Consider the following 72089-nt stretch of genomic DNA (forward strand, 5'->3'; position numbering starts at 1 on the left):
GCACTTATTTAAAAAAAAAAAAGTTTTTAATTCTACTCGCCTTGCTCCGGTACCATCCCCACAGCTTCCCTAGAAGGAAAGTGGAACATCTATAAGCGGTTGTACTTTGCTCAGTTACACTAGCTCTTTCACATGAGAACCCCAATAGCTTCAGAAACTCAGCAGTCAGAGATAAGTTAAGTGAACAGACGTAGCTTGATATCTTAACGCTAACACTACCAGGTATCCTGAAAAGTCATCTTTTGCCAAAGATACTTCCAATTTGATCAAGCTTGTTTGTCTTAATTTCCGCTGTTCCTTTTTTCTAATTACTGTTAGAAACTACAATGGGTTTGATATACAACACTGCAGCACTCACATGCAGCCCAATTTTACATGCTCACCCATTGCGGCATTTCTCCAGTCGTTCTTTGGCGAGGCGCATCCACGTCATTGCTGCCCTTTCAATGTCTTTTAGCGTTACCTCCACTTCCTTGTCGTTTTGTTTTTCTGTTAAGACAACTGTAAGATTCATTTTTTGGTATATGCATATTTAAGATATTCAGTGTTTCTTTAAAGGCAATACGAAGATTGAATGAAAGGTCTTGCGCCCACACCTAAGGAGTACAAAATGGGATTACGCATTATATTACGGTTCTAAGGGCAACTCTTATTTATTCACACTGCACGCAAGATTTCATCCGCATGATACTCGCGGATAAAAGTATTAAATACAAAACAGCCCTATCCTTTTTTTCTCTCGCGTTTAAGTTGGCTTAGCCTCCATGCACAGGTGCCATACACACTTGGCAGCGAGCCAATTAGGGGCGAAAAAAATGGGGCTGTTTTCTATTTCGTCTTAGGGGATACTCGCCAGAGGAAAAGTGTTTTTATTATTCACGATAACATAATTAAATTTTCACAGTGTATAGTGCTTGATGTCCGTTTTATAAGTTCGGTGTTAGTTTTGATAGAGCTTGTTTTTTTATGCTCCGGAGGCAAACCAAGAAAAAACATGTTTCTTTTTTTTTTTCGAAAGCGTGGGGCATGGCAATACACTTAATAGAGTGTAGTAAATTAAGCTAAGTCACTTTTTTTAACCCCCTGGGTGCAATAAACAACAAAAATAATGTTACGAGACCTCTACTATTTTATTTTAAAACTGGAAATTTCAGGAACGCCTTTCTCAAAGGGGCAACGAAGGTTTCTTTCAGTTTTCATAACTTATAAAATATGCATTGTAACCAAACCTTCATTGTTGCATTCTACATAACTTAACGCATATGCATACCAAATTTGGTAGTGATAGGAGCCCGACCTACAAAATCATTTTCCGCAAGGTAGGAAAATTCTCCTCGCCATCCTTCCCATTTTCCTCCCTTTCAACGCTATCTTGAGAGCGGGGCAGGGGGACTCGTCTTGTTGGTGCATCTTGGAGCTGGATAAGTCGGGATAAGCTCCCGGCTTATCCAGCCTGAAGACGCAGCAACAAAAATGAGCCCCCTCCGCCCCTCCTCGCCGTGAACACAGCAGTGGCTGAGGAGAAACTGAGGAGGGTGGCGAGGAGAATTTCCCTACCTTGCGGAAAATGATTTTGTAGGTCGGCCTTTAAGAACAGAATATTCCGTGCGCCAACCGGTAAGAGGTCCGAAAATTTAAAAACCAAATAGAAAAACGCGTTCGAGTATAACCATAGATCTCTAGCGATGGCCTTTCGCGGCGGAAAACAAATTTATATATTTTATTTTTGTAACAAATTTGAATACGACGGAAAGGAGACGACTAGGCCTACTTCTTAAAAAAATGTGATGGTGGGCAACGTCACAATTTGAAAAACCGCGCACGCGAAAATGGCTCAAATGTGTGCCTTTCTAATGGGAAGCCGGGAGTTCTCAAAATACGAGTATTTGGATAATTTCGCGATTATATTTGTACCATAATATTATACGTATAAAATATGAAGGTTCAAACATAATCCCAAACCTTAAAACAAAACAAAACAAAAAAAATATATATATGTACAATTTTTTTTCTCGGAACGTTGTTGCTATAGCATGAGATCACTGCTTCGCTCTTTCTTTTTTTTTTTTTAAACATACCTTGCTCAGGTATGTTTTTCAGGTTAACTTAATCCATTTTTACCTCCCCAGTGCACAGTGCGCGCTTGTCTGTTGTGCTACTGGTAATGTCTTGATTTTATGCAATTCTCCAGGGTGCTATCTCGATACTGCCTGCGGTTCGCGGCTTCCCGGTCGGGACTATCGACTGCACGGTTCGGCTGTCCCTGTTTGGTCAAGATGACGAGTGAAGCCACTTCGATGAAGTGTTTAAGATTCTTCTGCAACGGTCTTCTTGGACCTGCTCTTCCGAATAAACGAACATTTCTGTTTTGAGAGGACTTCATAGTGAACGTCTTTGGTGAATTTCGGCTGGTCTTTCGTGATGAATTTAAAAGCAGGAGGCAGGAATCGGCAATGGACTGGCATCCCACAGCTATCTGACCGTAAGTATTCCTTGGCTCGTAAGCTTGATTCCGTTTCAGCCTGACTTTCCTGAAACTATAGTGTTGCAGTGAGGAACGCGACCTCTACAGGAGCGCTTCGGAGGTTTGTCTGAAGCCTTTGTCATCGCACCGTGAGCGTAGACTGCATCGTTTTAAAAGTAAGGGCATAACGGATATACACTGCTGATTTGGGTTGACGTCGGAAATTTTCCACTGAACGGAACAGAGGAATGTTACGAAATTATTTGCCCGACAGTAACCTTGCGTCTGGACAGCGCAGCTGTCCAGCGGTTTCAATTCTGCCACCAAGCTGATGCACTTGAGCCAAAAAGTAGCGGAGCATCGCCGCCAATCTATTTTGTCGCGGCGGCACGGCGGCGGCATCTACGTATATACCAATAGAAGCGTGCTTGCAAACGGCGGCGCGTCACCGGCAATCATGGCAGACCAATGTGGAGAACAAGTTCGTCTGCTGCTTGCACAGGGGTTGCGATGATATCAGAACGCCGAGCTCTTATTGGCTGATTCAAAAAAGATGGTGGGTAGACCTCAAGGCATCTAGCATTGAGGTCTCCCCACTGCCCTTTTAATGAAGGCCAATCAGAACGCAGCGTCGTTCTGACGTTACCGCGACCCCTGTGCAAGAAGCAGACGAACTTGTTCTCCGCATAGAAGGCTCGGCGTCTGTATTTGGGATGCGCTGTGCGCAAAAGATGGCGACTCGTCGCCGGCATCCAATAGGAGCGCCCGTGTCACGATCAAACGATGGCGGTACTTGAATAAGTCAAGATATCCAGCGCTTTCATCCCAGTCTGCCTCGCGCGCCCAAAGCAGCCCTGGTTTTGGTAGAAAACGTCAGGGCCTGGAAATTGACGCCTCAATTTAAAAAGGAAACCGCGATAAAGAGTAACGGTTACGTAAAATATCCTACGCGGATGCCTAATTAATCACGCCAGTTAATGTGGATTTAGTAATATCCTTTCATAGGACGTCCTCGGGTGGCGCTGGTATCCACGAAAGTCAGAGCATGCTTTCGAAGTTGGTTTCTCCTGAAAACCACCATGGGAATATATTTTTCGCTGAACGTCGCATTTAGGGTTAAGCTGCAGCCTGCTCTCGAAGCTGGGTTCTCCTAAAAAAAACCGTGGGAAAATATTGTTCGCTGAACGTTGCATTTAGGGCTAAGCCCCAGCCTGCTCTGGAAGCTGGCTTCTCCTAAAACCACCGTGGAAAAATATTGTTCGCTGAACGTTGCATTTAGGGTTAAGCTCCAGCCTGCTCTGCAAGCTGGCTTCTCCTAAAACCACCGTGGGAAAATATTTTTCGCTGAACGTTGCCCGCTCTGAAAGCTGGCTTCTCCTAAAAACCACCGTGGGAAAATATTTTTCGCTGAACATTGCATTTAGGGCTAAGCTCCAGCACGCTCTGGAAGCTGGCTTCTCCTAAAAACCACCGTGGGAAAATATTTTTCACTGAACGTTGCATTTAGGGCTAAGCCCCAGCCCGTTCTGGAAGCTGGCTTCTCCTAAAAACCACCGTGGGAAAATATTTTTCGCTGAACGTTGCATTTAGGGCTAAGCTCCAGCCTGCTCTGGAAGCTGGCTTCTCCTAAAAACAACCGTGGGAAGATATTTTTCGCTAAACGTTGCATTTAGGGCTAAGCTCCAGCCTGCTCTCGAAACTGGCTTCTAGTAAAGTTTCTATGACCTGGAAGGAGAAAGCAGTGAAATGGGACGAAAAAGGTTTAGCCTTATGAACGCTGATATGAGGCCAAGATTTTCTTGATAAGGAGCTTAAAAAGGGGCATGGAACTTCTTATTTGGACAAAATAATTAACTTCTTAACAATATCTTTTTTTTTTTTTTGTCGCCGCGCTGATATAAATATTAATATACACGTGGTCTTGATGGTATTAATCTTTCTCGACGGTTTAAAGAGTATTTTAATGGACTAATTGTAATGACATTTTCAAGTGCCAGGGAACTGTGTGAACTCAGGACGCTCGAGAAGTTTATGGGTAGGGATGTCGCGAACCGGTTGAGGTTCGAGTTTGACCAGGTTCGAATTTTTCGAATTTCATGTGAAAAGTTCGATACATGTTCGACTCTGGTTCGATTGCTATGCGCATGCGCGGCAGGCTGGCTTGTTGGCTTCGGATTGGATGGTGATGGCTAAGGGATGAATTAAGGGCAGCACAGATTGGCTATTTCAGTTAATACAGTACGAAAGATTCTGTTATTAATTTCTTCAGTAATTACAATGTTTATTTTAATTGCAACCCTTCATAAAATTAAAACAACCCTTTGCATAAAAAAAATTCTCAAAACCTTGACATGCTTGTATCAAGGTCTGGCCACACTGTCCGCAAAGTCGAACCCGTTGAATCTGGTTAAAAGTTCGAAGGTTCGTCGAACCAGTCGAAGCTCGAATTTCGACCTAAAAATTTGGTTCGACAAAAGTTCGCGACATCCCTATTCTATTTACGGGATCTAGAAGCCAGACTGGCGCCATTTTCTAGCACCAAGGGAGGTAAACATTTTTCTGATAATTGAATTTGAGGCAAACATTTTTCTGATAACCAGACGCATTCTTTTTATTTTCGGGCGGCCTGTAGGTTGCTATGGCTTCTCGGAATTTGGACAAAATTACCTAATTACGTCTTAACCCTGTTTTATTCACAATAATGAACTGGGTATTGAATTACACTTAAGGTTGGTTCCGCCTGCAGCAACCAAAATGACACTCTCTGCCTTTTTCTGCCAAAATGTCTTCGTCATTTCCTGAAAGGCTCTTTGTAGATTACAATAATTGGCCCAACACCTTTTTAGGGAGTGCAAGTAAACGCACAGTGTCTACCAGATGGCGATTAGATGACATGCTAATTGCGTTATCTCATTCAGAGTGGGTTAGTTCTTAAAGGCAACCTAGAACCCAGGAACTACGGCGTCCTTACCTCCTCTTACCTTCTCTGCGCGCTGTCTCCGAGTGCGGCGCATGGCTTTGAGATAGTTTAACTCGCGCTGGAACGGATTACTGAACACTGTGTTTCGTTGAAATTGACTCCAGTCGAACAGATCTCAAGAGGTTCTGGTACAAAGCATACAAAGACGGCTTTAAATATTTTATTCAAGACGCAGCTCCTCTTCTACATCTTGCATGATGACATCGCACACCAAATGCGTCAATAGCGGCTCAGAGACAACTTTTTTTAGGAAAAAAAAAAAACAACAACACAAGACACGGATGTTTTCTTGTCGAGCACTGTTCACGAAACAAAAAAAAAAACAAAAAACAAAAAAAAAAAGATACTGATACGAAAACAACGAACGCACAAAGCAAATATGAGTCAAGCTTGCCGGATGTTTCTTTCAAGCTACAGAACGTGATAACGTATATCCACCCGTATATTTTGTAATGAATTAAAAGCTGCTCACTCGGGCAAAAAAAAAAAGCTGACATCAAACTGAGATGGGACGTTACACTTCAGCAGATGCTTTTCCGAATCGCACACCGAAAAATTACATTTCAAGGAGACAAATGGCGCGCATGACAGATCACTGCGTCCCATCTACTCTATACAGCCAATACCACCCAGAGACAAGGCCTGAGCACGACGTAATAGGGACCCTTTCCGAAAGTGCGAAATGATGCATAGATTATGCGCAGCCGCCATGATTGGCTCCGACTTCGCGCCGTGTACTGACGCGTCACTCGTGTGGGGCGCGTTTCGATCCGAGTGCACCCCGAACGCTGACGAAGCGCTCGCGTCCAATGCGGGCTCACAGTGCGTGACCAACTAATGGTGGCCGCACTTAATATTCTGGGCATCATTTCGAAATTTTGAAATGGGTCGATTGTGGATCCCCGACTGGCAGGCACGCTGAAACTTGACGTGAGTCGCCGCAAAGTGGCACACGCACGCACACTCGTCTTCTTGACATCGTCGCCTGCCAGCGTCGCACTCGTGACACGCTGCAAGACGCGCTGGCGGCGATGCTGACGCAAGCTGCGTGAATCCACTGGTGATGACCGGGGAGGGGGGAAGGCGCAGCCAGGGACGCCAAGAAAACTTGTAAAAGTACACTATAAATAGTCGCTGCTTGTACGTCTAACACTAGACTTACAACATACAAATCTTCTACGCAGGAAAAGTCCCGAAGTTAAGCCATGAGCCGCGAAGGCAGTTCTAGTCTGGCTCGCGAAGCGTCGAGGAAAAGCGACGAAACGTCAACGGCTGTTTCCTATAACTAGTACTAGACTTTTCTCACAGCCTGTCAATGCTCCTTTCTGTTCTATCGAGAGAATAGACAGCTGGCCGCCATAAACGGATAATGGTGACTTAGACGAAGGCAAGTCGCCATTATCATCATCATCATCTAATGTAATGTATACATAGGACACTGTATTTATGCGTTCTTCGGTGCTACGTCTAGTTGGCAGTGGTGACGAAGCTCGCTTACCAGAAGTAGCTTGATCAGCTTAAGTGAACAACGTACAATACGCGTTTGGCTGGAGAAGGGGGTATTTTTACCTGCGCATTAAGACTGCCGTGGGAGGGAGGTAGCCCCAGGTAATCTCAAGAATTGAGGCATAAAGCGATGCATGAAATGGTGAGGTACAGGGCATCAAAATGATATGGACTGGGCAACTAACAGGACGCTGTTCACTTGCCTCCTGCGCAACATAGTGACGAACTTGAGAGGATGGAGAGTCTAAAATGGAACTGAAGAACAGAATATTGAAAAAGGTCGAGCTCTCAGTCCGACAGTAAATAAAAAAAAACAAAGCGACAAGATATAACATGTGCTAGAACGCAAACATAAATCAAGACGTAAGTGGCAGAGTGAAGCGAAAATGTCATCGTATAAGAACATGCCAACGCAAGACGTACAGTTCCAAATCTGTGTCCTCCGCGGTCCAACAGTACTTCATCGATGAAGCCTCACGCGCACATTCACACGCACACGAGCAGAATCTTTTTAAGGTTACGCTCCAGGACAAAGTCAGTGCAGCAACAGTCCATCTTCGAAGCACGTATCTTTTTTTTTAAATAACATAACTGTCACACACGAAAAAAAATAAAATAAAGCACATCAAAGAAACACGCACGCACTAAAGACGCGAACAGCACCCCCGACTTTCACAAGCGGACGTTCTGGCTCTTCTAGATTGGTGGAAGCTATATGGCTGTCCATGGACGCATGGATGCTTGACTGCCCGTAGACTTGTATATGCACTCTGGCTGTCCGTGGACTTATGGAGGTTAAGGCAGCCTATGGACGTATAGAGGTCCCGACTGCCCATAGACTTGCGGAAGCTGTGACTGCCCATGGACATGCGAAGGTTCCGGCTGTCCTGGACTGGTGGAAGCTATGGCTTTCTATGAGCTTATGGATGTTTGACTGTCCATAGACTTGTGTATATCCTCTGGCTCCCCATGGACTTGTGGAGGTTAAGGCAGTCTATAGACACAAGTAAGTCCGGACTGTTCACAGACTTGCGGAGTGTCTAACAACATGTGGAGGCCCCGACTGTCGATAGAGTTGCGGACGCTGTCGGTATATCCATGGACATGTGAAGGTTCCGGCTGTCCTGAACTTGTGGACGCTCCAGTTTGGTGGAAGAGTGCAGTTGGGATGATGAACACGAAAGGTTTGGTCAGAGTGGAATGCCCTGGCTTCGTTGATGTCGAGTTTCTGGCTGGGCATTGGGCGACGGTGAGCCCTTTGTTCAGTCGCGCTCGAAGAACTGCCACCGATGGCTGTGGGGATGCACCTTCCTCTGCTCCGCGTGTTTGGGCCAATAGTCGGGTCTCTTTGGACAGCGGCCAGTTTCGACATCGTAGAGCCCGTACTCGCACTCTGGCACATGACACTCTTGCGTCTCCACGCACCTGGGATTTAACAAACAACGCAAAAGAGTAATGAGAAGGAGTGATCCGATACGAGCTCAAAAGACGACCCTAGCGGCTAAGTTGCAAACTAAACCTATGGAGACAACAACATCACATATACACACACATATATATATATATATATATATATATATATATTTTTTTTTTTTTTTTTGCGACTAACAGAACGCTTGGATGATGTAGCGCAACACTGTGTCAGCGTTCTGCGGGGACTTCTGTTCAGTCAGTTAAGCACCAATCGCACGCTCGTCTCCAATCTGTGTTCCGTGCTTGATCGAGGGAGACGAAGTAAATAACCCAACCTGCAGGCCATCTATTGGCTAGAAACACAAAGTTCAGTGGAAGAGAAGCTGGACAAAGCGCCCTGGCGCCCCCTATATTTCGATCTCCTTGCCAATAGATTCTTTCGTAGACTAGGGTCAGAGGTCACGAGAGAAATGCCCGCAGTCCCCTCTATCTTGCTCCGTTTTCCTCGAATCCACTTCGGCAATGGTGCTCTGTGTTAGCTATAACAAAATCCCATAATCGTCTTTATAAGCACATACGAACGGACAAAAACTAGCATTGACACAATTAATTTGTTAGTGTTATATCAATAACAATTCATTGACTAGTGGTAATCTAGAATTAAGTATTTAATGAATAATTCAAAGCCTCCTTGATGGCGTGCTCATTTATAAATGAAAACAGACAGCGATCTTGTAACAGACAGCGATCTTGCTATCCCAAATAAAGAAACGAGACGATCACGTTTTGAGTAATCTATCGATAAAATATGCAGGAGCCGGCACAGTACCGTATGCAACCAATTTGACTGCTAATACATCTAGGAAAAGACAGTCCTGCACATGGGCGTACCAACCCGGGGGGGGGGGGGGGGGGGCAAGGGGGGCGCTTGCCCCCCCTTCCCAGTTCTGAGAGTGGGGGGCAAGGCATGTGTTTTGCCCCCCCCCCCCCCCCCCCCCCCCCCCTGAAAGAGCCGCCACTGGGCAGGGCAGACACTGGCCGGCGGCGCCCAAGGGATACCAGGGGCACCGCCCCCGGCCCGAGGGGTGGGGGGGGGGGGGGGGGGTTGCCCCCCCTCCTCAAAAACAAGTTGGTACGCCTCTGGCCCTGCAGACACTGCATGAGGCGCGCCCGTTTCTTGTATGGTGCTGCTGTCACATTGGTCACACACAAAAAAAACAAAAAAAAACAGTCTCCATACATGTTCTAAGCACACATAATTAAGAGGCAAGCATGTTTCAAACATGCCTGGCGCATGTCCGCAAATACAGGGAGTTTACGAGAAACGAGAATCGTGTTTTTGGCTCGGGTAGATAAACTTAGCATTGCAGAAAGCCGTGAGAATGTGACGCTAGTGGTTGGGATAGAACGCGAATGTTTGACAACATGAAGTCAACTGCATCAAAATAGATTTGAGAAAAAGGACATTTTTTCTATAAGCCTACGTCAATCCAAGCTTAACATCGACAAAACAAGAAATGACACTATCGGCGCCTGTAGTATCTATTTAAAAAAAAAAAATACTTGTCAGCAAGAAAAAAAGCAATATCCTCTTTCTTGCTGTTTTCTTTTCTTAAATAGATGTTACATGCTGCTACGGTGTCATTTCTTGTTTTGACGATATTAGGCTTAGGCGGACGTCGGCTCATAGAGGAATTTTGTTTTTCTGAATTATATTTCGATCGATGTAACGTCATGTTCTAAAACCTTCGGCGTTCTATCTCAACCGTGAGCGTGACATTATCACGGAGTTTAAGCTTTCTGCGATGCATAGTTTAGTTACACGGGCCGAAAAACACGGTTATCGTTTCACGGAAACTCTCTGTACCTCTTTCATCGTGTCTGCAGCAAACACGGCTTCTTTTGTACGATGTAAACGCAATGTCACTGCGGTATTGCAATGCTCCGCGATGGGCGCTATAGAGCTATACCGGAAACAATCCGTAGTTCGCAGTGTTTCACGTGTCTTCACACTCCCTGTGTCGCTCTATTTAATTGGAAGGGTACGAAGACACCAGGGTCGTGTTTCTTTGAACATTAGTGAGTTTTTGTATTGCGTAGACGATCAAACGCAAGCAATGTGCGTTTGCGTCAGCATAGAGTGTTCCGCACGGAGTTGAAATTGCGGTCTTGAATTGGCGCATGGCGACGATGGCGTGTGAGCGGTGTGTAGCACGCAAGGCTAGCACAAACGCACAGCGCTTGCGTTTGCTCCTATATACGTAATGCTAAGACTCTGTTATTTTTACTAAAATTCTTACGTATACAAAAGCTCTTTATTTTCAACGGCGAGGTTCGGCTTGTGTCGACAGCTACGGTTCGTGTGCACGCCGTTAACGGCTTGTAGACCTTGCGCACGCAGAAAACACTGGTTCGTCCTTCATGACGCTAAATTTACAGCATCACCCTTAGAAGGCGCCCAGACTTCCAAAAGAAAGAAAGAACAGGACGCCTGGCATCGCCGCGAACGTAAGCTCTCAATTTTCTTCTGACAAAAATATATATAAAAAATGGCTAAACTACGTTGTGTGTTTCCGCTCTCGTTCCTTGAACGAGATTCTCGAGTTATTGTTTTATTCCAGTAATGACCCTATTACATATATATCTGAAATAATAAAGCACCTCAACCGTTTTATCGAGGAAACGATCCTTTTATTGTCATATAGCCGAAACAAGAAGTTTTTCTTTTGAAGCATTCAGTTCATACTTTGTCGAAAAAAGCGTATGCTCATAATGAGTAGGATTTAAAACGTTTAGCTTAAAACCGACGCAACGCGCAAGAAGTTTTCTGAACCAAATGAATAAAGGGAAAAAGCCACTTCTGCGAAATAAGTTATTTTTAAGCAACGAGGAATAGCAAATGAAAACTTTATCAATGGGCTGGATGGTATAGGAACACTGCTTCTCAGAAATTAAGCTTTTCGAGTTAAGGTGGAATGTAATAAACCGACTAAGTAATTCATCGTTTACCTTGAATTTGCCCTTGAACAATAGGGAGGCGATTAGGGTGCACGGGGCAACAAACTCTCCAAAAGCTTAAAACAGAACGTAATAAGATTAACATTAGGGCTGGGCACGTAATCAATTAACCTGCCGATTAATCGATGAATGATTTAATTGCGATTAATCTTTTAACCGGTTAATCGGTAAAATTTTGACTGACAAAAAAAAAAGTTAAAATTCAACGCTTTCACTGCGCAGACGTGGACGAGTGCAGCTGCATGAAGATAAACTTTAGGTGAAATGAGAAAGTTGTAGGGACAATATTTGTTACTCCAAACAAGTGGAGAAGGTTACATATCCCAGCCACTTCGACGCCATGTGAGTGTCCGTTTAGCGCAGCAGAGTCTGTTGTGAAATCAAAGGAGTTCGTCATTTACGGAGAATATCAACGAACCCCTTTGTTTTTGCGGCTCAAGTAAAACTTTGTGAGTGTGGGTGTCTTTTGACTATTCTCACCTACACTTCAAGGTCGATTTAAAATCCGAAATGTGTGCAGTGCGCCGTTTATCACATATTCAGCAAAGGTCAACAATTTAATTTGAACTTTTTGATACTACAGACATGGGGATGAATGGAACCGGTTAATCGATCAAGAAATTGATTAAAGGGTGGCGATTAATCGGGTTAAAATTTTTATTCGACGCCCAGCCCTAATTTATATACATAGGGCATATGCAAGGGATTGCATCAATGTAGAAAAAAAAATAGCTAACGTGAATAATGCAATGGGAGTGGTTGAGTACTACGCAAATGAGCATGCCGCGAAATGGCGGGTTACTTGTCTGGCTCCCCCAGGGCTGCCGAGCATATTTGAAGTTAGATAACCTATCCCATTCGAGCCGAGGAATGTTTTCTTGACTGCTCACTTGAGAAACTAGCGAGACATCGGCGTTGGATTTAGATATTGCCGCGCTTTGCTGCGTAATAAGGGAGTCGTCGTCTCTATAAAAGTCACCCTCGGTCATCTCTGTGCAGTAACAAAACACCCAAACAATCGATTCTAAGTCTCCATATGGGAATCACGAAGATCCGGTCATACGACCGTTATTCTTACCCTTCTGCTTGTCGGAACGCTAGCCGAGGTTCTAATAGTCTGAATATTAGTCTCCGAGCATTAGCTAGGGTCTAACTCCAACGTTTATTAGCGCCCATATGCTCCTCCACAAACGGTCTGTGGGAACGTACTAGCGTCCTTGCGTCTGGGTATAAATGGTCATCATGCAGCTACGGCTTCGGTTTGTTTTTTCTCTCACCAATACTCGTTAATAGACGCCAAGACCTCACGCAAACACTCCGACACAGCATACACTCTGTCTGGTTTACACATCCTTCAGCTAGTTCTTGGCGTCAGGTGTGGTGTAGGCCTTGGGGCAGACAGATATATGTAACCCGTCATTTCAGGAATTTTAGGAGTCGTGTTTTACCTTAATGGCACCGCAGCGAGGTTAATCTTTCGAAGCCCTCGCAAACGGCGCTTTTTTTTCCTGACCTTGACGCTCATCGTCGGTGGCGCCGAAGATGATTTCGTGCCGCTTCGCGCAGGGAACCGAAAATGAAGCCGCGGAGCCGCGAGCTTAATAATACCGCCGTGCCATTTACATTGTTGCGGGCCATTACATGCATCTGGGGTTTCGCTGTATATATAATGTAGAGGCCGGATCCTATCTGCGGGCTTTTCTTTCGTCCGTAGTTCGTCTCACATTAAATGGACCGCAGAGGGTACTATACGAGCCATCGGAGCCATTCCACTGTTATGTGGATGTGATGTGACTTTCAGCAGGAGTGCAACAACGCGCGGAGTGTAGGGTCACCTGATATACCCACAACGCTGGATTGGCTGAGATGGAATTGCACCGCTCGCCGCGGTTCATCTTAAGGTGATACGAAGTATACCCAATGTGTTTGTTTTCGCGTACCGGTGTCAGTGGTCACCATCGATCATCGGGAAGAACATTTCAGCGCAAAGTAATCACACTCGCCTAAAACTGCACAGGGAATTAGTGGTCGCTCTATTGTGCTGCATTTTTACTTGCAGATTTCTCGTACAGAAATGTCAAGATTTGCGGGGGTCGTGCGATTACTGCAGCAGGGTGTTCGTTAAAGACCAGAGGTTAGCAGTCATGTTAAACTGTCTAACCAGTTGTGCCCTCAAAGGGATAACTACCGCTCGCGGTCTAAACATTTAACCTACAATTTGATTTTTTTTTATTATTTTATTATGAAGGGTGTTTTTCATACCGCCGCCGCGTGCGAGCTCTTTGCATTACAAGCTTCTCCTACGAGTGCTGACCATCGCATTATAAGGTCATGGTCCTGCAGCTCCTCGAGTATAGCAGCGACTCGTGGCCTTCACCGCCTTCAAGATGAGGTAAAACCCTAAAGGCTCGTTCACACAATTGCGTTCGAGTGCGACTGCAACCACTTGCGCCTCGTTAAAAGTGCTTGCGTCGAGGTGTTGCTATGGCGTCCGTTGCGACCAGCCAGGGAGGCGCCGTGTAGCACGACACAACGCAGCGCAACGCAGTCGATGTAAATGTGTGAACGAGCCTTTATGCTTCATATCTATGAGGCTGGTTCACACGGCCCCGCTTTCTTACACTACGTTACGTAACGTTAGGTCACAGTTTACGTTTGCTTGCGCCACAAGTCCTCGGGACACATTAAGCGTTGCTATCAGTTCAAGGAGATAGGCAATGTTTCGGTGACTGGCCGTGTGTGAGCTATAGTGTTTAGCGTACATCGTTGTCAAAGTTACTTCCATCGCGTGCGTGACTGCATCTCGCGTTTTATTAGGGAGTTTTCGTAGACCACGTTTCCCACTCCACGAAGCCCTCCGCAACGAAGAAGCCGCTACTGCGCCTGCGCGCCGATAGCCTTGGCTGTAGAGTTCGGGGTATCGTAGCGGGTTGCGGAGAGCTTTGCGGGACGACGAAAGGGATCTACGAAAACTCCCTATTTATGCCGATATCACGTGCAAATTTACTGCGACATCGAGCCATGGACGCTATCGCGCCAGCAGCTTTGACGGCGTTGTCGCGGAACTCGTGGTCAACGGAGAAATGCTTTTAATACTTTGGCCAGTATTTCTGCATTTTAAGGATTATCTAAATTTATTCGCGTAATTTTTTTTTTAATTCATACTTACCTATTTTTTTTTTCGCACTCGGTCAATAGCGTAGACCAGCAACGGCCTCCACTTCGAGCGGCTACAAAAGAACGGGTGAGCGTCTCTTTCGAACGCTAGGTCTCCAGCACGCCCTCGTTGCCTTCCACCGTGCTTCGGCTGCGCGTGCACACTCGAAGCTCACGACACGCCGAAGCGTTATCGAAGGCAGGAAGCTCGCGCTGGAGGCGTGCAACTGACACTTTCCTTCCCGTTCTCATCCTGTCAGCGACTACAGCAGGATTAGAACGGCAGGGACTCAGCGAAGCGGCACAACGGAACGCAGCGTGTGCGTGCTGGAGGCCGCCGCCAAACTGCCAGGACAAGAGGCCCTTCGCGTCTTGTCCTGTCAGTGCAATAGAGAATAGACCATTCTAAAAATATCCTTCGGGGCGCTGCCATTTTTGTTCACTGGGCTGTGGAATGCGCTTCGAGCATGCGCAATAGCTATCTCCTGGATAAAGCAGACGCTGCGCTCGCGTTCAGAGACCCGTGACTCGACACTTTTAGCCTCGGTGATAAGCGCTGAAAAGATGTACAGAAAGCTAGCGCTGGACCCGGAGCTTCTACCTGCTTCTTTCATCGACTGAACAGTGCTACAGGCTCGTGCTAATCGTCCTTTTCGCGATGTCCCCGTCAAAGACGGAGCAAAGCTCTGTTCGAAGGCTCGTGGCGTCCGCACCTTCTTTGGAGGTCTCCCAGGGCGTCCCGTCCTCGCTTGATCTTGAGGCAGGGCTTCTGCTTCTCGAAGCAGTCGCAGCTGCATCGTCCGTCGTCGTAGCTCCGCCTGGTGAACGGCTCCGGACAGTTGTGGCACCTGCGGCCGAAAAGGATCGCGTTCGTCACTCGCACGAAATCGACTACGAAAAGTGACGTCGTAGTAAGGGCAGAAGGAAAAAGGGGGGGGGGGGGGGGGGGACGTCAGGGCAACACCTCCTTGATCTAAGAGGTCAGGGTACGCTCCTTTTCTCTTTTCAAAACACCACCGAGCAACACTGACGGTCGCCATATTTGGGCATCGCTTCCTGCGCGAAGATTTTAATCGGATCTGAGTTTACGTCAAGCGATGACGCAGCTCTCGTTTCCAACGCATGTTCAATGTTTATGCCCACAATATATGGCGGCCTCGGATACGTGACGCCGGCGAAATCGAAAGAGTCCTCAAGAAAAATACGTTTGTTTCGCAAAATAGAATCTTCTAATACAATTGATATTTCAACAAGCAACAAACACAATTTTAACAGGCCAAGCGAGTAGGCATTGCAGAAAAAAAAGTAAACTATACACGTGGTGACTTGATTCCAGATTTATGACCGGCTGGAATTGACCACTCCCTCTCACTGATCTTCCAGAATCTTGAAAGCCTACGATGTTCGAGTGCTAAAGCAACGAGCCAGTGCATATCCAGCACACCCACGTATACTACCATCCTCTTGGTGACATACGGCATGGAACAGCTTTAACTATAGCGAAGCCTTCCAGAGGTATATGTCCGGCCCTCCGCATCTCTTACAAAAAGAAATACAAAAATCGTAAGCGAAAAAAAAACAAAACAAAAAAAAAAACGTACACACATGTCGGAAAGAACGTCGGAAGATTCACCGTTGCGATCATCCTGGGCGTCATCTGTTTTCTCAGAGGACCTCTCCTTCTCGCCGTCGATACTCGCCCGGAATACCTAATCGAGAAGCTGCCCTTCCTCTTTCTCCAAGCAATTTGTTGCAGTAGTGTTACAAAGTGGGCAGGGTTCCCTAAGTGGCCTTTCTAAATTCGGAGACTGCTCGCGGGAGCTGAGAAAGATAGTTTTGTGCGACCGTTAGAGCCGCTCGAAAGGAGGAATGCAATCTTCGGAGCACTGACCCTCACCAAGTTGATCGCGCGCCTTCGCGTAGGAGTTTCCTTTGTCTAGCATCTGAAAGGATTGGAAAATGTTCTGTGGTCCGTAGAGAGCTGTAACTTCGGACGGCACGAAACATCCCTGAGCAAAAGAAACGAAGGTTAATGCTTTGCCGCCCTTGCTGATCTCAACAGAATATAAGACTTTGCACGTCTTCAATTTATGACCAGTTACTCGCAAGTGCGGGTAGTGGGCGGTGGCAACGAAATATTCGCCTTGAGTTATCAGAAAGTATTAATTCAGAAGTAGAATAAAACAGCCACAGTGCACCGGGTGTTGCGATGTTGCCTGAGCGCAAGCACCTCCATCCTGTTCAATGGTAGATACGAGGACATCACGATAATCTCTTCTCCACGTTTAAAAGATGGTACTATATTCAACAGTTACAAATGATGGGAAGAACTTAAAGAAAAAAAAAAGAATAACTTGTATTTAAGAGCTTTTTGTACATGCAACAGGGCATGCAACCTGCGTTTCAACAAGACACGCGCACGTGTCTAGTCTGTGAAACATTGCCATTCCACAGTTCATCCTCCTGATACAGACGGGCAGAAGCCAGACAAAAGATATATGGTGTAGAGTTAAGAGCTAGAGACAAATGAACGGTGGATAAGACTACATTGTCTTCTGGATGACAACATTTTTCGTTGATTGAATGTGTCCTTTGGACGCCCAGCATTGGCGATATTTTGAAGGAAGGACTTCGGTGTCTGTACCTAAACGTCGTTTTAGCTTGATACCATTGATATGGCGGGCAAAGGTAACCGCGACGAGTCTCACAGGGTTTTTCAAAGCCGCCACGGTCACTGACGGGACAGAAATGACAGTGAGATCTGTGAATTGCCCTGGCTCCAGCAGCACAGGCTACTGATTCTGGTGTTTTCTAACCAGCGCGCCCACGCTCGAAGGTCACGCGATACCACAAAAGCATTCTAGACAAAAAAAAAAAACTTGCGCTAGAGGCATGAATATTGAAACGCTCATCATTTGTTTCTGGGTACCCTGGCGAAGCAGAACCTCTCAAAAAGGAAATTAGTGTTTAAAAAGTCACTACGTTCCTCATCTTCGGATTACCGTCAGCTTCTTTTCCACCTTCACCACTTCCTTTCAACTTTCAACTTTGTTGTTCTCTTCAGAGTAGAGGAGAAGGGAGAAAGAAAAAGCAGGCTGTTGTCGCTCGATAGAGTTTCTCCTCCCCACCATTAGTCTCTTTGCTACCTTCACTATACCAGTATTTTTACTACTTTAGTATACTCACCGAATTAGTATCTTCACTATAACAGTATACTTCAAATTCCTAAAACTGTATTTGACAAGACTACTTAAGCTTTGTGTCTTTATATATCCGTCTCTTCGCTATATCCACCTCTTTGCTATGCCCATATTTTTCTATGTCTCTATATCTGCTGTGTCCGTTCCTTCGCTATATGCGTATGTTGTTCATACACTCTAAAAAAGGGTATCACCTCACACCTTTATGTCCCATATAATACACCCCAAAACTTCAGCTCGACGAACAGCACCCTATAGGAACCGTGCGGATCTAATTCAAGCCCCGACCAGGGCGCCCCTAGCGGCAAACGGGTCCGTTGCATCGGGCATCTTCTGCCAGTCGCTGCGTTGGTTATGCGTTGTAGTGGGTAGCGCTGTAATTTCTCAGATGGCTATTCCGCACCAAGAAAGCCGCAACAATTGCTGCGTGGTCGGCAAGATCGCGCACGGCACGAAGTACTACGTACTACATCGTCCCTTCGAAGCCGTACGAGGCGGAGTACTGCGCGACCTGGGTACGACTTGTGCGTCCATACAGGTTAGTGGTGTTTCTTACCTTCCAGTTCGCGCTTTGTTTAAGCTGCTGACGAATAATACAATTAACTTTTTTTCTCTTCTAGCGACGATGGAGCAGCATGACACCGACGGCAAACCCTAAAGTATGCAGCAAATACTTCACCGGAATCTACAAGCGGAATGCGGTCGCCCTCCTAAGCCTACCGTTGGATGTTTCCATCAGCCAACAGGAAGATAGTAAAAAAATCACAGAACGGCGCGAAAAAAAAAAAAAAAAATCGCCCAGTTATTGTCAAGCTGATTCAGAAATAAACATACATAATTACCGCAGTCCACTCAACGCCAACAAAATCTTTTTGTGGGCGCGCTTAATTTTGTTTGCAGAGTACGGCGCTCCGTGACGTCCACTCGTCCGTCGAAACGGACCTCCTTCACGTCGCACACGCGGCCAGATTCATGAAACAGTTTCCTCTTCTTCATATTGGCACCACGGAAGAAGCTTTCTTTATTCGTAACCGCCTTAAACCCCGTCGTAATCACCCCGGGAACACTTTCCGCTGTGCTGCCAATCGCCACTGCTTTCCCCCGATGATTCTGCACCGGCTACCGAAGAAGCTTTCCGGATTCTTAGTCGCCCACTGTCCTCTGTGCTGTTCGTTGCTATTACTTCGCGATGATTCTGAGCCGGCGGCACCGGCTTCCGAAGGAACTTTCCAAACTCGTAACTGCCTTAAATTCCGTCGTAATCACGACGGGGACGCTGTCCGCCGTGCTGTTCGTCGCCATTGCTGCCCGATGCTCCTGCGGCGGCTACCGCCAGGTCGCGGCGAACAATAGGCGACCGCCGCGACACGGCCGGCTTGCTCGCTTCCTATAGTTGAACAGACGACCCCAAATTTTACGAGAGGCTTGATAACGGCGCGATATAACTTTTTAAATTGCTAAAGTTCGTATCAAAGACCACATAAAGAAAACACCGAGTTTTTGCAGTAGGGACAAGAAAACCTTAATTTTTTTTTGGTAGTGAGTAACACGTACATTAGCTATTTTAATAAGTTGTACCACACGGCTATCAAGCCCCTCGTAAAATTTGGGGCCACCTGTTCGACTGTAGGGCGCTGTACGTCGAATTGAAGTTTTGGGGTGCATTATTCAATTCAATTCAATTCAATTCATTTTATTTACTCCCATTTTTACATATGGGTGTAAGAGTGTACAAAGGTGTACAAAGGAGTGTACAAAGGTGTACAAAGGGTGTAAGAGTGTACAAGGGTGTACAAAGGGTGTAAGAATACACCCTTTTTCCTGGGAGTTTATCCTATCTTCGTTATATCCGTATCTTTTCTATATCCGTCTTTTTTAATCCACCTTTTTTATATATCAACATATTCGCTGTATTCGTATCTTTGATATATCCGTATCTTCGTAATATCCGTATTTTCGTGATATCTGTATCTTCGTTACGTTCGTATCGTTGCAATATCCGTATGCTTGTTATACCCACCTCGCTATATCCGCTGTGAAAGAGACATTTTCTTGTCAACCTTTCACTCACTTGAGCGGTGCACCGGGGATTTCTTCGTGCATGCCAGATCCCGAGACGAGCTCGGAGTCGTCGGACGACGGAGGGTGGATGGGCAGCGAGACGGGCAGTCTGTTGCTGGGGTCCCTGGAGGAGGCAGCGAACTTGGGTGGCCTCGGGGCCGTCCTGGGGATGTCGTTGATGGGCTGACACTCGCACTCCGTGTGGTTCGTGAACAGGAGCTTGGTCACGGAGTTGCGGAGGCCCACTTCGCCGTTCTGGTTCTGCAGGTGGATCGTCTGTCAAGGGGAACGAGCGGTCGAGAGAGCTCGTTGGGCAAAGTTCCGCGATTCACATCAACATGCGAGAATCCTGCCGTCGACTCTACCATTTTTTTTCTAAATTTATGTATGCTAGTATTTTACAGAAAAAAAAAAGTATATATATAAGAAAAAAAGACAGAAGGGTCTAAGAGCGGTTGTAACATTTAGAAGATAGATCAGGTTACTGCAATGTAAAATGCATGTCCATTTTAGTCAAAGGATGGGTACCTGCCACAACAATAAACATATGAAGCGTCAAGCTCATTGTTTTTTTGTGCGGTTGACGTTTTTGAGCCAAACAATTTCTTTTTGTATTGTTGGACCGGCTCCATAACTCGCACCGATTGGCCCTCAAATTGTTTTACACTAAACTAGACACACGGAAGTTATGATAGTGTAAGAAATCACTCCAATAGTTTCTTATAGGGTGGGTTTACAGTGTAGGGGTGGCAAACTTCTACTGCACACTGTCCAGAGTTTCTGGCTGTGCTCCAGACCGCGGTACAAAAAAAATACCAATAATTGGTCTTCATTTATATAAGTTCAGTTATTGGCAGGGCGACTGATATTATAAGTCATTAAGCGTCACTGGCAGAAGCTGAGGACATATTTGCTCTTTTTTTTGTCACGGTTAAGGAAGCACGATACCGATTTCCCTCCCGATCGGTTCAATTAGATAAAAGAGAGTTATGATAGATTGCTTCGATGACTCCGATAATGATACCCGATATTCCGCCGCCGCCTTTGCCCATGCATCGTATCGTTACGGGGGTATCGGAGGAAACGGAACGATCTACTCAAACCCTCTAATATGTAGCTAAAGGAAGACCAATAAGGGAGTACAATTCACAGGCCGCAGGGTGGAGGTTAAAAATCAAGATCATTTAAATCGCGATTTAAATCATGACTTAAGTCGTAATTTATACTATGATTTCAATCGCGATTTTAGATTGCACCGATATTAATATGATGATTAAATCAATTTCCTCTAAAACAATCAAGAAAATATTTTTTACCGTTTGTCTATCATTTTATGCATCCATGGTTGTATTTAAAGCAGCCATAGTAAAAAAAAGTCGTTTTAATTTACAGTACAGTCGTTGGTACAGAGGGCGATAGGGGCAACACGTCACGGCGAAGTAGTTGTGCGTTCACGGCGCTCACGCACCGTTCGGTGCGGGAACAAAAGCGTTCTGAACACAAAATGGACATCTGTTTTGTTCTGAAGGTTTTTTGCCTTGTTCCATTTTGTTCCGAACGCTTTTCTGTTGTTCCATTTTGTTCCGAACGCTCTTGTTCCTTTTTGGTTCCGCAGCGTCTGAAAGCGAGTCTGCCAGCACGGGCTCTTGGCATTGGCAGTGTTCTACAGCAACATTTTGTTATAGGCCATTCGCTTTCTTCCTGAGGGCGCCTGCAGTGGGCATGGGGTACTATACAAAAACCCTGTGGCGTAGCTCAGTGCTAACGCACGCCAGCGGATACAGGTTCTATTCCTGCAAACGGTGGGGGACCTTTTTTTTTCTTAAAGAATTCGACAACATCGAATACGGACGCCCTACATCGCCAATTAGACCATCAACTACAGCTACAATGTCAACATCGGACGTCGTTTCCAGGCGTGGGAAGAACCCATAACAGATATCGCTGCAAAAGAATTCGAGTGATACAGAAGGTCCCTCTTTTTAGCTAAAGTGATTTAAATAAATCGTATAAATGTGATTTTTTTTTTTTTTACCTAGATTGGCGGGTATAGTGGAGTTCGCGGCTGAGCGTGTGCTGGCGGCGAGCTTCCACAGTTCTTTTGCAGCCCCCCCCCCCCCCCCCCCCCCCCCCAAGACCGCCGTCATGATTGACGGTCTTAGCCTACAAGCGTGAGCTCATTCTGAGAGCACTAGCGCACTCAAATATGGCGTCAAGTAAATACGCCGGTGCACGACGAGGCAGTATACACAAGGAAGCTTCTGAAAGTGTAGGGCATGCACGGACTTACCAAAACAAGGTTCCCACCACTGTTTGCTTGTGTACATTTACCCCTACCGATTCGAGTGGGAGGCGGGCGAGATACTGCCTTCTGACCGGAATTTTTCCGCAGACTAAACGGGGGCAGAGAATTCCTCCCAACAGGAAAGCGAGGTTCTCCAGTAACCCTTTCGAGAAGCGACCGCCGAGGTGGCGCCCCGGGCCCAAAGAAGACTAGAGAACCGCTGATTAACGTCCCGTCTGAGACCCTCCGCGAGACACGGGTGTATGTATACGCTCACGAGAGAAACCGTCGGACGCTGCGCCGACTACTAAAAGGTGCGCCAAACGGTAATTAAGAGCAACAACAACATCATTAACGAGTCTAGGACCGACGATTAAAGGGAACGGTCGTCGTATCGGACCGGTTCCCTTCGCCGCCCGCCTCGATCTCTAGCTTCAACTAGACGCACGACGCGGGGAGGTGCATCGCGGACTGGAATATACCGGATCACGGGAAAGAAGTGCCCGGAACGATAATGACGGCGAACCCTCGCGATGCTTCCCGACATTTCAAGAAGGTACACGGTACAGGCACACAACGGCTGTCACAACATACTGATACATCATCCAAAAGCCAATCTGTAAAACACCCGTCTCAGGTGTGTGACACGGTGTTCGTGTCACGCTGGGACGCCACCTGAGACCATGACGTCAAGGAACACCCTGCCATCACGTAACGCCCTGACGTCACGTGACGCGCGTTCGCGATCCGACGCGACGATTTGCCCTCTGAATTTAGCGCGGAAATTTCTCGACTGAATTCCGCGGAACGAGTGTTTCCCGCGACGTAACGTTGTATGACGTCACGGCCCTACAGGAAACGGCCCTACACAGGATCCGCTGCGAAACCTCGCCCATAACGGCGATCGCCGTAAAAGCGCAGGACGTCAAACACCTTCCGTTTGCCGGGCGCGATCGTTTCTAAGCAATCTCTAAGAAAGTTTACGAATCAATAGCTCACTCATTCCCCAAAAAGGACAAGCGTTGAATATTGCACGTATAAAAAAGGAAAAAGAAAAACATAATTTTTTTAATTGAGTAAAATTAATTTAGTTCTTTTAATTACGATTAATTTTATTTAAAACACTGTAACTAGAAAATAGTGACTGCATTACTACATGTATTTTTCAACGTGGCTGATTGATTGATCAATCCATCTGATCACTGATAAAAATATGCAGAAAAAATAATTGTAAATTTAAAGTAAAATTTAATTGACTATTTTCTATTGATGTAACCCCAGACATACAAAACAAAACCAGTTTTTTTTTTATGTGCTTGCAACAAGACATTCTGTCTTGAGCGGTCAGAACCGAAGTCGGTTATAACGAAATAGCGGATATAGCGAAGTGATTTCCGATTCCCGTTGACTTTGATATAACCCGTCTCGACATATTTTTTCTAGTTTTCGTTTCTTTCGCGTTCTGATCTGCTTGCAATAGGACGTTGCGTAACTGACAACGAAGTGGAAGGTAGAAAGGAAGCTCAATGATCCGATTTGCTCAAAAGGGCGATGCTTTCTGCTCTTGTTCGGCCTATTATAAACATTTCTTGCTTGATCATTTTTTTTATTTCAGTACAAAACGAAGGCACATAGAAAGCATCAAATGATAAACAAACGCTAAATAAAACTTTTTTTTTTTTTGCGGAATGATTTTTGTGGGAAAGGTTTGATTTAAATGAGCATTGTAATTCTGGTCTGATTTAAATGACGATTTAAATTATGATTTTAATCACGATATAAATCGTCTTGCTTTTTATTCTCCACCCTGATAGGAAGTGCTCGAGGCAAACTACAAAGTATCTGGTAGATGAATTTGTGCTTCAGGGCGAAGAGTGCTTTTAACACAGAATGTGTTAAATGAATGTCACTTAAGCGTTTCCGTTTACATTATTAGAATCTTCCTTGACAGGCACATCTTCGTTCCTCTCACATTCATCGTCAATTAAACACGGGTCAATGCAAAGCATTTTCTACATTTCTTGGCCGAAGAGTATACTTCCATGCTTCAGTGGTAACAGGCAGATGCCCCTGGATTGTGGAATGCGTGAGGCGCAGGATACCAGTCGCCAGCGCATACATGCAGTACTAGCTTAAGTACAAAGTGCTTTATATATTAACTCTGCAAACCGAAAGACAAACGCGAGGCTTGGACAGTCCAAGCCATATTATTATCTCCCTACAGCCAATAATATTGTTGCATCAGTTTATAAGAACGCCGTAGAGCGTTCATATTTGAACGAAATGACGCCGCTTCATGACAGCATTAGGTGGCTCGCGTCTCGCAGACGCTAGCTAAAGCATTTCTTTTTGGTCGCGTTTTGTGGGCGCTACAGTGCCCCCTGGTTGAGAGAAACAGGCCTACACATGAGGTGCATACTTACGTAGAAGTGTAGCGTCACCTCCTGCATGGTCCTGGGGACGCACTCGTACTGCTCGTTGTCGCAGCAGCCGGAGTCGTCGCCGCACCGGTGAAGCACCGTGCAGCGTGGCAGGTACTCCTTGCTCGGGTCGGAATAAAACTCCTTCACGTGCACCACGCGCGTTCGAGGCACCCTGCAACGGGCTGTGGTCCGGATGCGCAGGAAATGCTCGTTGGCGCTACGAACGTCTTCCAGCTCTGGAAGAAAAGGACATTTTGTTAGTTGCAACGAAAGTGTGATAGCACTTGACTGGGTATTTGACGAGAAGCTGTTTCCTTTGGAATTTAGCGGATATATGTCTCAGCTAAATTTATCGGGGGAAATGTGACGTCACGTCATGTGCCACTGTGGCCTTCGACGATTGTGACGTCACATTACACCATGACGTCATGCCGTGTGCCATTATGGCGACAGGTGACATCGGGGTGATTTCCCCGCCTAATTTTGAGGGGAAATGGATGTCGCGCGACCTGCGTTATGGGACGTCAGATCGCACAGCACCGTGATGCGACCGTCAGGGGACGTGAATTTTCCCGCTAAATGCGGGGAAATCGACTTCGCGTAAAGCCATGATGTTACGTGACACCACTACTTTAAAATGTGACGTCGATTTCCCCGCTAAGTTTCGTGAAGAAATTGATATCACGTTACGCCACGACGTTACGTAACATCGTGATGTCATGCGGTGAGACCAACACGAGTAAGAAAGGCCTGTGGTGGTCTCACCGTGAAAATAACAAAAAGACGCCTCCACCAAGTTACCATAACTGTGACTATTTGAAATGGTACATTTTAGATGCCTCAAAGTGGAGCGGTCGTTTCGCCAAGGAAACGCAAAGTTCCTTACCGAAGTGTCGGTTGCCAATTTTTAGGTTTTTTTTAAGATTCCTTTTCGCGTACCTTCCGTCAGCTTTGACCATACGTTCGGGTTTTGTTTGTACGACCTCATATGAAACACGGAGCAAAGTGCCTGTCCAAAGTTTCAGCGTAAAGGTTGGAAAGAAAGAGTTGTTAGAAGCTTTGAGTTGGCCCTTCCTAAAAACTACGGACGAATATAAACAAAATAGCTGGAGGGCCTGACAAGGACTTAAACGAAAAGAAATATTAAAGGCATCCAGAGGCGGGGAAGCGGATAGGAGGGTGAAAGGTGTTTTGAACAGTTTTCCTGGCCTGTTGCGCGGGTCAGGCAAGTGAAAAACCTTGTTTCATACGACCAGTTCAACTGTATCCTGACCAAAGAATTTCCGATGACGCTGAAACAAATAATAAACGATCCGATCAGCCTTTTGTGTTGGTGCACAAATCTTTTAGGGACATGTAAAGCTTCGCGCGCAATGAAAAAAAAAAAAGAACAAAAAAAAAAACTTGAGCAGCTAATTTTGTATGCCCTGAATTTAAATCAGATTACCGTCAGCGCACCAGAGTATCCTGATTAAATTCAGGCTGTGAACGGAACAAAAATATAAATGACAAATAACAGTCCAGTATGGCTAGGAAAACACGACAAATATACACTCCTGACCGACACGACAGAAATGGTCCTTTCAGATCCCCGTGAAATATTCGCAATCTGTACCACTCGATGAGTGATACACTGTGCTCTTTTGTCGCCGCGGTTAATGACCCTCACGCGGCTAGGCAGTGGCAACCGCCGCCCGACTCATAAGGTCAAGCAGTGTCCGTCTATCCATCTACCTGTCAGGTGCTAACAACGCGTATATTATTATTTTTGTATTATTACATGTTACCCTCATAGCGCCATGAGGCATTATTGCGGGGGGGGGGGGGGGGGGGGGGGGGTGAGGGTACATTTATACGAGAGATACACTCGATTAAAATCGCACGGAAGAAAGCAAGTTTGCACATCAAAATTGAGCTACAAAATCATGACACTTCAACAAACGGAATCCACATTGATATTAAAAGAAAGCCACCAAAAAAAAGACTAAAGAGGACACTTAAGACTACTTACGTGTAGGAATGCGAAAGCATTCCTACACGGCAGCGTATTCCTACAAGCTGCGCGCCAAGTCTTCCTTTTTCACACGGCGCTCTGGCGGTGACGTCATGCTCCCCAACTGCGCAGGCGCGGCGAACCCCGCGAGCTCCACGGCTTCCATGACGATGCATCTGCGTTGCTGGGCTTTTGGCCAATGGGAATTTAACTGCCGTTTCGCTGGCCAATGGGAATTCGACTGCCGTTTCGCTGTTACAGACGTTTACAGAAAACGCCAGCTTCGCCCCATGGGACAGTTATTGGTTTCGCATTAAAAGTAAGTTTCGGTGCAGGCAAAAGTATAAATACATTTTAGTGAAAAACCCGAAACTGAGGTATTGAGACATAAAGGTATAAAAACATGCATATCACTCCATTGCGCAATTGGGGAAAAAAAGGAAAAACTTGTATTTTATGTCGATCTTAACAATTATCACATTTACAGGGATCTTGAAAAACAGAGCAGACTTAAACACATTGTTGCAGACCAAGCACTCTGAAAACGCACTTTCACAGAAAGAAAATTTACTTTTGTTCCGCCAAAATTTCACGAGATAGTTTTTCTAAAGAAGGGCAGTAGATGAAATAGGAGTAATATCATCAGGCACTTCGTTTCATTGTTTAATAGTAGCAGGAAAAAATAAGAATGTGAAGACATTGATTCTTGCTGTAAACTCTAATTTTCTTAGAATGATCAGGTCTGTGAGAGACAAAGTGCGGTGGTTCGATGAATTTAGATTTATCCAGTCCAGTTTGATCATGGTCTATAATATGTAAACTTCTAGGCGAAGACGGCGTCTGTTATAATTATTTGACATATCTCATATCAGTGTTTGTTGGGTGTCCAATTTGATCATGCAAACATTAATTCAACGCAACACATTTTTGAAGTTTTACCATGATTCGCTTTAGCGTCTAGAACCTACAAGGGCGCATCACCTCGAAGGCAACGATCTGTATCTAGAAGCGTTTACGTCCATCTGACGTCGTCAAAATTGACCTCGGTATTAAAAAAAAATAATAAAAAAATAAACGGCGGTATTTATATTTAACCGAAAAAGGAATAACGGTCGTTCTAAGACATAAAGATACGACTATAGGATTTCCAGTTCAAGGTCAACAAGCAAGTTCGTCACATGCGAGACATGTGCCGAACTAAATGCCGCCACCGCTATAAAACCGGCAACGTGTCCCCAAGGAAAACAGCTCGGGACTTCATTTGGACCCACAGTCATTTCCTCACAAGAGTGAATACATAATAAATTTTGACTCGTAACTTTCGGGTCGGCCACCTTTAATGACTCAGACCTTCGAAACGGGGCTTCTCGCAGCCTCTTTCCGATGTCGTGGTGGAGTCGGCAACTTGATATCAGGGTTGGGCAGTATCGCGATACAAATGTATCGCGATAGTATTTCAGAAATACATTTCGTATCTGTATTTCTGTATCGCGATACATTTTTTTCACCAGTATCTGTATTCCTGTATCGAAATACATTTGGAATGTTTCTTTGTATCGCGATACAATCAGGATGAAATGTATTTCGTTACATTTCTTGAGAAATACTCCACCCCCCCCCACCCCCCCCCCCCCAAAAAAAAAAAAGAAAAAGAAAAAAGAAACAAGTCCGAACGCATCTTTTTTTCTTTTACTTCTGAGGGCGCCAGAATCAAGGAGATGCTGGGGCATTGTTACTATGCTGACCAAGGTTCCTTTTGATTCTGCAAACTATTTTTCTATGCGTCCTCTTATCTCTTCTGAGAAGTGTTCCGTAGTAGGGTACTCGAAACAGGTGGCGTGCCAGGAGTGGAGTCAGAGCGTCTGCCGCTGGTCCTTAGGTAGGGATTTCTTGAGTCATTGTTTGCTGGCATCCAATGCCCGCTGCTAACCGTCTCTCTCACCTTAGCGTACAGAGTACACCGAGCCGGCAAAGCTGAGTCACAGTCCGTTGCAGCACGAGCCTGGCGGTGGTTGACTTGAAGTAGTAGGGTGACTCACGCAGTGAAGTTCAACACATATGCGAATGCGTCTGCGGCTGCGCCCGTAATGTTGCACGACTCAAGGGTACGTCATCAGCCGACGTGAACGTGACCCGCTGGTCTGGTGATCCGAGACCCAAAAAACAGGACAGACGTGACCTCGCTGTGTCATCCCAGACTACGTACTCCCGCGACTCCTCTCGAGAACGCTGTTTCTCGGACAGCTCGTACCTGTGCGGCAATATGAGCTCGCAATCCACGAGGTCTCTGTTTGGATAATGCTAGGAAAAACTTGAGTACTGCAATCCGTGCGTCGGTGGCGGAGGGTCGGTAGTACGAACCTTCAGAAGAGGGATGCTACCGTATCGTTTTTTCAACCGTAAAAGAAGATAAGACATGTATTCCAAGATGCCTCAGGTGGTCCACTATTCTCAAAAATTCCAAATGACACTGCATGCACGATCTTCAACTAGGTAACCTACAACGAAAGTACGTATTGTCCTTTGATACAGCAGCGTGGTAAATTTTCATGTTCAAGGCCACACCTACAGATAAAGAATACTAGTTCATTCCACCGTGACATCATGTGATCAATGTTGACAGGATTCCCTCGTCCGACAGACAGGATATCATGGAAGGGACCGCGGTCAGCCCTTGATGGAACGTTTTTTTGGGCCCATTGAAGACCCTTTGTCGTTCCAAACCAAGGCAAAAAGCCAAGCCTACAGGAAAGTAATTTCGGGATCGAAAACATCCACTTCAAACTTTAAGCTTCATCTCAGTTGGCGTCTCAAAAAATTTGGAAAATGTATTGCACTATCAGTATTTCTGTATTTGTATTTCTGCCCTCCCTAAAATGTATTCCTGTATTTGTATTTCCAAATACTTTTTGCCTATTTTTAAAATGTATTTCCGATACGTATCGCGATACATTTTTACAGATGTATTTTAGTATCAGTATTTTAGCTACTATTTTAATGTATCCCAGTATTTGTATTTCCAAATACATTTTTGAGTATTTCTGCCCAACCCTGCTTGATATACTCGGTTTTACTTTTACGATGGAATGCCGCGGTCGCTAAGAGCTATCCCAACCAATCCAGCGCTGCCAAGCTATCACGTGACTACGAACCCAGCGCGTCGCTGCGTCCTCCTTCCGGAAGGCACGTGACACTCACGCGGCATTTGATTGGCTTCGTTGACCCGTAGTGTCGGCTGCGGTCCACCTGAAACTTTAACGGAGTATCCGCTGTGTTCACAGTTCTCGCGTGCTTCCGAAGCTTCTGGTGAAGCAGGCACGGGCCCCTCAAACAGGTTTTCTTCTACCGTTATCTCGAGTCCCGCTAAAAACTAATACACACGCAAAAAAAAAAAAAAAACAGGACGTCCTTTGAGATTACAGTTATAGAAAGGCTAAGTGGAAGAGATCATCAGTATGCCGGTCGGGAGAAACCCCATCGGGTTGTTATCTCGAAAGTACCACCTCGCAAATTAGTCCGAGCGCCAAACAGATAAGCCAGATCGTTCGCAGGCTCTTGAGTCAAGAAGGCCCAGCGAAAAGTGACACGCTTATCTTTGGGGTCTTTTTTTCTTCTTTTTTTTCCCGAAGGGTGTTTAGGTTTGTCGCGCTGAAAGTAGGTCTAGCGGCTTTCTTAAATGATTAATAGGTATACATATCTTCGCGTGAGTAGGTCTAGCGGCTTTCTTAAATGATTAATAGGTATACATATATTCGCGCGAGTCGCTTGATCCGTATATACTCGGGAACAACGTTTCTTGGCATTTCCGTCGCGAGAAGGAGAGGCTTTAATCCGCGCTTAAAATGGGGAGAGGGCAATCACGCACGCACCTTTCACTGCATTGCAAGGAAACGTTGTCAGCGGATAGTTTGAGCCCAGGAAATATACGCTGTATTAACCAAACCGCCAAAGGCCTCCGAAAAAGAATTAGCGGCGATTAAATCTTAACTATATTGCCCCCGACGAGAGTGTGGCGCAACAAATCGAATTTTCTTTCGGCGCAAAACATTCCGTTGCTGCCCGTGTGTGTCCTGGTAGCACATTTCCATTCCTTCGGGTCAAGCCAGCTCAATTTCTTTCTCTATTCTATGGTAAGGAAAAGGCGTGGCGACTTCTGAGCATCTTGTTATCGCTTCGCAGCTAATGAGTTTACCGCATTGGTTAATAACAACGTCAATAAGGACGAATCAAAAAGCAAGAAGTGTGGACATAATAAATAACACCCTGCGTTTCTTAACTTGTCGGCGTCCACGGAAAGAAACTAAAACACCTTACGCCGCGCTCACTTGACACGTTCAGGTGTCGTATATGTTCGGGACCTTCTTTGTTTTTGGATAACCAGAATGTGCAAACCCCGAGGATGACGGCACGTTTACAGTGAATCCCGGACAAAAGCTCACCGGACAAAAGCTCACCGGACAGAAGCTCACCGGACAAAAGCTCACCCATTTTTTAACAGACCCGGACAAGAGCTCACCAGGAAAAAATTTCCTGTTGGTCTTATAGAGAAAAAGGTGATGAGCCTCATTTTAGCGAATTCGGCCACTGCGAAGCGGCGTGTACGGATAAGTCAGGTGAGTTAATATTTTTATAATGAGCCGCCGCAGACTGCCGCCGCGAAGCGGTAGGAGCGCAGCAAGGGGTTAGGGTGAACACGCGCACCAGTGATACACGCGCGAAGTAGAAGAGCATTTTTTAAATAGCGTCCCCATTTCGATAAACGGCATATCTTTAAACTGAGGCTCTGCCTTCTCTAAACCGTGCTTCAATAAAACGTGCCCGCTCTGTAAAGTATGTTTCGACGGAATGGCATTCGATCAACCATAGTAAATCCTTGCGTGCGTACAAGTCCACCTAAAAATGGTGCAATGTCCATCGCGTCCGCGTTCTATTTGAGCCCGTGTTTCGCCCGGGTAGCGAGAAAAAAAGAGGTGAGCTTTTGTCCGGGTCTGTGAAAAAACGGGTGAGCTTTTGTCCGGCGAGCTTTTGTCCGGTTACCGTCTACGGTTGGCATTCTCAAAGCCTCGTTCACACCGCTAATACCTTACAAACGACAGTCTGTATAGACCTTTTTCGTGTACTCTCGTCCCAAGCCACCTAATAGGCGTATCCGGTATGGGCGACGAAAAAATAATCCAACGTTTCAACCTGCAAATAGTAAAAAAATAAAGGGGAGGCAAAACGAGAAAGTGTGACGGTTACGCTTATATCCTAAACGCCTTTATTAGCGTGGCAAAGGCAAAACAATGTTTTCGCCCATACTGGAAGTGACGTCAATTCAAGATGGCGGCGCACTTGCAAAAAAGGTCTATAGACATTGTCTATAGGCGAGTTGTTTTTCCCGGTCCTGGCTGTCCAATTATTCGTACAAAAACAACCCTCAATCATGTTCGAAGCCTATACACCGACCCAGTGATTCCAGGCGGTGACCGGACAAAAGCTCACCGGACAGAAGCTCACGGGACAAAAGCTCACCCGCTTTTTCACCGACCCGAACAAAAGCTCACCTATATATATATATATATATATATATATATATATATATATTTTTTTTTTTTTTTTTTTGTCAGGAGGAGGAATATACCGAGTGGGCTAACGCGTCTCAGCTCGGAGCGTGGAGCGAAAACTTGCGCTGGGAACCTCCTGGGCTCGATCCCCGCCGCCCCCGCCCGTTTCGATCTGGATGAGTTTCGTACCGGCACGCGTTCGTGTGATCACTACTGCGTGATGCACGTTAAAACCCCCAGGTTAGCGGTTGTACTGCACTGGCTAAATTTCTCATCTACAGCTAAGAGACCGATTACCCGTTGAGGCGCATCTCCATCAAGGCTGTATAAACATAAAGAGCAAAACCAATTTTTAAATATTTTGTTTTGGCTACAAGAGCGAAACACGGGTTGGGATAAAGTGCGGACGCGATGGACATCGCACCATTTTTAGCAGAACTGGTACCCCACCCCATGCAAAGGTGTCGACATATAAGCTGTAGCAGGCGGAGAAGCAACGATTTGGGAAAAAATTAGGTCACCAAAATTGAGTGGAGCTGATAAGATCAGGCTTGCTTGACTCAAGGTATACGCCGGAGCACCTTTGTGCCCGCTGCAGAAACTTCGTGAATCGAAGTTTTTAACCCGAACAGTGACCTAAGAAGTGAAGTCTCCCTCCGGTGACCTCGCTTTTTCATTGTGCATATATCACGCTAAATGCGCACATAAAGGTTAGGCAGAATGTCTCTTCATTACTAATGCATGGGTTTTTGGGGGGTTAAGGTTAATATTTGAAGGGAATAGCAAAGAAAATTATATTGTTTCTTTCATTGTGCGTCGTAAATATATCTTAAAGAAAGGGTTATCTCAAGGTGATGTGAAATGGAAACTTGAAGCAAAACTGTATTATACAAATCACTGAGTTGCGAATTTTTAAAAATATCTTAAAGGAACCGGAGTTGGGCCTTTTGGACAAGTACAAGACAGATGCACACTTTAGAAAGCTGTGCGGGATTTTGGATGGGTGGGCGTTCCTTCTGGGCGGCGGAGAAAAGCTCACCGGAGATAAGCTCACCGGAGAAAAGCTTACCGGAGATAAGCTCACCGGAGAAACGCTCAACGCAAAACCGGCAGATGCGGAGAAACGCTCACCGGCCTTTGAGCAGACGGAGAAAAGCTCACCAATTTTTTTTAACTTAAAAGATTTTGTGTCAGACATGGCAATTTAACACAATTCGCATTCGTCACTTCATTAAAAATATGTCCTCGTTTTTGTAATATTATTGAAGTTCATTGGGCATATTTACTAATTCATCAGAAATTTGTAATCACCCATTTTGTATATCAATGAAGCCGCAAATATAAAATCAGAGCATCGTACACCGGTAAAAAAAGAGAACGCTTTATAGACAGCTGATGGTGCGCCGTCGGTAGCTCTGTCAGATAAAGAGGTTTGTTCTTTGCGAGCTAATATGAATAGCGGTGTCTGAACCATTTCAGCTCCAAATATTGTGCAGTGCCTAATGGATGAGCAGGTGTTCGTTGATGCAATCAGTGTCGGCTACGCTGCTTTCTTTCTGTTAATTTCAGTAACAAAACTTTAGTTGCGAGAACAGCTTCGTCCTGTCGTGTTTGTTGTCTTCACTCCGTCGTCGTCGTTTGAGCGGTTTTCAGCATGCACGACCTTTACTAACTCGCCCTATTCGCTGTTTTACACAGGACCGCTTCTTATATAGGCCACGAGCAGGGATGGGCAGTATTCCAGATACAAGTATTTGAAATACGTATTTCAAATACTTTGTGTATTTTGCATTTGTATTTATTTACAAATTGGGTAATGTATTTGACGTGTGTATTTAAATACTAAAACGTGGGTATTTCAAATACAATTGTAATTAAATACAATTTTGTGGGCGAAAATACATCCCTCAAATTTATTGTCACTGTCCAGAGCAGGAAGAAAACTACGTTCTGCACCGAATGCAGCGTCTCTCAATCAAGCACAAGCGTTCAGGGACTTTGCGATTACGGTGCTAATCCAGGGCAAGAATAGTGACGAAATCGACGTTCACAGGCAGACTGGCTAAATAAGTGCCTGTGACAACTTGTGATGCTTTCCAGTCTGATTCCACCCATATTTTTGCCTGGAACATTCTAAATACTCGGGTCGTCGAGATTTTCGTAACTGCTGTGAGTTGCAACAATAAACAATTCTCTACGACAACTTTTCTTGGCAATGCAGTGGAAGGTACAAGCCCGCGTCCCCTCTCCCATTCTGAGTGTGCGCAGGCTCTCCTCCTCTCCCCGGAAATGGGGGAGGAGGAGAGCCTGCGTACACTCACAATGGGAGAGGGGACGCGGGCCTCTACCTTCCGCTGCATTGCCAAGAAAAGTTGTCGCCGAGTATAGTGCTGCGCGTCTTGGTCATCTCGGTTCTTTGTTGGCCTATACCAAAATGTAATCGACAAAAAAAGCTGCTTGAAGCTCTATACTTTTTTCATCTATTACGTCCAAGCTGATTACATTTTTTTGTGATTTTATTTCTATACGTTACTAGAGCCTCGCACACTAACTCCCGAGTGTGCGATGCAAAATTAAAATGAGATACCCAGAAACCCGTTGCGGGTGCCCTGAAGGCCCTGAAGTCGCGGACGCAAATTTTGAGGAATGTATTTGGGAAAGTATTTGGAGCAGACCAAATACATTTGGTTGTATTTGTATCTCGTACTTAAATGCTTTTTTTCTGGAAATTTAATTAGATTTGTCATTAAATACATTTTTGACGAAGTATTTTGTATTTCTATTTCGATACATATTTGCATGTATTTTGCCCATCCCTGGTCACGAGTAACAACGGTGCCAGTGCGCAGCTCTGAAGGTCATGGCTGGCTCGCCGTAGAAGGGCACTATCACACAACGGCAAAGTGTGGAAACACCAGCACGAACGCTAGAAAACGTTCATGTCCGTAAAAGAAAGAAGCCTCGATATTCTACTGACTGTTTTATCTTGTTTTCAAAGATTAACAAAAACCTCAGAAAGAATTTCAGGTACCGCGTTGTTGCGCATGCACTTTCGCATTTTCGGCATTTACAGTTCGGATTTTAAGGTTTTAGGCAGACATGATTAACTTTTCGAGCTTTTTCCTGTTCTTCAAGTTCATAAAGTTTCCAGTTAGGCATTCCAAGCTTAGAGAGTAAGCCACAGAAAACACTCACCCGCAATTATTGATTTGGGAGCAATATAACCAATAAGCTTAACAAATATTACAAAAAAGGACACTTTCTTTCTTACAAAGCCGGCGATTTTTAATGATAATAAATTGACATATGTTACGCGTGATGACAGCCTGTACATAAAAAGAAGAAAACAAATCGGTGAGCTTTTCTCCGCATACGCTCAATGGCCGGTGAGCTTTTCTCCGCATCCGCCGGTTTTGCGGTGAGCTTCTCTCCGGTGAGCTTCTCTCCGGTGAGCTTTTCTCCGGGATTCGTTCCTTCTACCAAAGCTTGTGTTCGAAGGACTAACCTACATCAGGGAAAAGTCAACAGGCGACATCGGCGACCTGCTGTGCTACTTGATTGCACGTATATGTCAACGGCCCCTTCCGTGCTCCTTCTGCGGCGGCACCCACAGCGAATTCTTCCCTTTGCCTGACAGTGCGCCGACGACGACCGGAGTTTCGCCCGGAACGGTGTAATATGTACGACGTCACTCTTCGGGATAAAGACTGGGCGAACAACACCTTCGAAGGATGGAATAATGGGCTCCAAAGCCTGTCGGCCACGCCCATCCAAGCGTCTTCAGGCTGACTGAATGCCTACAGCAAGATCAGGCGCTCGTTGCCACGGCATTGACACAAGCCTGGAGAAATGAGCCCCAGTAAAGCGGGTGCGAGAAACCACTCTGCGCCTGCAGAACCGCTGAAAATTATTTGCGAGGGGTTCGAGGTACACCCAGATCTACCAAGACAGCTGGAAGTAGTAGGGAACTGCGTATTCTTCCTACCAATCAATTAATAAACTTGTTTCCACTCTGATCAACAAACCATGCGTGTCTAGTGTCCTCCGATAGTCCTCGACATGTGTGTGCGTACCTTTCGTCACGATGACCACCGATCACGACATAGAACGCTTTCGTACCTTTGTTCAAAATTCTGTGTCACGTGTGTGTCGTGTGCTAAACAGCTTCGCTGGTCATTCACCTTCACAAAGTGGAATAGCTCACGAATTTTTTTTTTTAACGATGTCTTTGCAATGTGATTGTGGCAGCAGAAAGTGAAACCAAATATCGACGGTCATACGTAGCTTAAGAAGGGGAGGCCTCACCTTGTGATAGCGTCGGACTCAGCCTGGGTTCCCTGATTTTGGCGTCCCTCGCGCTGTATAGTAACCGCACGGTGTCCGCATAGTTGCGCTGAGCGCTGCTGGGTGTCAGCCGCGGTGGACGCGGCAGTTGCGTAGACACCGCCGATTCCTTCTCTTCGTTTGCCTGGGAAACAAAGACAAAGCGACAAACCGATATTACCATCCGGGCACTTAGAAACTAAAAAAAAAAAAAAAAAATTAAATAAACAATCTAGTTTTTTTAATTTTTTTTTTTTTTTTTGTAGTTTGGAAGCATTAAACTTCAGCACTTTGAGATCTCTGTGGCTTCGAGAGCTTTGTGGCTGTCGGAACCCCGTGAAACTTAACGAAACCGTGAATTCCAGCTATAAGAGCTTGACAACTTAATGACTTCGAGAGCTTTCGTACTTCGAGACGACTTGCACCAATAGCTCCATGACTTCGTACACGCGAATACCTAAAAAAAAAAAAAAAAAAAAATATGGGTGTGGTATTTTTCAAGACCCTAAAGCTTGCCTGTTCCAGAAAGACAAAAAAAAAAATTCCAATATGTCTGGTAATCCGATAATCTTCCGAGAGTAAATAGCTGAAAGATACCTAATGACTGTTATGACTAGTTTCAAAAGTTCGGGAATTGAGAGCTAAGGCATTTTAATGTTCTAAGTTGTCATAGGTTTATATGGGTCTCATTACTTCATCTGAGATTTCGGAAGCTTTTTGCCAGCAGAATCAAGCTTTGTCACTGCGAACATGAAAATAGATATGACGGACAATAACTGACTGAACGCTCTAAAACTCGAGAGTTTTATATAGCCCTCAGCTTTTATTTGTCTTCACTCTGAATATTTGGTGTTTACGGTACTCAAAGCTAAAGACGTACCAAAAGAAAAATGTTTATGTTCTCAAATCCGCTTGCTTACCCAAAGAAACTTCGAAGTGAAACGTGACTGCGAAATGACAACATTAAAAAAAAAAGGAAGTAAAATATTTTGTTTGTTCGTACCAGACTTAGGCATCAACCTGGTTCAGAACAGTTTCCAATTTAAAACTAGACCTTTAGCTACAGTCTTTCCTTCTGGTAACACATAAATATCACGTAACTAGCACAGGCAACATCAACATAGCTGGACCCAGACGTGCCCTACTTGCAACCCTGCGTGCGTTTTTTTTTTTCGTAACAGTTACTTTAAAACACATACACTACCGAAATCTATATACTCAGTATGGCTTCACGAAGTTGTAAATTTTATGAAACCTTCATCATAAGGACTACCGAAAAGTTCACACCTATGCTAGGTAAAAAACAGAAGAAGAAGGAGAAGAAAAGAAAAAAAGCCCAATTTCATACGTTATGTAAACACCCGCATTAGATGACTGTCAGAGGAATACACACACGCGTAAAATATTTATTTTCTCGTAGAACTGTTCTAAACAAGAAAAAGAAAGCAAGAAATCATCTAATAACGTAAGAAAAAAAAGAAAGTGAGGCTTCTATGCTTCGTGTACGTTCAACCATAACAAAATGCCAGAAGACTCCAGACTGCGAGCACGAACCGTGCAAAGTTCGCCGAATTGCTGTCGGGGAATGACGGAACGCAAATAAGCAACCAGAAAATAAGACGCGGGCGCTGAGAAAGACGGACCTATCGACATCCAAACTTAGATCCGCCGAATGTTTACAACTACAGCCGCGAAGCTTCCGAAGCTTTCAAGTATCTCCTCCGCGGGTTCTTTCCCCTGGGAGTAAACAGGACTCCCCGAGAGAGCGAAAGGGACTCCCCCGACACCCTTTTTGCGACTCTACTCCAGAAATATGTTTGATACCCCTATCTTTACGAACTCTCTTTTAACTCTCTTATTTCAACAGAAAGGGCCGCGAAAAGTCGGGTTGATTTACGGCAGTTTTCGTGCGTGTATACATACCTATACTCCGTTTCGCGTTATGGTGGTCCGCAGTAGGCGCTACGATCCAACGGTAGCCAATCCCTAGCTCAGAAGGTGTCACGTGTCATTCTGCTTGCAGCTCGTAGCGTCCACCGCGGTAAGAGAGTTGAGTCGGTTTATATCTGAAGCTGTCAAGTATCTCCTCCGAGGGTTCTCCATGGGTGTAAACAGGACTCCCCGAGAAAGAAAGGGAGTCTCCAAACACCTTTTTTTTTTCTCGACTCGTAAAAATATATTTGCTCCTTTTTTTTTTAACTCTCTTTTAACTTTCTTATTTCGGCGGGGGGACACGCAAACTGCTGGGTTGATTTAGTGCAGTTTTCGCGCGTATATAACTACCTACACACATCGAAGCAATACAGTCCAAGGAAAGCCGCTTTTGCAGAAATTTTGTAATCTCCGAGGGAGTCAAAAGCGACGTCTGGGAACGCACAAAAGACGGTCCGGGTAAGAGGAGAGTTATTCCTTCCGCTCTTCTTTAGGTGCTACGCTCTCACCTCCGTGCCTTTGGTAAGGGTTGTCACGTGATTCGACTCCGCCGCTCTGATTGGCTCCGGGGGCCGTAGCGTTCGCTCTTTGCCAAATTACGGCGAAACGAAGTATAGAAGAAGCGAGCGAGTTCGGATATCGCGAAATGACGAACGAGAAAGGACGGAAACAAGATGGATGGTTTTTTCCCTGTGCGAATGAGTGAGCATCTCCGTACTTTCACGTTCAAAGTAAGAGGAATCGTTCTGTGCGCATGTCGGAAATATTCTTTTCGCGTCTGGCATGACGACAAAAAAAGAAGAATGAACACGATTTTGTGTTTTTTTCGTGACAGTCGGAGTGGGATCGTTCTCGTTACCTTCGTTTATTCGAGTCTATCCTTTGTACGCGGTTATAAATGGTCTTCGTTTTAGACACGAAACTAAAGCTCGAAATTGTCATCCTACACTCTAAGAAAATAAAAAAAAGAGAAAAAAAAGTTTGCGGGCTTACGTTCCTGCAGAACACGGAGGCAGTCAAATCACGTCGAACGCTAGAAATGCACTCAGTTGAAATTCACATTTTAGCGCATTCAGCGGGAAAGCGCCGAGAGAGGGCGCGAAACGTTAATGTCCCAAAAAGTTGGGAAGGCGACTGAAACAAGAGTGCATATATTCATATTGTGCGCAGGGGCAATGAACATATAGCATTTCACTTGCTCGTTGTGCATATCGCTGTTTTCAGATACAATCGTACTCTGAGCTTCTTTTATTGGCCGTCCCCGTGCTCTAGGAGAAAGTGAACTTACGGACGCCTATTAGAGTGTAGACGTCTTTCCATCCTCACCCCCGAGGAAACCAGAGCGTCTACCGTAAACTCTTCCCAAAAAATAAAGTGCAGGGCCCCGCTTGCTCAAAAGCGCTCGCCTTACGGTATTGTGAGCTTGGCAGATCCCCCACTGTAGTCACTATACGATCACCGACAGCCTAAGAAACCGAGGGAGGATCCAGAATCACGAAGCAGAAAGCGTGGTCATGATTAGCCGCGCCGTTCGTTTCTTATAGAGGCACTTATGTGAATTCTGAGGCCGTCTATTTAGGGTGATTACTCAATCAACGGGCTCTAAGCGTCGTAAAAAAAAAAAAGATAAAAAAAGAAAACGAAATTACACTCATGGGCTGACGATTCCCCGACTAAAAGTCGAACCAAAGATCGTGACACGTCCCACTTTAAGCGTCAGGAGACACCAGGGGGCGCCGGTGGGTACGGCGTGTCTTACAAGATTCTCGATACAAAGAGATTGCGCCGCAGATATACATTATACCTACACGTACATACATTTCAAACAATAATTTTGTACTATGGCTCTATACACCCAAAGATTTGACGTTTTTGTCAAAATATATAATATTCAACGCGAATGAAAAGAGCACTAATCGTAACGTTCAAAATCTCCGCGCGATTAACTATTTTCAGAGGTCAAATCAAATTTTATGAAGATAATAAAAACCCAAGAACGAGCCCCCCCCCCATTTCCGCCCTCTTCCGTTTCAAGAGAAAAAAGCGCCCGTGTATTTCTATTCTATTTCTGATGCGAGTTTCCCATGCAGTCTTCGCATCTAAAACTGGTTATTTTTATAGACTAAAGCCCAGCAAACAATATGACATCAAAAACAAGCCGTCAAAGACCATAGTGTTCATGGCAATCAAAACACGTATGCGCCCGTACACAGTACATTCTAGAAAATACGGAACGTCTACTTTCCCGCAAAGCACCTGGGAGAGCCAATCGATGCAATCTATACTGAGAGAGATCAGCCAATGAGGAGGCTGAGCATATGTTGAGGCCTATGAAAAGTCTACGCTGAGGCACTGAGCATGAGGTAAAGGCTCTGTTATACTCCGACGTAACGCGTGCGCGCGCGCGAGCGCGTCACAGCGACGTCACGTCGGCGAAAACCCGACGCTCTATACTCCGGCGTCGTGGCGTAACCGACGCGACCGGCGGCGTTCGACGCCGTCTGACCGCCTCGACGCCAAAATGGAGCATGCTGTATTCCGCGCCGGCCGCGCCGGCGACGCCGGACCAGGATGCATCACGCGCTGGCTCCCGGCAGCCCTCGCGCGGGCAGCGCGGCGAATACGAGCAATAGCAGACGACGGGAGCACTACTGCGTGTGGCGCCATGTTCGAAGAATCCGACTCGGTCGTGGAGAAGCCCACCGAGGGAATTCGTCCTCACCCGTGTGTCTACGACACGAGGAAGCTTGAGTACCGTAGACCGTGCGCTTGTCAAAGATGTACCGTATGTACATTGACCGCCTACGCTTGCGGCGCAGGCGGTGCACCAACAGTGCAAGCGCGAGTTTTCGTCGGGCAAGGTACGTCCACGCCATCGCTCGAAAAGGAACCGGAAATGGCGCACTCTCGCAGGAAGTGCGCTCTCGTAGCCAGATTCTGCGCATGCGCCGCGCTGGCGACCCACCGACGCGCGCCGCGGGAGTCGCCAGGGCCGCCGGAGTCTAGAGAGGGCGAATTTTTGACGCGCGCGGCGTGACTGACGTGACGTAGCCGACTTCGGCCAGCGTTCGCTTGCGCGCGCGTTACGTCGGAGTATAACAGAGCCTTAAGTATGCGAAACGTCGTGCTCATTGCCTCAGTGTAGACTGTTCTTTTTTTTTTTTCTTTTTTAGGCCTGAACATATTTTTAGCCTCATCATTCGCCGAGCTCTCTCCGTATACAGATTACAGCGATTGGCTCTACCAAGTGCCTTGCGGGAAAGTAGACGCACCGGATATCTTCAGTCGGAGTCACACTGATTATATATGGATGGAGGGATGGATGCTAACGGCTCTACCCGGTATAACGGGCGGTAGTTTGCGCCACCTAGCCTAGAAATTAAAAACTAAAAGTTATATATGATTCCTCGCTTCATTCCGCCAAGCCAATTTGCTTCTCCTCTGCAATTTTGTAACTATCAACACGCGGCGTGGGATATCACCAAGTTGACATCGTACAAAAGACGCGTTGTTTGCTCCAGACATGATGACAACATTATCTGTGGGAACGCCTCGAGCATATTCGAAGTCTGTTTCCTTCGTACATATGTGCGCTTCGAATACGTCACCAGACAGTTTCTTGCGTGTCCAACTTGCCAGGATCGTTGTACAAGGAAGAAACATACTCATTCAGTGACCGGAGACTGGATGGATGGATGTTAATAGCTATACCCTTTGTAACGGGCGGTAGCTTGCGCCACCTAGCCTGAGTCTAAAAAGACAAATTGTCTTTCGTATGATGTATAGAAAGTGTGACTGCGGCTTTTAGAGCGAAGCAGGTAGGGAACAACAACGTCGTCAGGCAAGCGTTCGTCAAATCCCAAAAATTAAAAAACCCGTCAACAACGCGCCGTGGCGAAGAAACCTTGCGAAGGAGGCCCGGATCCTTGTAGCGCGTCTTTTTGAGAACCCGTCTTTTCTGTTTATGTTCACGCTCCCCTCCCCCCCCCCCCCCCCCCCCCCCTCCCAAAGTTAAAACCAAACAAAAACTTTTTTTTTGTTACGTTTACAATCTATACCTCCCCGCGCGCACACGTGGGTTTGGTCTTTACGAGACGTGACTTCGAATACAAATATCAGATTTTTATTGCGGTACTTCCGCCCAAAAGGCCATCGAACGTGACTCGGGGAAGGGGGGAAAGGGGGGTGGCGGGAAAGCTTTTTTGTTTACTTGTAGAGCTTGAAGTCAGCGAAAAGTGTCTTAATGCGACCCGCTCCGCCATATTGTGTCACGACGCGGGCAAGACGACATGCGGTCCTGTAAACCATGACGCAATGCATGGGTACAGGCCGAACAATCGAGGTGTTACGAAACGCGCGCACCATCGCGTTCGATGTGAACTGAAACGGTCAATGCTTCTGTGGCGGCCAGTTTGTGAGAGAGCTTTGGTCCGGTCTTTAGGAATGGAATGCCAAACTGAGGGCCACATACTTCGGGCTCTGACAAATTGAGGTACGATTGCGCCGAGTGTTTTGGGCCATGTTGATCGTCATAGAACGCCTTTGTTAAGGTCGTTGAGGGGTTCTGAATTCGAGATAGTTTGGAGACTATAGAGTCACCAACGGTTTTAGAAACGCAGGGCGTAGGAAATTTCTAATATCTCATCATCACTCCGGAACCAATGAGATTCTGGCGTTCAATGGAAAGAACGACGGGGAACCGATCACAAAGGAAGAAGCGTGCCCTTGATTGTATTTACTTAAACCTCAGTAACTGTGGTGGACGTTTACGACCCATACTACACTCGATATTAAGGTTTTTACCTATTACGGTAGAACACGTTGCAGGGGTACTCGTGGAAGTAACGCTCGATTTCTCGTGCAAACCGACAGTTCTTTGCCCAACAAACCGAACAAACAATTCCAGACAAAAGACGTTCTGGTGGCGTCGCGCGCGGTTGCGGTAAATGGAAACGACAGCGTAACGTTTTTTGTCACCTTGGTAGCTGTACCAAGTTGGTAAAGATACTGCCTGTACCTAGTTCATCCGTGACGCCGTATTACCCTATATCTTAAATATCATAAGATGTCATTTGATGAAACAAGAAAAAAATTAGGTTGTCTTTAACACTTGTTTTTAAATTACGGTTTTGAGAATGACCAAGCTTTCTACGGACGACAGTTATGAGAAAACTCAGAAACGCTCGCACCATTCGGTTATTTGCTTTAAAAACAATAACTAGTATTACGAACTTAACTTAAAAAGGACACGGTAGTATCGCCAGAAGGTGAAAACTGAGAAGCGTACATGCTCCCATTAAGATTTGCAAATCACGCAGCTTGTAAACGTTATAATTAAAAACCCCGAGAAAATGTCTTTTTTTTGCTTTTTTTTATTTCCCATTTTCTCAGAGTTTTCAACTAAGTCGTTTAACTAGCTCCCCTGCGCTCTTTCTTTTTTTGTAAAAGTTACTTTAATATGATTGAAGACTTCTGTTGCACAATGGTCTGCTAGCTGCGCATAACAATTTTCCCGTTGGCCTTTTTCTTTATGTCTTTTTGCTTCTTACAAAGAATACGAGCGCACGCCAAAGTTTTAGAAAAGTAAAACACAAATATTGCACGTTTTGTTTCTATTTGCAATGACCTTCGCCAAGCAGGAAGGCATACCCTATGTGATCGAGCGACATAACAGTAATATAATGCAAAGCACGTTTTCAAAATAACAAATGTAGGCAAAAAGAAATAAAAAAAAAAGTCTTGAAAGCAACGTAGTTTGCACGTGTTACCAGTTCTCCTGATTTGCATGACTGACCTCCTATGCAGCGCAATCTGGCCCCCTCCCAACGCCTTTCATAAACGCCCATCTTTACAACTTCAACCGCGAGAGCAGTGGATATTCCTAGTGTTTTTGCATGTCCCCGAGCTACATCTTCCGCCCAAGTCATCGTAAAAGAAGCCGGAGATTTTTTGGAGGCCCCATCCGAAACTTGTTTACGGAGGAGAAACTTGCAACTAACGATGTTGTTCTTTAAAAAAAATGTAAACATACACGCATATGCAACGTTCGACCAATACCTATTACTTACTTCTCACTTTTTTTTTTTACCTATTTTATTATTCATCGTCGTCTTGAGTAGGCACAGCAAAAAAGGGCCGATCTCTCGTTGTCTAGAGAGAAAAAAAAAAAGATAAAGTAAGGCAGCTAGAATAAAAAGGCCAAGATTTCTTGAGTCCACCAAACACGGACACAAAAGGCGTGAAATATTCTCAGTCTCTTTATTCTTTTTTTCTCCCGAATGTCCCGTTTTCATCTTCCGGACAGTCTAGGCACTATACGGTGTCGATGAACTCTTTTCCCTGAGACGCGCTGTCAGCTTGAAGGAATATTTCTCTTCTTTTTTTCAATTTTTTTTTTTTTTTTGTGACTAGCTCGCGCACTACCACTTGGAGACGAGCGTGTAACGCGGGCACGATGACAGCACCACAAACTTCTGAAGCCCCGAAGTCCCATAAGATGAAAACAAAACGGACAAAAACGCGAGGACAGCAGACGCCGCCGATTACGTCACTTGGCAGAGAGCCCACCAAAGCTGCTTCCTCCTTCGATCGATAGAGGGCGTTGCTCGGGAAGAGAAAAAAACAAGAGAAACCAACAACTTAACCGAGCTAAAGTAAACGACCAAGACCGACGACGACTGACACAAAGACGTCCTGTCTATCAACGCTTTCACATTTCTCTCCCCCCCCCCCCCCCCCCCCCCACACACGCACACACACGAATTGGGGCTGTTATATAACGCGACAGACGTATGCCGGCAAGCGGTCCCTTGAACTTGAAGACTGCCGGGGTCCTCTACAAACTCGACAGAATCCAGCGAACAATGAGACTGGTTATCAAAGTTTTCTCCGGAGATACGCACGAGAGAGGGTTCAAAAAGCGTGAGAGCGTGAAGCCTCGTTGTTTCTCGAGAGTTCTGGGGTTCTGTGGATCTTTTGATTCGATCTAGTTCGAAAGCAGAAACCGTTGCGCCTCCTGGTGTGCCTGTGGTGAAAGAGGAGAGTGGATCGGGGAGACCACCCACGAGGCGACCGCCGACAGTTTCGTATTTCGACCTTTTCTTGTTACTTGTTTTGGTTCTTCGTTCCGACGCCGCTGACTGCACGGGGCATTTCTCTTTCGCTGTTCGCCTGATCTTCGGCACACTTCGCAGCTCTCTGCACCTCGGTGGTTTTTGAGTTTAACCGAGGTCATGTTACCCTTGTAGTTTCGTTGTTTTTGCTTGTGAACTTGTTGTTGCTATAAGTTGGTTTGTGTACGCCCGCACGGTCACTTTAGTTCGTGTTAGATCGGTTCCGCCGGTTTTGGGAAATGTTTTGGCATTTGTAGGAAGTGCTCAGAAACAAAAGCTTGCACTTCTTGTTTTATTGTAGAGAGAGAAACACTGACAAACTAAAAGAGCTCTCTCGAAACTTTCGAGTTTGTTGACTATTGGCCTGTCGGAGCAGGGCCAATAGATTTCACGGAACAGCTTGTCTCTGGCATCATTTATCAGAAACTTTACCCAGCTGACCGAATACAGCGAGACAGATCTTTGCTGCCACGTAAATACCGACAACACTACTGTGTTTACGGAGCTAAACGTGCATGCTTAATATTCATAATAGTTATAATAATAATGCTGCAAACATCTGCACCTCTGCATAGTCGCAGATTACGCAGAGGTGCACTATACAAAGTATCGCCGAACAAAATTTAAAAAAAAAAAATTTCACTGATTTTCTTTTTTTTTTTTTTTAAGTATTGTTTGGGGACAACTTGTACTTAAACAGCTACTCCACCGATTTTTTCATTGTCTCCGATTTGCTTGAAATTTGGCTAAACTAACCAACAAACATCGCGAAAATAGTATCCCAAATATTAGGTCAAAATATTGTTTTTTCGCGAAGTTATTGAATTTACAGTTTTGGTCCTCTCCGTGTTTTTCAAGCTCGAAGTCTCTACTAGCAACAATGAAAAAGTGACGTCAGTGGAAGGCAGGGGTTCACTCTTTGGGCTGTAGATTTCGTTTTAAACTGATTCGAAGCAGTTTTATGGTGTCAAATGAATGCTTGGGAAGCTCGCTGCAGTACCCGCGCTCCAGCACGGAACAAATGATTGGCATATTCCATTTTTTGGCTGCTTGCTCGACTGGCAAGCCTGCCTGCCACTGACGTCACGGCCCTGAAAAGCGCGCGTATATTTGAATGTTGGTTTTTGCATCATTTTCATTTGCCGATTTCGCAATAACTATTATGAATTTCGCGATTCTAAATAGCATACCGGAGAGAGTAAAGGCCAGGGAGTCAGAAAATATAGTTAGTTGAGGTGGCTCAAAAAATCGGTGGAGTACCCCTTTAATAACAGCTTAAGAAACGCAGGGGCGTGGCTTAATATGTCAATGTTCCTTACTTCGTGTTTGGTGCTTCGGCGTTCTCCACGGCTGATAACGCTAATATGACCGGCTGCGGTGCGCTAATGAAAAGCACGACCGCACGAAGGTATTTAAATTATTTATTTGTCCCCATTTTTGGAAAACGGGAGATAAAACCAACTTATCTTTTGCTTGACGAGCCTCTATCCCCCCGATGCGATCATATAGGTAAAAACGGGCGAAGTGGGGATTCCTGAGTTCTGCCGCAAAATTAGAAGAAATTTACGCAGCCTTTATTTTTTCCAGCGTTCGAAAGAGGAGAAAAAAAAAAAAAAAAAACTGCTGAAATCTCCAGTCTTTAGCGACGAGTACACTGTTAACGAGAGAATTAAAACGACGAATGGATCGTATTTTGATCGACCGGCGAAGGCGGACATCCACGTTTATCGGCCCGAAATGAAGATGGAACGCCGTTGTCTACTGGGCACACGGTTGTTCTGGCCTCGATGACTCACACTTATCTCGATTAAACTACACCACCGGCCGAACACTGCAATCTCGGAAGGATTCCGAGAATAGCGTTTTGGGTCACACCGTAAGTGGGTGCCGAATGTCTGAGCGACGAGAAAGCGAGGCGGGCGGCTTGGGAGTTTTGATTGCACCGCCGCGGCCATCTTTATACACCCCGTTTCACCACAACTTGGCAAACGGAGAAGGCTACGCGGCCAGCCCGCCCCCCTCCTCCATCTCAGTGAGCCAGTCGACGCGTTGGAGCAAGGCACGTGACATCGTATCGTCCGAGGGCTCCCGTCCGAAGAAGAGCTGTCACATGTTTTCTCCGTCGCTCCGATTGGTTCGAGGGAGCAGTAGCATTCGCTCTTTGCCAAGGCGCGGCGAAACGCAGTATCAAGCGTACCAGCTCGCAATTACGCGCCGTGCCGGTGGTATATACCCCGCCCGTTAGCAGGAATCGTGGTGCGTCGGAGCGTCTGACCTAGAAATGGCTGTCGCGCCCCGAAATAATTCACGCGCAGTTAGGTCAATAAAAAAATAACAATAATATTAAGTGGAGTCAATACGTGACAAATAGGATATGTGAGTGTACAGACCGCTTGAGGAACTAACGTGCCGATCATCAGAAGGCCGGAACCACGGTACAATGGCGGAACAACTGACATCGTGGAACGTGCAAGTCATTCCACGAGATAGCGAAGCGTCGTGGAACGGCCTACGCTAGGAGCCGGCGAGGCAATCAAGCGGCGTCGAAAGTATGCAATGTCACTGAGCTCGATCACATTTTTTTTGTCGGGGCGCTTTTTCCTTCTAATCCAACCAAACGCATAAAGTGTGCCGTGACGTTGCGGTTTTAATCCGTTATTGCGCAGGGATTCTACAGCTGTCAACAGTCTTTCCGAAAAGCGATCTAAAAATCACCGGCAGTTAAAAACAAAAACAAAGTGTGGCGTGTTTGGACAATTTCATCATTGTTCCACAGTCCACGACAATGCAATATTGGCTGGCAAGAAGGAACGAGGAAGCCCAAGATGGGAAGATAATTTCTTTCTTGAAGTCACTACAATCGGATGAGAACAGCAGGGCGTGTCTTTGCAGCGCCCGGCCTCCAGCACGCGACCCGCGCCTTCCGCCGTGCTTTGGGTACGAGCATAGCCTCCTCTATGCTCACAAAGCCTGGCAGTTCGACGACGGAGGCATGGAGGGCTCGGTCGCAGATTTGGAGCACGAGGATCTGGTAGCACAGAGCATCAAAGAGCCATTTCTCGGGAACCTGGACGTCAGCGCACAGCTTTTGCAGCGGCGAGGACCCGAAACACACTTGTTCGCTCGGAAGAAGTGCGTTTCGGCGTCTCGCCGCAGCGGGGCGCAAGTCAGGTGGTTCTCCTCTCACCCGTTGTCTGCTGCTCCATCACTTCTATTTCGGCGGCCGCTCTTCCTGGCGATCTGCAAGGCTTCGTCAGTATAAAGGAGGCTATGGTACGAGACGCGGAAACGTTGTCGAAGGCAGGAAGCTCGCGCTGGAAAAGGCGGTGCCGTTCTCTGCAGTTTTTACATTGCCAGTGACTATGGTGACTATGGTCACTGGCACCTAGCTCACCAGGGCGTGCCCTATCCTGTTAGTGCTTCTTGCTTTGTGATTCGTTCTCCGACGTTCGTATTGTCTACTGCTGCAATCTAACTGGCTTCGTATAGTGATGATGCCCTGCGTTCGTCAAAGGCACACTGACAGAGTATTTATGCTCGCCGAGGTTTTTGTTTGAACATTACCTATATATGAGCCCGACTACCCAGAACATGATTTGCAGCTCGAAATTCGTTTCCTTTCCGCCCGAAAAAGCCGATCGAGAATTGGCCAGTTTCAGTCGCACTCACTCTCTTTGGCATAGTCACACGTGGCGTTCAAACTATGTGTACCAAATACTATATTCCCATTCGTAAATTATCTAGGTAGCAAATTTAGTATAAAAAAGCACAAAAGAATATAAGCCCCATTTTTGTAGCTTCCAAAAATCTGCAATACGTCGATAAAAAAAAAAAAAGTTACACTGATCACAGGAAGTACATGTACGCGTCACTCTCAATATGGCGACGTACCACGGGCTGGACGACACGATGGCACCGCACGACAGACCAACGGCCTTACAAGGAAAAAAAAATTAGGCAGTTAGTAGAAACTTGATTTACCTTTTAACGACTCTTTCAACTTCCTATCCAATAACGTCGTATCCACAATTCTCAACAGACATTTTATAGACTTTCTGATAAACCGAAGTATATACAGTACAGACATAGAATTTCTATCACCATGTCTCAATATACTTTCTGTCACCCTATTTTTATAGAATTTCTATAGACCAGGATCGATAATAAGATGCAGCGCGGAGAAGGAACATTACACCCAGTTGGAGCGTCCTTTCGGATGCCGCTTTTTTCGTCTGTGCCAAATGATTGTCGCCTCTTGGAATGCTTTACAGCTGGAGATGCAGGGCCCCACTTTATAAACCATATTTCGTATAAATTATGTGCGAACAAAGGCAATATACTCGTAATCTTTTTATCCTCTGGAATGATCATCGTTCAAGTGATTGCCTTCGAAGTTTAGGGTATGTATAGAGACCTGGAACACTTAACACAACTGAATTACCGGTGGTAACAGTGCTCATTGACGCGTGTATTTGTGACGCCTGCGTATGTTCACACGACACGTGGCGAGTGCATGTTTCCATGAATGTATGGTGAAAACCTAAATTTAATATTCAAAACTTTTTTTGTTTGCGCGCGAAAAACTGATTTATTGTTGTTAAGAAGGGAATACAATCATTATTGAACCTTTGTTTTTTTTATACGATTTCTATTCAATCTCTATACACTAAGATCTGTAGAAAGTCGAAAAAAAGCGGTCAAAAAGCTATTGACAGTGGATACAAAAGCGGGTATATTGTCTTTAGAATATCTATAGCCTCTATACACTATTTCTATAGACATTCCGTAGAAAGTGGATAAAAATTTTCGTAAGGGCGTTGCGCCTGACGTGGGGCTGTCGGAAGTGTCGTCCGTGGTACAGGCCAATCGATCTTCGAACGCAGAACATCGAGCGGAAGGCATATAAGTCGAAAACAATCGCACGACAAACCCTGCACACAAGTATGTCATCGGCGCCGTCTGTCTCACACATCGAAGAAGCGGAGAAAGAAGAAAAAAATTACCAAATTTCTTTCTCCGTGACTTCCGCCATGAGCTTCCCTGCTCGTGTTTCGGTTTCAAACAGATGAGCTTTTTTTTGTGTGTGTGTGTTTCGGCTGCAAAATATTGACTGCACAGTATTTCCACACCATTATAAATCGCGTAAAAAAAATTAAAATTTTTTTGGGAGGTGTCAGTGTCCCTTTCAGTTTATACAGTCAAACCTCATCATATCGAACACGGATATATAGAATTATTGCTTATATCGAATCGTTGTTGAACCATTATAAGAATTAGCACATAGTTTGCACTGACGTCACGTGGTCAGGCGTAAGGGGGGAAAGGGCGCGTGAGAGGGCCTGCTGGCGTGAATGAGACCCCTCTGGTCGTCATAAAGAAGGGCGGCATGACGTCACGTGCAAACCATGCACTGTCATAGGTCCTTTGCACTAAACTACAAAAGCAAATTACTAGTCTCTAAAATAGGAAATTCGTCTGCGTACATAAAAAGTCGAAAACAACTCCGCTCAGAAGTCGAACGTTGTCCAACTTGAACAAAAGTTCGAAGAGTTTGACGAACCACCCGGTCCTGGAAGTGCGACAAAGAAAAAAGAAATAGCGGCATTTTTATAGCTAAACGTTGGCCCGTTTGCGTTTACGGTTCTCCCATGGTACCGAGATACATATGAAGCCGCAGACACTTTGCTCGTATAGAGCCCACAGAAAAGACACGCTGTTCGCTGAACGCAGGATTGCGTAATTATCTCCGTACACACCACAAGCATGTTCGAAGCCCCTAGGCTTTGAGCATGCATGCAGACGGTTTTCACATGACCAATGCGACAGAAGCATCATACAAGGGAGCGACACGCGTCGGACAGTTTCTGCAGACAGTCTTTTTTTTCGACGTAGCGTCTCCCACAATTGATTTAAGCATTCCCGACGCCAACCGGCCGTATCTAGTCGAATATCTAAAACACACGTAGATAAAAGATCGACAGGGCGAACACGAAAAAAAGCGGGATTACGGTCGCAAAGACGACGCATAAAAAAAAGAAAAAAGGAAAAGCGGCTGATGTACCGCCTTTCTGAACCCGAAAGACGCGCGCCCGCGAAATCGCGCACGCTCACGGCGTGGGTGGGAACTTACGCGCTTCACAAGACGCCTGCGCGATCATATATAAAACTGAAACCAGGACAAACTAGCAGAGGAGCGCCGGTTTGTCGGTCTACCCATTCGTACAAAACGAGAACGACACGAAACCCGAAGAACACAAAAACGAACAAACGCCGAGAAACAGTCCCCCAAGTCAAGGTCTCTGCGCAAATCGCGTAATGACATGCGCGATTCTGCGTCCCTTTCTTTCTGTGTGCCCCTAAAACGAAGACAGGGATGTATATATATAAAAAGAAAAGAAAACGTATATACGTCTTGTAACTTCTTAATCCTCCGCTCACGACAACTGTGTGTACAGCGCGCACACTCCAGCGGCGTGCATCTGATTCCTTTTTCTCCGTTTCACATTTCGGTCGCCAGGGTGTGCCAGTTTTCGCTGCACACCTACTTTACGGTGTTTTGAGTTCGATTTTGGTCAAAGTGAGAGCGAGGGCGTTCTCGGCGGCTGATTTGGCGTAACGTCACCGCCCCCTGGTGAGCGCGCGTAATTGACCGATAAGAAAAAAATATTTAAACCGTTTTCGAGTTCACGATTGGTCGGCATTTTGGTGGGAAAGTCTCACCACCGCACAAATGGCGTAAAAAGTATCGTGACCTATAATGTGTTTATCTTGAGTGGTCCTTTGTACATCGGTCGATGTCAGCTTGTCTACAGCAGCAGAACAAATTGAGATTCGGAAAGGAGTCGCGGGCTGGTCAATCGCTTCGAACGCGAAGTAGCAGACGATCGGAATTTCAGCATAAATTCGATCTCACTTCGCCGCAGCACTTGGTTCATAGCAGACGATCTATTTTTTTGTAGAGATGTGCGAATACCGGTTTCAATCGAAGAGTGTCGTCCCCAGCTTTAACACCGTTAAGAAAACCGGTTGTCGTGGCTTTACCTTCCAGAGTGAAGGTCGTGAATAACGCAGTGCTATTCGACTCAAACTAATACTCGCACACTCCTACTTTTTTTTTTTTTTTTTTTTTAGCATACGACGTACGTTGTCATCTTGATCTCTTTGCGTCCGAAAATGACACTTCGTAGCAGACAAAGCGCGTTCTTCACTCAAATTAGCAGACCAACTGTGTGCGAACGCCATCCTGCCTCGCTCCGTAAGAGGAACATTAGACCTCGCTCTCGCGGTCACCAAAATCGGATCCCTGGAAGGTGTATTCGAGCGGCGTGTTTAGCGTCCTATCCCGCTCAGGCATCCAACGAAAGCATTTCCGCAGTGATGACAAATGAAGTCATAGAAGTCGGAATGCCATATGCTGCCGGGTTTCGCAGTTCTGGCGCTCCGTCCTAGAAGTTCCGGATAACAGTATGAGTGAACGCCAGTGTCGGTGTCGGCGCCGCCTCCCAACTCCTGGCTGCCTAAGCCACTGTGAACTGTCAAGGGGGGGGGGGGGGGGGGCCTAAGCTGGACACTCGCCGACACTCTCGCCAAATGCCCTGCTTAGTGCCCCTGCAGAGCGACCTGCAACAGAACAGGGGTCTGCCGCGTGCACCTCAGTGGCTCTGTCGCCGCCAGCATCGCGGCAGATAACCGAACGACACTTCCATGACGTCACCAGGTGGAAATCGAGGGACCACAATTGAGGACGCGGTGAACATACCGGTCGGAGACGTATTCCAGGCACCATATGTATACATCCTTACACGACCGCACGCACTGGATACGCGCTCGCTGTCTTACCGCCTCTCCAGTGAGGCATTGCAGCACCTATAGTTATATATGGTTGCAATGAGGCACTGCAGCCACAGCAGGCCGGGAAGCGCCACAGGGAGGCCGGGAGCTGCACCGCAGAGCGGTCGTATAGGAAGTGCCACTACTACACCCGAGGACAACTTTCTGTGGCTATGCGGTCAAAGGTACTGAACAGTGTGCTTGAGAGCCGTTTCGTTAACTTCTTCTCGGTCTGTTCACAATCCTCTTAGGAATCAACTTCTTGCACTTCGCTTTCTGCCTTTCGGAGCAGATGCCGACCGCTTCAAAACGGGTGCTTTTCGGGGTCTCTTGTGTGCAGGTATTAGGTCATTCGAAGACCCATCAAGTACCCTGAGCACGGCTCCAGGAACCAGCCTTATTATGTGGTATCCCGGTACATGATTCCCCGGTTTGAAGTGCCTGCTGCACACAACTGTAGATGGAGATTTATCATAGGGTCCTCTTATGGTATCATCTTCCTCCCCGCGGTGCTTAGCAGTTCATCGCTGGGCAGCTGATGGATAGGCACGCCAGAAGTCTTCCCCGATGTCGACTCGCCATTCGAGACACAACTGTACACCACTGAGGCACTGAGCCATGGAAAACAGAACCCATTAAGCAGCAGAGTGGAACAACGAGAATAGTTGAGTCGTAACACCCCATGCAGAAAGATGCACATGCGTTCGGAAAGGCAGTACAAAAAAGAAGTGCGCGAATCGCGTGTTCGGCCGGGCTCCCCACTTTTCTCCTTCACGCTTCTTCCGCTAGGTGGCGGCGCCTCCTCTAGAGCATTGGCTAGGTGGTGCAAGCCGCCGTCCAGTTAAAAATGTTTCAGTCCTGTCCATCCATCCATCCATTTACTGCAAACGCCAGCCGCACTATGCCAATCCTTTCTTCTCTTCCCTCCCGTCACGGCTATTCTTACCGCGATGTCGGCGAAGAATACGGAATACGTTTGTTACTGGGACACGACTGCAGGATTACTGTCAGTCGGAGATGGAAGACTCGAGGTCTCTCTAGAAGTTAATTCAATTTCCTGGTTGCTAGGTTATGTTATAGTAACTGGAACGGGAAACGAAAGCAACTTGCACTGCAGTTTGCGGCTCTGAGTCAAGCCGTGACGAGACCGACATTTGTTTTTCTCCGCAATCTGCGCGGGCAAACGGTGCACGACATATACAGATAACACGAAAAGATTCAAAGTAGGGAGGCATCCATCTTGCGCTGATTTCGCGTACGTCCACGCCTGCTGGCAAGCGGCGTTCCTTCGCGTGCGCTTCCTCGTCTCGTGCCAAACCGAAACAACCAAGAAATATTTTCTGGGTATACACAGACGCCCTAATGCAATTGTCCACGAGGAAAAAAGTTACTTATGTTTTACATACGGGGTCAGTATCAGTCTCCAGTCCACACTCCATCTCAAGCGGCTCGTTCCGTGCACCGTTATGGAAGCGCGGGAGCGATCGGGGGCGTCGCTGCTTTCCTTTGCTCGAGTGTTCGTGCAAACAAAGCGATTCGCAAAGCTGTGCCGTACGCGGGAACGTGCCTCGCATAGCGCTGCGCACACCTTGGAAGGCAACACTCAGTTGAGACAACACTACCTACAAAGTGTTCTCGAGCGCTATCCGGACGAAAAAAACAATTAAGCCATTGAACAGAGTGGCGCGGGACTTTTGGCAAGGGTGTTTTTATTTGGTGCATCGATGGTGTTCAAGTTTTGTGAGTGCAGGTTTGTAGGAGAAAAATCATGAGCCATTGCACTTTGCGAAAGTGGATGACCAGCGAAGCTGTTTAGCACACGATACAGACGTGACACAAAATTTTGAACAAAGGTTCGAACACACTTATTGTCTTGATCGGTGGTCATCGTAACGAAAGGTCCTCGACACACATGTCGAGGACTATCGCCGCCTCGAAGAGCCGGAGGAAACTAGACTCGCGCGACGGGAGCGCCACCCGGCGGAAGGAAAGGGGCACGCAAGCGCTTAGAACGACGACAAAGAAAGGGTGGTGCGAGCCCTCTCTGAGTTTTTGTTGACGCACACGAAAAATCCGCGGAACCTTAGCCATATACAGCTACGCTGTAAAATTAAGAAAAGAGAAACATTTTTTTTCCCTATGAGCGGGAGCAGAATAGAAGCAAACCGTGGTTCACGCTGCAACTCGCATATAGCACCATGATATAAAGTTTTTTTTTTTTTTTTTTTTTTTTTAGAAATGAACATTCTAAGGCAGATTTAGCAAATCCGAACGTGTGTGGTACGATATCTAGGCCGCAGCATCAACCCAACGGTTTGCATCTGCTTAACAAAAGTGCAACTTTCTTTTAGCAACTTACATTCACAAAATTTGTGTATGGTCAATGCACAGCCTAGAAACACCTTTAGAAAAAGTTACATGGCACTTTTTTCGCGGGCTCATTTATACGAACTTTTCTTACACAACCGCGAATAGCACTCAAGAACACCGTGTAAAATAATCAAAGCTCGTGTACTCCAACATTGACCTCGTCACAGTGAAATCGAGGTCAGACAGAGACTGGGCGCGAGAGCTTCGTCAACGTTCAGCTGGATCTCGCGTCAGCTGAACGCTCACGAAGACGCAATGGGCTCGTCAGCGTTCAGCTGGACGAGTCCATTGAATGCGTCCAAGGACGCATATCATCAGGCGCGTGACCAATCGCTAAGTTGGCGGCATCCTGGGCTAATGACGGAGGAAGAGGAGTCTGTTTCACGGGCTTTGGTTACTCTCAGGGGTGATGGTTGAGATCGGCGCATACCAGACTTTGTGTCGCCGCGAATCCCTTAACTATATATCTTCGGGTGCATGATGAACTCCCAACGAATACGCTTATATGACAGGAATGTGTCGCATAGATTGGGGAACACGCATCGCCGTAAATCGAAGAAAGTTGGAGTCGTCAGTCCGGCGCACTATAAATCACGAGCCCAGACAGAGCGGTCCTGCGTTGGAAACCAAAGATGGCAACAGGTATATGAGTGCCTTGTCAAAATAAGGTCAAAAATGCACTCCGAAGTCGCAACTAGAAATTCGAGCACTCGTGAGGACCAGCTTAAAACAGAGCCCCCCGCTTTATTCTCAAAAATTACACATGCACACGTGTCACAGAACTGAAGAATTTGAACTTGGTATTGCTCTTCTCGCGGAGAGAAGGACATTGTCAAGACTTGCCTCACTACACACATTGTATTGCCATTCCCCATTAAAGAGAGATTTATAATGTCTGGCTGCATTTCCACGTATCCTCACACACTGACAAGTCTCAACACTTCCGTTGGTCACGCATCTTCAATAAACCATTTCTGAATGGAATTCCCTTCCAGATAACATTCTCACTATTCAGCAATCATTTAGTTTCAGAACTTCACACAATTGTTTTTTTCTACTTTTCATTTTTATTGTTTTGAATTTGTTTTATTTTATTTGCCTCCTCTTATACCCTCAAAGCGCCTACTAAGGCGCTTTGAGGGTATAATAAATAAAGCGAAAAATAAACCGACCATCAAATCCCGTTCTTGGAACGACCTCACACCGCGAACTACACGGTGTGGATGCCGACTGGCTGAAAGTTGCCCGACATCTCGTGTCCGGCACCGGAAACGATGACCATGAGAAAAGTGTGAACACGTGCTGTCTTGGGAAAGAAAGCGAGAGCGAAAGATAGAGAGAGCTCAAGAAAAGCAGCCCAATTCGCACCCATGACGCTGCAAACAGGCCCAGAGAGAAGGCAGACGAAGAGGCGTGTTGTAAGAGAGCAAAGAGACGGGACTAAACAAGAACGGAATGCCGTGTCTCCGACCCCCTGTACACCGCTGCTGCGTAGCTCTGAGAACAAGCATGAGCAAGGCCACAGCACGAACCATCCCTACCAGCTTTGACAAGACAATCGGCGCACAGTCATGGCAGCCAACGAGGAGAGGCACGTGGCCAAGGAAGACATCCCCGCGTACGGGAACCAACGCCCAATTTAACGCCGAGCAGCACCTCATTACGTGGTAGGCGCCCCTTTCAAAATAGCCGCCGACACGAAGAGGCCCAAACCATCTGGGTGCCTCCAAGGAGACCCTTCCTTTGTAATGGCCGACGGAGGGGCGCCCTCCCCTCTGACACAACGAAAACAATAACAAGCCAGCAACATTGGCCCAGTTCCCCGGCTTCCATCACAGCTTGCGCCACGTGTGCCGAGGGCGCCATGAAGCGACCTTGCACCCTGAAGCGCAGCTATAGCACGCGTCGTCGCCAGGGCGGAAGGCGCCCGCCGCTCTGCGGCGACTCACATCGAGCTCCAGCGTGTCCGCCACTTGGGGCGGGTCGGAGACCACCAATGATGACGTCATGCGCATGGCCTTGTCTTCTAGGTGGCATTGGCTATGCTCTGTTCACCCCTAAGCTGAGAGTGTGGTGGAAGCTATATGGCCCGTGGACCAGTCATAAGTCCATCTTCTGGACTAGTCCGGTACGTCATGGGTCCTGGACCATGGCATAGGATCAACCATGTCCTTAAGTAGTTCTCGGTTCGACGCCGACGCCCCCCCCCCCCCCCCCCCCCCTTCCCCCGGCCCGGGCCCCTTTTTTTTCTTTTTTTAATAAGTCTTGCCCTAACCAGGCAGCAGATCTCTGTCAAATGTTCACGCTCAAGACAATTTTTTGGTCACGTGATCACGCTTCCGTCCATACCCACCCGGGGGTCAGGTAATAAATGGAAGGCGGTTGATTTGTCCAGCGAGAGAGTAGCTTCCATCACACCGTCAGCTCAGGGGTGAACGGTGTAACGTTCAGGAGGCTACCAAATACTCAACATCTTTACTACCCCCCCCCCCCCCCCCCACACACACACACGCACACTTAACAAAGCGGGAGGGCGAAGGAAAAAAAAAGAGTGGGGGGGGGGGGGGGGGAGGGGGCTAGATCTTCTGTTTTTGAGGCGTTCTCAGGCGTCGCCTTCTTTTTTGAGACTGTCGTCTAGTTGGCAACTCTCTCGTAAGTGCCGCCTGCGCCTGCGGTCTCTGTGGTGTTGCGTTCGCGGTTCGCACCCCCCAATGAGACAAGTTTGACGAATGAACGGAGTGAGAAATGAAGAGAGCAGTTGAAGGGTAGTCCTTGTTCACGGCAAAATAAAAATAAAAAGCTAGCGGCGAAGAAGCACCCTAAGGATCGTCGCCAACGTTCAAGACAGAGTCCCTTTCGTGTCTTTAATTATACCCCAGAAAACAAAAATTACAAAAGAGTTTAAGGTATTTTTAGAACGGTATTTTAAGAGTTCTTTACTACAGGCATAGAGAAGTTACTGTAAAACCCTTAATGTTTGCGAGCCCTCAATTTTCGCGAATTTCACGAATTGAAGAATTCGCGAAATTTAGGGGCGCGCGAAAATTTCGGTCCTTAAGATTTTCAATGCAGGCGTCTGGAATTCGCGAAATTTAGTGGTCGCGATTATGTCATCTGTGACCGATTCGCGAAAAATAGGGGCCGCGAAAATAAAGGGTTTTACAGTATGTGCGTCTCTGAAGCTGTCAAGGACTACAATTACCACAACGCGACCAAGATACTATCATAGTCCTACGTAAAAAAAAAAAAAGAAAAAAAGAAGAAAACACGGACAAGAGGACGGAACGCTTTTCCGGCTCACTTCCGTCTTCTATCTTTTATTTTTTTTTTACAGAAGTGTTTGAACACGGTGTGTGACACACAGTGTTCTGTCTTCTTGTCCGTGCTTTATCTGCTTCTTTTCTCTTTTTTTCAAGCTGAAAATTAATATTATGTATATTGTGTATTCCATTCAAAACTTATTTTGGGTACTGTGCCGCCATGACTTCCAGTGTTATCACGTTGATATGTTTATTCTTGTTGTATCTAGTCTGTCGTGCCCACCGCTCTCGTGCAATGCGTCCCCAAAAGACGTCTTTCAGCTCACTAAATCAAACAGAATAAAGAATGTTTTCGCGTAAAACAGTACACGGCTTGCAAGTGCCGCCATCGCATCATGTGCTGGTGGTCTCTCCTACCTGTTCTAATGGCCGGGGGAAAACAAAATTTGGAAATATACGGCGCAGAATGTACACGCTCAGCGCAAGGCCGTCACAATGTCCACTTATGTGAGTTTAGTGCAATGTAGTGCAGTGCAGTACAATGCGTGTATAATGAGGGCCTACCAATAGACCCTTTTCAAAACCTCGTCGATCAACTTAGGCGGTCGTCATTTCTTGAGCACGAAACGAAGTGAATCCGAGCTGAGCCGAGCTCACGCCGAACTCTAACGAAGACCTCGCGTCCATTACGTGCTCAGAGTAGAGAGTGCATCCCCAAACAATGGCGGATTCGGACGGCACTCGCTTTGATACAATGCCAGAGCCTTTTATACTGAGAAATTTTGGCCTTGCAACGACAGTAGCATAGTCTGACAACCGGGGGACGACTACTTCCGTCCGCCATTTTGGGGCTCTGACTCATAGGAACTGCGTTTTCTTAGGAATAAAGAAGACAAAGCAGTAACGCCATTTTGTGTTATCGCGAAATCCGCTGGGTCTAGCGGGCAACAAGCTACGCCCCATTGCCCGAACTCTCTCAGTATATAAACGGCTCTGTATACATTGTGCACCGAAACTAGCTGGCTGTAGAACACTATCGTTAAGTTACTTCAAGAAGTATTATAAGATAGAGTAACTTGAGTATAGAGCACTTAAGTTACGCACAAGCCCGAACTCGGTACACTAACCTTGCAAATGACGTCAGAGCGTGACGTCACGGCGTGCCAGGGAATAAATATTTGCGGGAAACCCGGGGAACCGGAACGAGGAAGCGATAACCTCCGGCTGGCAGCGAACTTCGACGTCGCGCCGTGGCCATTTGCTCGATTAGTCGCCGTTGTCGAGTTGGTCCATCGCTTACGGGTACGCACTTGCTTGTCGCTGGATTCTTAGCTTTTATACCCCTTTCTTTTTTTTTTCGGGTACGTTCGTACTGGGTACCCTAACGAGGCCTCCCAGATATCAGGGAAAAGAGAAAAAAACGAATTCGAGAGGAAAGAACGATGCTTTACGACGACGAAGACCGGAACGGAGACTTGGGATCGAAAAAAATGACTCCGTCGGAGCTACATCGGACAAATTGTGGCTTTTAGCGTAAGCAAGATTAAACGCAGATAAGAACAAAAACAAAACGGCGTTGGATAGCTTGGTCACGTACCTTTTCGTGTCGGGCTGGGGACGAATTACGTCTTGTTTCTTTTTTTTTTTAATGGAATATTGCTTTTCTTTCTTTTTTTGCTTTTTAATTATAACTTGGCACATAATAAGAGATGCGATAGAATCAAACACGCGCGCACCTAGCTTTTGGCATTGAAGCGGATTCCGCAAGTCGTCGGACTTTTGTGGAACTCGGGATAGTTCAAACAAAATGTCCCCTGTCTTGAAAAAAAAAACAAAAAAAAAAAACAACGTCGTTACTTCGGCGCGTTATAAGCACATTTCCGGCACTTTTCAGCCAGGTGCGAAATGCTGAGTCACCGTGGACGGACGCATGTGCGGGCGTCCGATATTCAGCCGAAGACATGTCGTGGTGCGCATGCTCGGAGCGCGCGTTTCGCAGCCCACCAGACAAAGATGGCGGCTTGCAGGTGACGTTATTTCTGCCGAGGTGACTGGAGGTGGAATGCAGCTGTCTTACTGATATTTAGTGCCTCCTCCGTGTGATCTCTTTCAAAACAATAATGGAGCGCTAATGCTATGCTCGGGACCCTCCACACCCTCCGTTTCTAAAGCTGTATGTGACTAAAGGGAGTATAAAGCCTATATACTCCCTATAGGGAGTGTAGGCCTTATACTTTATGCTTACTCCCTATCAAGACTGTAGGAAGCATGACGTATAAGCTGTGGTCACACTGCTTATACATTGTATAAAAGACGGTCTGCTTAGAGATTCGAACCCGAGTCACCGCGAGGTCCGTGCTTCGAATGCAACGAGTTCAAGGAGGAAACTTGGCACGCGGCATTTGAACCAGGGATGTCGCGGTGACTCGGGTTTGCAGACTGTCTTTTGTATGATGTGTACGAGTAGTGTGAACTTTTTCTTTATGGAAGTATAGGGAGTATAAAAACGGGCATCTACAGAACAGATTTTTTAATGACAATTTCAAAGGGACTTGAAACCGGAACTATAGACCAACACGCGGCCGTGACGTCACGCAGCTGCGGTGGAGCTGTTGACGGCACTGCACATGCGCAGACGATTCACTTCACGTGAATTCGGTTTCGGCGCACGCGCAGTGCCCACACCTGGTGTGGGCACACGAAGGATTGTTTGTAAACAGCGTGTCGGTCTATACGTAAAAGAATGAAGAAAACCTCGCAAGAAAAAAGATGGTGAAGAAAAATCAGATAATACCGAAACACCACACCGGCATTTGAAATCGGCCCGGATCTGTTGTAACACGGTTTTCAGAAATTACGTCGTCAGGCGAGATATCCTCGAACACGAAAAGGCTTCCAACGTCCCTTGTCGAAATAACGCGAGAGTAAAAGCTACACGACTGGATTCATAGAAACTCACTATGTTTTCTGACGGTAACAGCTATGCCCCACACTAGAGGCACGAGCACCGGAGTGATAACTGCGACAAAATGACGTCAACAGAATATACAATTACATCCTCAGTATGCCCATGCAGCATATCCATTAATATTACCATATAGGATTGAATAACCAAAAGGGCGCATTTATTTTTCCTCCTACGTTCATTCGAAAGAAAATTATCGTTTTGTTGATAGTTGCCCCTATACTTTAAACACTTTAGGGCATCAAATTTTCCATAAAGCACATGGGTTAGCCAATCGCTGCAATCTAACTAAAGAGAAGGTTTTGCAGTATTTGCGAGATTAAATGTAAGTGCTATTTATGAGAAATGGTCGTCTATAACACTGTCAAAATTAAAAAAAAAAAAGATGCGAAATAAAAGGATATGGTAAAACCTCTCATGTTTGCGACGAGCCCCTAACTTTCACCAATTTCGTGACTTGGGAAATTCGGGAACTCTAGATGGCACGAACATTTCTATTCCTGAGAGGCGAGTTCCAGCCTTTAGAATTTGCGAAACTTAAAGGGGCCCTCCGGAGCTTTCTGCGATTGTCTGTTTATGTTGTTATATTGCGTAGTAGGTGCAAGTTAATATGTATACAAAGTTTTAGATTACAAAACCGTTTATTAAGCAGATGGCAGTAGAAATATATCGGGACTATTTTCTCTTGGAAAACAATCCCCCATTCCCTGCCCATCGCTAAATTTTGACCAATGGAAATTCTTCATCTCGCGGTGAATGCGAACGTTATTATTGCAACACTTTTTAAGCTCGTTGTAAATTAGAGTTTGAGAAAAACGTAAACTGATTGTGGTGCGGGAAACATAGTCCGCAATTATCGCTCCAAAACCAGCGAACTATGTTTTCTCCCCGCAAGCTTGTTGCTAGGGGGTGATGCGTCGGCGCGTCGGCTCGTCTGCTTCCCGGGGCGTCTGCAGGCGTGCGTTTGCGGGACACGTGTCCCTTCTTTTCGTGGATCCCGACTCCGAAGCCAGCTTTGCGATCCTTCCACGTCAACGAGTCAAACTTTTCCTTGTCATCTGTGGAATGCGACTGCGTATTGCAGTAGCAGCGCGACGGTGCGGTGCGACGAACGACGACTGTCGAGCACAAAGTCCGGGCCCCTTTACGACGCTCCGCGCGTGTTCGAGAGATTCCTCCGCGGGTCGGCGGTCGGCCGCGTTGGTGACGCGCAGCGACGCCGGTATCCTTCGCTTGCTATTGGCTGACGCGTAAAGAGATGCCCCTCCCGTTTTCCGGGGTCATCTCAGAAAGGGGGGCGTGCCGGGGACTTTGATAGCAATTTTAATATGGAAATCCGCCGCGCATGACCGTAATTTTATGATTTGTAGGATCTTTGGGGCCTGTAGATTGAGTTACCGCCATAAATAGACCATCGCAGAATGCTCCGGAGGGCCCCTTTAAAGTATAAACAGCATTTAAGCGATTTGGCGAGCGACGAGAAAAACGACGTCGACCCGCTTCGCTGTCACTCGGTCAGTCGCGCGACGAGGCAAACCCCATGAAAGCGATGCGAGCAAGTGACCAAGGCGATGAGCGACATTTTCTAGAAATCTAAAAATCCGAGCGATGCGACGAGCGACAGTGAGAAATCTCCGTCGCTCGTCGCTGACTCTCGTCGCTTGTCGCCGTCACTCTTCTCGTCGCTCGTTCAATCGCTCACATGCGGTTCACCCTTAATGGTGGCGAACATGACCCCGTTTCCCCATTCGCGAAAAATCGGGGCCGCGAAAATAAAGAATTTTTAGGATATGTCTAGTGTTCCAAGGCTGCCCGATAGATGGCGCCAGTGTCTTCTTTCGTTCAGAGCCGTATGCTTTCGTTATAAGCGAACACGAGAGGTTTTAAGGCTACCGGTCGTAAGCAGCCGTAAGCACGTGCTTAATTGTCCCTGCGCACGTCACATTCTTTAGGAAATAATGGTATTCAGAGCTGCGTCGTCACGGAATTCTTCTGTTGCTCACCGTAATTAGTACGTCTCCGTGCTTTGTACAAAAGCGAACTCAGACACTTTTCTTTAGAGTGTAGAGCAGGCGTATTAAACTCATTCAAGTTTGGGGCCACATAGCCCACTCCCAAAAGGTTGAGAGCCAACGTGGGGAAAGGGGAGGGCGGAAGGGGGACTATATTTGGGTATTTTGGGTAAAAAAAAGCGATGGTGTTTCACGTTGCAAAACAGCCGACTCTGTCAGTGGCATCCCGCGGGTACCTCGTACCCTCAGCTCTTTGTAAACTCACCGTTTTTCCAGGGGCATATTAAGCTTTGATTTGCTTCTGCGACTACTTTGGACCAATACCTGACGTGACAACAATATTTGAAGAGCCAACGTGCTGGCATTTCTCATTAGAGCGAGAACAAGCACACCGTCGTTGCCCTGTTGCGCAGGCATGGAAAAAATATCCTTATACGACGGTTTTTGCTTTCCCGACAATTGTTCTAGCGGCATCATAAAATCTTTATATTTTTAAGGTATTTTTGGGGGGCCCGGAGCTCATATTCTTATCTTTGGCAATTGCTCCTGCTGAGGGAGAGTTCGTGCAGCCGAGGTGTGTCCTTGAGCAAAAGAGTTCATCCTTGTAGCTTTAGTACAGTATAGGTATTGTCGTACAGGTCATATACATAAAAAGAGACGAAGGAGAATATTTAGACAAAGAAGTACTCAGTTCGAAATAACATAGAATTGTGCAAAATGTGGCAACACGTTATATATGCAGAGCTTCTTTCCAATAGGAAATGAATCGCCTATACACGAACTCATCTCTGTTACGTCACGCCGCGGTGGTGGCCCGTCGGACGCACTTCCGGTCCGGGGCTGTGGGCGGAAGTGCCCATGTGAGACGTGTATTCCTGCGTTGTTTTGAAAGAAACCAGACGAAAATCTGCCTTCTCGTCAAAATGCTGCGACTGGGGCTGTACCAAAAGTGTCGAGAAAGATTCGAAGGTCAGTTTTCATGCGCTCGGTTCGTCCGAGAACGTGGATATGTGCCGTGAAAAGGGAAAACCAGACGCCGTCGGACCACGATTGCTTGGGCGGGAAGTATTTTGGGTTGAATTCACGGATACTTTTGGACATCAGATTTATTTGTTCTGTTCCAAAATGAGCGCCAGAAAATCGTCAAGTTGTACGGTGTTCAAACAACCGCCGGATCGTTCGAACTGTCGTCTGCTCTTTCAAACGTTTCTGCTTGTCGTCTGCTCTTTTAGAGGACACCGGACCGTAGATCAAACGTGGGCCCGGTACTTGCGATAAGAAGTAAGTGCAGGCCTCAAAAGACTTAAGTTTGAAGGTTGGTAAGCAGGCTGGACGTAAACAGTAGATACACGGAGATGTTGATTATTGTTACCAGTGGCCATCACCGACTTGTTATGCCTGATTCACTTGGTTAGATTCTGCTTGAAATTTTAAGTATCGACGTCGACATCTCAGCTACGGTTCACGCTTTTGCAGTCCGAGCGACGTCGCTACTGAAAATTGCGAGCGAAATCTCATCATGTGAATTAGGCTTTAGCGTACATTCTGGGGCGTCCAAGCGGAATGAATCTTCGCATGTCAGATGATTCACGCGAAGTTTTGCGGTGTAACGAGCCTCGGTAATTTCGCTGACGCCGCTCAAGTAGTCAGACATCGTTAGGAGGACGTAGGATCAACAATTACAACGCCAAAAAGAGCGCGGGGAGTCACACCGACGCCGACAACTTCGCATTTCAATGGTTTTGTTATGGGCGAGGGCGAGCTTCTTGCCCACACCCTCATCGCGCATGCGCGGCGTCGTTGGCATCCGCTAGGGGCGCTCCGGGCGCTCCGGTTTGTTTGTAAACATGAGTTGGTGTATATGAAACTTGTGTATGGGGCATGTAGCGCTCGGGACATGTAGCGCTCCGGGGATGTAGCGCTCGGGGCATATATAAACGGGAGCTCGCTGCGGCGGTATGCCTGCGGACTACTCCGCACAGAGCTGGGGGCCGCGTGTTTTAGACCCCTGGTGTAGAGTTATAGTGGAACACAAACTCACAACGCCAGCCAAGATCGTACCCATAGATGGTATCAGTTGGTGTCGGGTCCAGCGCACACTTAAAGATATGTCGCGCATTCATCATTTCGCTTTTCGCACCCGGTACGACGGAAGCGCAACGCCATCAGTCTTCCGCGCAATAACCTATTCGCCGCATTTGAAAAATCAACACCAACTCAAATCGCGACATCTGCCCAGCATACCGGAAGCCTCCAGCAGCGGAAGCACCGAAAGAGACACCATCCCGACCGAGTTCGTCGAACCACCAGCCCAAACCCGTTTCGGTGCAATTCCGGCGTCAACCAGCACCAGAACCCGTTCCCAGTCTCATCCGTCCTCAATGGCAATTTGAACGGCTTCCTCTTCATTAGTGCGCCCCCGCGAGTTCCTCTATGTTTGGTCTCAATTGGCCAGCGGCAGCATGCACGCGGCGCACATCGCAGTGTATCTCTCCCAAAGTATCATTCCAGTTCACTTCCGCCACAGAAAGGAAGCGCTTTGAAGGAGCGCCAGTGCGCGGCCCGAGACGTTAGCCACGCTCACTTGAATGCAATCTCCACCGGTCGTTAGTTGAGACACTTGCTCCGGGAATGACGGAGCAATTCGTTCATTAGGGCCCAGAGACGTCGTCGTAGCGTCGTCTGCTACGGATCGCAGACGGCATGTCGTCTTCTGCGATCGCGTCTGCGTTGGTGTGTGTGTGTGTACGGACGGTATACACACATAGACACACACAGACACGCGGGTTGTGGAATTGACGAAAAGCGAGCCGCTCCGTACGCGGGGTCGCAGCATCCGCTTCCTCGTGCACTTTGAAGATGTGCCTTCTCGTTTTATAGCGACATCGTGAGAGAATGTTTTTCTACAGGCTCGTCTTGGGGGTCGTGAGATCGCATCTCTCTGGTGTTTAGAGGTTAAGTTTGAGAGTGCCAACAACAACTATAGGTGCTAACGACTTAAGAAAACCGATATAATAAAAAAACGCCTAAAGACTAATGACAAATGAAGGAGCATGAATGCAATAAGCCATATACCCCGATTCGTCAGCTTTCAGTCACTACATAACTGGTACAGTCTTTGAGACCGACGGAAGACCAAATTGCAAACACAAACACTGGTCTTAGGTGCCGAACGCTCTGAAATCCCGTTAGAAGTGCGAGTACCTGTCGCTGCAAAGCCCTGTCTCGGACAGCGCGCCAGTGATGACGTTGAATTCGTTCCTTCAGAGCACGTCAGAGAGCGCTGCAAGCGCAACCTGCAGGCGCGTTGTCACGTAATCTTTTTTTTAATATTTCGCGGACTTTTTTTTCAGGCTTATATAAAAAAAAGAAGCGCGTAAAGCGTATCATGTGAGAAACATCTTAATTGGGTGTTTCTCAATGCCCTCTTCAATTTTCCAATTCACACCTCGGCTTTTAAACGAATAATTAAAAATAGGTCATTTGTCTCAATTAGGGAATTAAGCAGGCGCACTGAAAAATATATTGTTCACTTTACAAAGACGCTTTCTAACAAGATATAGTTAGCTTCACACTCGCAAACCCCCTTTTTTTTTTGTGTGTTTCTTTTTTTTTTTTGTAAAGTTTGGTGCAAGTTATTCGGGACACCCTGTGTATGGATAAAGCGAACATGCCTAAAACATCCGTGCGGTGAGTCCGCAAATAACCCCGTCATCATGTCGGCGCCAAACACCGCGTGGTTTTGTAGTTGTGTTGTTTATTTTGTATAACAAAAATAAATACAATGAAAAGGAAGGAAATGGAAACGCGTAGAACGAAAGGTTAGTCTCCCGTAAGCGGAGTCAGCTTTTCCGTCCTACAGGGAGAGGGAGAGGGGGAAAAGATATAGGTAGAACAAATAAATAAAAAACTGTTTATTGGCTCTTAGGCAGGGCGCATAAAATAGTTAGGGTTAGTTCTCGATGTCGTGAATTGCGCTGATCAAGCCGTTATTTTTCAAAGTCGAAAAGAGAGCCCTGCCTCATCCACGAAGTCAAGCACCGCCTAGAGTGCGGCGGACCACTTGGCCCGTGTTCCCCTCGGGAATAGGAGTTCTTGTGTTGTGCCGGCGTTGAAATGAAGTTTTCCGAAGGTTTCTGTCGGCGCCGAAGTTCTGGAAGGCGAGGGCGAAGACTGTTTACATTCGTTTGTATAATTGTCGGCAGTGTTTTTATCGGTTTACCTATAGGCATGCAGAGCTAAGGGAATGTTTTATAGCCAGGATCGCCCTAACTTCCTCGATGTTAATATCAAATATTGAGTTTTCTGTTGTCCTTATTTCAGTAAAAAGTATCAGAGGATTTTTTTTTCTCCAATTTCACTCACATGTTTCTGGAGAATTCTAGGTTGAGTTGAAAAGGTGGATAGGTTTTGTATCGTGGATTACTTGAAAAGAGCAACGAAAGGAGGAAACATAAATTCAAATGCCTGTTGCGCAAGGCGAGCAACTGGGGACGAAAACTGGGCAAGGAAATCACGTATGTGATTCTCTGCCGCAAGGATGATTGCTGACCAGACTCAGAGCTTGGATGCGAACGGTCAGATGGTTCGTCAACATGGGGAGGATGTTGTACCTCTTGTTGTCAGTATCTGGCTGTTGGAAGGTCTCGTGCGTTTTTGTCTTTGTGAGAAATGATGTTCGAGGGTTTTGTTCTGGGCGGGTGTTTTGACAGAAGTCTGGTTTTGGGGAAGTGTCTCTTCCCGTTGGTGTTCTCGTTGAGATGTTTTGCTGTTCATTATTTCAGTGGAGTCCGCCTTTTGTGCTAAACTTGAAGTTCCAGTAGTGGTGGAGCGAGCGGCTGTGAGGTTCTCTTGGGGGATAGGTTGTTCTAGGGCCGGAAAGTTGGTGGCCTTTGCAACCGAGCTGCGAGTTGTTCTGTAATCGAGCTTGTTGACTTGACGCATGCGACGTGTTTCAAGCTCATCTTTCCATACAACGCACTGGTGAGATGAGGCCTCATGGTTTTTGCCACAGTTACAACATCGTGTAGGTGTTTCATCGGCGTTGCATTCTGTTCGCTGGTGTGACCCAGAGCGTCGTGAACATGTTGGTGCATGCTGGCATGTAGATGCAATATGTCCGAAGCGAGAACATCTGTGGCACTGTACCGGCTTTTCTACGAAAAGTTCCACTTTGTGCCGGACAAGTCCTAGGAATATGTAGTCTGGAAGGCTTGCAGATGCGAATGTTATTGCGACAGATGCGGATGTACCGAGCCGACGTACAGATATCACCGGCGTGTTGTCACTCGATCTAAGCTGAGCTATGGTGTCTTTCGAGTCAATCTTGATAGTTGCGTCTATTCCCTTGACAACTCCCGTTGCTTGAGTGGGTGACCGTGGCTCGAATGCTCTAACCGGAATTCCTAGTAGTGACGACACATTCAGAAGCGAGGAGGATGCAGCATGGTTTCGAGTGTCGACAGATAATAAGTTGAGTCGATAGTTCGGACGGATTTGAATTACTGACGCTGGCGCGTGTGATTCGAGCAGCTCGGTGAGTTTCAGTTCGTTCAGCTTTGTTATTATCTTTGTTTGATCTATGGGCATATAAGTAACAGTAAGCGCTGGAGACTTGTTCTCGATGGAAATGATGGTACTGTTGCTCGATGACGTTGATTGGGCCCCATGACAACGTTTCTTGGCTTTCTAAGACAGCTGCATAATAAAGCCCTCGTCGTCAGTCGTGCCCATGCTGTCTGATTCGCTGAAGTCATGAGGGTGTTGCCCAGGGGTCAAATATTCTATGTCCATGTTGATTTCCGAAGCTAAAGATGAGGATGTGGGGACTTTCGTGCATTCGCTTTTAGGTGGTGGACTTGGCGGCAGTAAACCAGGCGCCGGTATAGACGGAGGTGGGTTGGTCTCTGGTGCAGTCTGTGGCTGCGCAGGTGGTCGATCCCCGTCTGCCGAGGACATGCCTCAGCGGCAGGTGGACGCACCGGAACCTCAGAGGTGGCGACTTCTTTTATATAGGATTAATCACAGAAAAATTGAGGAGCAGTAGAATCGTTCTGCACGCTAAAGAACACTTCGTCGTCGTTCCTATTACGGTAGCACCTGTTTTGGTAGGATGTATGAGTAAAATGACTGCAGCATTAGCTTTTGCGATGATTGCCCTCGGAAAGGGGTTACCACGTCAGCTGTTTAGATTTCGTTCAGGCTTTCTGCAATTAGCCCTGTCAAACTGTGTATTTTCACAAGGGTAACTGCAAATGCAACTTTGTCGGCAGATTCTGTTTGAATTGATAGTATGAAGGATCCTCGAGTTTATCATATATATATATATATATATGTATATATAAAAGAACCTGTCGTCTACACCTCGATGAGACAAAATAGCAGCAAACACTATAAAATATGAGATATTTCGCTTATTTTGTCCCACCAATTCATCGAAATGATAATCGGTGCAGAACTAATGTTTCATCGGCAAATACTGAGGGGTGATGTGGCGCTGGGGAGATTTTATTTGGATAAGTTGTCGTATATTTTCGGCGATTCATAAGGTATCATGAGTCAGCCAATAGGCACAGTTCGCCTTCCTTTACGTTCACTCGTTATTCATTATATTGTTATTCAATATAAAGTAGCTATATTCGCACGTTCATACAAACTATATCGGCAGCAGAGTAAGCGAATCCACCAAAAATTACGAAAACAAAATTGCATGCTTTAGAAAAAGTTTCATACTTTAAAGTCTAAAATCAACTTTTTTAATTAGAAAAGGGGGACATAAATAAAAGACAACACAGACTAACCAGCCTGTGTAGTCTCTATTGTCCACTATGTCGCTCTTGCACTTTTAGTTTTCAGACACGCTCAACCAACACGATCCACTACCTTAGATCGCGTTTCTCCGCCATTAAAGAAGCGATGGTGCACTGGCGGACCAACTAAGAACACCAAAAACGCGTACAAAAAAAAAAAAGAAAAAAAAAACATGTAGCACAGCGAGATTTCGTCACTTAAACAAAGAAGCCCGCCCACGAAAGCGAAACCGCCAGCTCCTGACACGTTCAGCCTCGCCCCTTTAACATGCACAAAGAACAAAACGAGTTCAGCAGAAATACACCCCTTTGCTACAGCTGCCTCAAAAAGCGCGAGCAAAAAGTATTACGTTTGTGTGCGTAACGGCGAAACGCAAACTCCTCGTTGAATAACCGGAAGCACCCGCCGTCTGTGTAATTCAAAGCCAAGAACTTGCGCGCACTTCCACGCTGGGAGCAAAGTCAACATCCGAGAGAACTTGTCCCGTGTTGACATACAGCAAACGGGTCGAATATACGCTCTCCAGAAGACGCAATTAAAACAAAGACGTCGCGGAACCTCGACTGGCCTTGTTTCACGTGAGCGGGTTACTCTTTTTACTGTAGACGTGTGGCCCTCGAGGGCCACACTTGCTCCAGACATTTTGTTGTTGGCGCGTGTTAATCGTTTAATCGTCAAGCATTGCTAAAGTGTGCCCACAGTTGCCAGACTGGCTCTCAAGCAAAGCATTTTGGACCCACGGTGGCCAGACTATAGCTTTTGAAGCGTGGATTGCTTGCAAACGTCGATACACGTCTGCAAGTATGACCCTCTAGGCGCCGCCATCTTGCTGTTGGCGTGTATAGATCGCCGGATCGTCAAGCCTTTCTAAGTCATACCCCCGGTTGCCAGACCAGTCCCCAAGTAAAGCATGAGACACTTACGGTGGCCAGACTAACTTGTGAAGTGTGGAGTGCTTGCAAATGTCTCTAGACGTCTTCAAGTATACGACGCTCTGGGCGCCGCCATCTTGTTGTTAGTCTAATAGTCAAGCCTTGCTAGGGCGTGACCATGATTCCCAAGCTGGAGCCCAATAAAGCATGTTGCATCCAGGGTAGCCAGACAAGCTTGCGAAGCACGGCTGCTTTTAAGCGTCTTTACGGAGAGAAACTGAGGGAGAGGAGGCGACAAGAGCGTGCAGGGACGTCAGAGCGCCGAGCTGTGATTGGAAGGATTAGTGGGTAGACGTAAAGGCTAGCTGCCTCCTGTTTCCACCCGCTTTCTCCCTCCAGTCCGAGCAAAAAAGAGCGTCGTCTGCTCCTCGCCCAGTGTCTAGCCTCTGAACATCGGACGCTGGCATTCGAACGCGTTCAAACAGTGAACAGAGAGGAAGGCTGCTGACTTTTATGTCTACCGACTATCCCTTTAATAGGAGCCCGGCGCTGTGACGTT

General features: G+C 46.4%; 1 protein-coding gene across 1 annotated transcript; it reads right to left on the minus strand.

Annotated features, from left to right (window-relative positions):
• Positions 1 to 5588: 5588 nt before the first annotated feature.
• Positions 5589 to 36551, minus strand: LOC120849440. Its single transcript, XM_040221654.3, has 5 exons — positions 36350 to 36551; positions 24506 to 24741; positions 19809 to 20074; positions 15251 to 15385; positions 5589 to 8375 (listed from the first exon to the last, which is right to left on the minus strand). The coding sequence occupies exons 1-5, from the start codon at positions 36549 to 36551 to the stop codon at positions 8213 to 8215; spliced, it is 1002 nt and encodes a 333-aa protein (XP_040077588.1). The 3' UTR covers positions 5589 to 8212.
• Between the last annotated feature and the right edge of the window lie 35538 nt (positions 36552 to 72089).

The sequence above is a fragment of the Ixodes scapularis genome, unplaced genomic scaffold (assembly GCF_016920785.2).
Source record: "Ixodes scapularis isolate PalLabHiFi unplaced genomic scaffold, ASM1692078v2 PGA_scaffold13__105_contigs__length_92229423, whole genome shotgun sequence".
NCBI classification, from domain to species: domain Eukaryota; kingdom Metazoa; phylum Arthropoda; class Arachnida; order Ixodida; family Ixodidae; genus Ixodes; species Ixodes scapularis.

Bases quoted from the DNA above. Each gene is read 5' to 3' on its own strand.
- LOC120849440 (XM_040221654.3), bottom strand. From the start codon at position 36,551: ATGGTAATATCGGTTTGTCGCTTTGTCTTTGTTTCCCAGGCAAACGAA. The intron at 20,075-24,505 runs GTAAGTATGCAC...TCCCCTTGACAG, and splicing joins AGGTGACGCTACACTTCTAC to ACGATCCACCTGCAGAACCA. The intron at 15,386-19,808 runs GTGAGTGAAAGG...TTTCGGCCGCAG, and splicing joins ATCCCCGGTGCACCGCTCAA to GTGCCACAACTGTCCGGAGC.